Source organism: Tasmannia lanceolata, unplaced genomic scaffold (assembly GCF_043159265.1).
Source record: "Tasmannia lanceolata isolate RefF3 unplaced genomic scaffold, GAP_Taslan_0.1 ptg000025l, whole genome shotgun sequence".
Taxonomy (NCBI): domain Eukaryota; kingdom Viridiplantae; phylum Streptophyta; class Magnoliopsida; order Canellales; family Winteraceae; genus Tasmannia; species Tasmannia lanceolata.
The window spans coordinates 3528938-3601026 of NW_027518702.1; the positions used below are offsets into that span (position 1 = coordinate 3528938).

At 40.1% G+C, this 72089-nt stretch overlaps 2 protein-coding genes, 1 long non-coding RNA gene and 2 pseudogenes across 3 annotated transcripts; all 5 read right to left on the reverse strand.

Moving 5' to 3' along the window:
* Positions 1–4189: 4189 nt before the first annotated feature.
* LOC143858272 (14-3-3-like protein B pseudogene) lies at positions 4190–4906 on the reverse strand (annotated as a pseudogene).
* Positions 4907–10798: 5892 nt separating this feature from the next.
* On the reverse strand, positions 10799–11551 carry LOC143858273 (14-3-3-like protein B pseudogene; annotated as a pseudogene).
* Positions 11552–13633: 2082 nt separating this feature from the next.
* Positions 13634–17634, reverse strand: LOC143858152 (uncharacterized). Its single transcript, XM_077368789.1, has 3 exons — positions 17199–17634; positions 14942–15019; positions 13634–14650 (listed from the first exon to the last, which is right to left on the reverse strand). The coding sequence occupies exons 1-3, from the start codon at positions 17384–17386 to the stop codon at positions 14023–14025; spliced, it is 894 nt and encodes a 297-aa protein (XP_077224904.1). The 5' UTR covers positions 17387–17634; the 3' UTR covers positions 13634–14022.
* A 1801-nt stretch (positions 17635–19435) lies between these two features.
* On the reverse strand, positions 19436–20647 carry LOC143858153 (uncharacterized). The gene is made up of 4 exons (XR_013238877.1): positions 20514–20647; positions 19834–19909; positions 19668–19732; positions 19436–19573 (listed from the first exon to the last, which is right to left on the reverse strand). It is a non-coding gene; the product is annotated as an uncharacterized LOC143858153 (long non-coding RNA).
* Positions 20648–25487: 4840 nt separating this feature from the next.
* On the reverse strand, positions 25488–52862 carry LOC143857705 (coatomer subunit gamma-2). The gene is made up of 18 exons (XM_077368153.1): positions 52728–52862; positions 52190–52287; positions 51626–51676; positions 51385–51498; positions 50873–51073; positions 50690–50791; positions 48097–48204; positions 47762–47995; positions 40297–40547; positions 40025–40196; positions 35244–35399; positions 35103–35153; positions 32819–32959; positions 32545–32748; positions 29915–30046; positions 29510–29683; positions 27519–27758; positions 25488–25965 (listed from the first exon to the last, which is right to left on the reverse strand). The coding sequence occupies exons 1-18, from the start codon at positions 52771–52773 to the stop codon at positions 25771–25773; spliced, it is 2670 nt and encodes an 889-aa protein (XP_077224268.1). The 5' UTR covers positions 52774–52862; the 3' UTR covers positions 25488–25770.
* Between the last annotated feature and the right edge of the window lie 19227 nt (positions 52863–72089).

A 72089-nucleotide genomic window follows, 5' to 3' on the forward strand; every position in this document is an offset into this window, starting at 1 on the left:
TTAGCCCTTCAGCTGTGGCTTGCCAGATCAGCCCTTCCGGCCCTACCATAACCTGTTACCAATTTTAGACCTAACAATCTTTATCTTGTACACGTTTGTATCCCATGATATTAGGGACAAATACCTGTATTTATATTCTCATTGTGAATGGAAAAATAAACTCTCGCACCAATTTTACGGATAATTACAATCAATCCCAAATTATGCTTGTATAGAGCACTTATGGGATAAACATAAAATGAAATCTTGACAATTATATATTAAAAAAAAAACAATCCTAACCAAATTCACTTTCCTAGTCTATAGAATGAAATCAAATCAAATCTACTTTCCTAATCTCTAAGGTTACCTCTTCTAATCTACTTGCCTAATCCACCACCACATTGATCTGACAGTTATATCTCAACCTAATCCAACGGTAAGATCTCACATATTCTAACATGCCCCCTCAAACGTATGTGGATTGAAAAATCGACATACGTTAGGTTACAATAAAATTCCCCAATAAGAAATTAAAATTTTCCACTTGAAGTTCCCGTAAGAAAATAGAATCCTTTGATTTAAAGCACACTGCCAAAATTTGATGATGAATATCCCCTGATGTTGTCGAATGTGAAGATGCCAAGGAAGGTGCCGCTTGTAAGATGTGCCGCAAAGAGCTTGAATAAATTGGATTGGACTTAAACCTGGATGGGCAAGTCGTCTTTAGGCTGATTTTGAATATTGAACCTTAAAGAAATGAGCCACTATGGACCAACGTCGGAATGGGCAAGAAATAGGACACAATGGAACAATGCCGGAATGGACAAGAAAGAGCCTCGATGGGCAAGCCATCATGGGTCGGCTTTCGTTACCGATCCCCATGGAATTGAAACAATTCTCCCAGGCATGCACCTTATGGAACGAGGCATCTCAACTAGGTTGGGGAATCATTTCAGGCACTTACCTTAACAAAGGCATGAATTATGAGACAAAAAAGGTGGAAATTGAAAGATAGAGAAAAGTTAAAAAAATATGAAATAGAAGCGATAAATTGCAGCCTAAGACGATGCTCCCAATCATTGGTGCAACAAAGAAGTTATTTAGAGAGTGCAAAAGGATGATGGTGCAGATATCAAATTTAAGGGCGCAAGATAAGATGGGCTTCCAAGAGAAGATGGGCTTCCAAGAGACCAATGGGGTTAAAAATCACAAGGGAAGATACTTTATAAAAATTAGAATGACCAATATCAAAGTTTGGAATGAGATATTACATTGAGGACAAATGTAGCGTGATTGAACGTATCTATGGGCTTTTAATCCAATGGGAAAAATCTCACAAATTTTGTAATGAATGGTGTTGTGATTATCAAAGTTCGGGGAATATGATAAAAAAGACAAAGGAAAGGGGTGTAAAGAAGAAAAGGAGGGGATCCTAGGAAAAGTGGACGATGAAATCCATTTGGTGAAGTGCCATTGCTGTCACTTTCCACTTTTAGAGCGACAGTGCAGCATGGTTTTAAATTTCGGATTTCGGTGGGGACCGAAACTGAAATTTACCAAATTTCTTTTTTTGTCATTTACCAAATTTCGGTCCGAAATTTCGAACCAAATTACGAAATTTTGGTTTTTTGTGGGGTCCGAAACGGTTGCCGAAACCGGAATTTTAAACCATGCAGTGCAGTGGAAAAATAACTTTACCCTTTCTTTTCTTCTCTCTTGAAACCGACAAACACATAACCTTTTATTGTGTGTATTTTCTTGGGGTGTTGCGATGGATACCAATGCCTATTGAGCCATTTGGTTAGATGGGGTTGACAATGGTCATATGGCCTGAGATGCGAAGCGGTGTAGATGGCTGAGAAACAACTATGGTAGTTGGAGTTCCCGGTCATGATATCAAGACAGATCATATGATTGGGACAAACAGAGTGTGGAGGTGCTTGGTCTCCGAGACAAGAGCTAGAATTCACTGTTTAGACACTGGAGAAGACAAATCAAAGTGAGGTAAAGAGATGGTGGTTGTCAGAAGGAGGAGGTGCGGAGGACGGGCAGACGGCTAGATCAGCCGTATGCCGGAGAACGGAAGTGTTTGGTGGGTTGTGTTCAGGCCAAAAAGATCAGGGGCTCTAATACCATGTTAAAATTTTGAATTTTACTAATTCTTGTATAATTTACAATGATCTAATGAGTGTTTAAGTAGAACACTCATAGGATAAATATCGAAAGATATAATCTCAATTAAATATGCTTTCCTAGCAAGCCTACCTACCTCAATTTACCACCAATTCAAAATCAAATATAATATCCCAATTTATTTAGCTTGCCCCTTCTAACCTACTTACTAATTTAATCTAATTGCCTCATATAGCCACATTACCTCATTTAACCAACATGCTTAATCTACCACCAAGATCATCCAACGGCGAATCTCAACCAAATTCAACTGTTGGATCTCACATATTCTAACCAAACTTGGTCTTAAATTTTTTTTAACCACTAGTTTGAGTGGAGAGGGCGAGCCTTGGCGCAACGGTAAGGTTGCTCCATTGTGACTTGGTGGTCACGGGTTCAACTCATGGAAACAGACTCTTTGCAAAGCAGGGGTAAGGCTGTGTACATCTAGCCCTCCAGAGACCCCGAAATGGAGGGAGCCTCGTGCACTGGGCCGCTATTTTTTACTAGTTTGAGGGCTATGAGCCATTGTTGCAATAGTAAACTATGGGCTTACAATTTTTCAAAACAATTCTTAATGTGAATGAGTTTTTAAATTGAAAGCAAAATTGAAATCTTGTGTCAACTTTGGATTTTTTTAACTCTATAACAATCAGCTTCCGCCCCCTTGGAGCAAATTTCTGGCTCCGGCCATTTTAAGCCCTTGAAAGTGAAGCGGTTCTTCATTGGATTGAAGCAAGCAAGCAACAACACGACAAGGTATAAACCTCTCTCTCTCTCATGAAAGTGGAATTTTCTTGAATTAGAATGCCAAAGATCCAAGGGACTACCAGAAATCCAATGCGTAATCTCAGCATTCAAAGTGTATTCCTGAATAATCTCATTTTTTTAATTATTCATCCATTTCATTTTACCAAGTTAGAATTTTTGTTAACCAATAATTTGGTATATAGTATTTAGAGACATTTGGGAAATAATTTTCAAAAAACTAAAACCTTTTAGTTTTAGCTATTTCATGAATTTGGACGACTACTTTAGGAAAATGATAACAGCACAACCATGATTTGACAACTGCACTGACACATCTTGCGGTCAATTGTTATTACAATTCCGAAAAAGCTCTTACAAAGTACAAACCAAATAAAGAGGAAAAGACAAGCTGCGTTTGGGGAATTATTGAAGCATTGTTGTGCTGATATCATTTCCCCATATACTATACACATTACAAATTAGGTATCTTTAGATGGAAAAGAAAGGCCTTTCTTAGTTCTTAGTTCTTACTCGTATAATCACGCCCCGAAGTAGTGGTCTTAAAAGAGTACATATGTGGTTTCTAACCTTACATCTGATGGATTATAAGCGATTGCGCAATCAATCACAGATCTGACGATCCAAACCATACATTTGGTTACATTATGAACCCATCTCAAAGTCATAAATGGAATGCGGTCAGGATTATCGGATCAATGCAAATTTTAGGTTGTAAGTAATCTATAGTGGGACGAGCTAATTGTATGGTCCTGATCATCTCAGTCACTAATATAGCAGCAGAAAATTAAGTGAATTCTTTTTGCAGGCGCGACATTTAACTGAAAGAGACCTTCAAGCAAGACATATGGGGTCAATTTATCACTGCCCTAATACAAATATACCCATACTTCAAAACTACTAGGGATGTTAGCCTATCTGATCAATGTTTTGCTAGTGGACGGCCAAGATCAAAGTTGAACAAAAAAAATCGTGCCGAAAATTAAAGTTAAGATCAATCCCGAAATTCCTGGTTTACGACAATTCTACCTGCTCGGACAACCGATCAACACACGTAAAGATCGCCCATGTACGTAGGATCATGAGATAATAAAGAGATTAGCTAAAAATGGTAATTTTTATTAAGCTAGAAATATATGAGATTCTTCCAACCAAGAAAGTATATAATCTCTCTACTGACCTTAATTTGCAACAAGAAAATAAATGTTCCACATGCCATTAACGACATAGTAATGAACTAAAAGCTTTGAAGTGAGTCACCTTTGCATTAGACACTGCCTTCATCCCCTTCTAGAGTGTCACCATCCTCCCACACACTGAGATTGTCCTTCAAAAGTTGAATGATCATAGCGGCATCCTTGTAACATTCTTCATTCATTTTACCATTTTCAAGCTTGGGAATAGCTTCATCTAAAGCTTGCTTAGTCAAATTGCAAGCTTTTTCATGCATGTTCATAATTTCATAGTAAAAAACTGAGAAATTCAATACTAAGCCCAAGCGAAACAGGTTTTCCGACGGTAGAACCTCCCTCGCCTCTTCGTAACCGGTTTCATAAGCTTTTAAGGACTTAGCCTCAGCCGATTTCCTCTCATAGCCAGTGTTAATCTCGGCAAGATAACGAAAAAAGTCCCCTTTCATCTTATAATAACATACCAATGGCTCTCCACCGCCCGATGAAGGGATGAGATGCTTTTCGACGAGGATCACAACATCAGAACAAATATTAGTGACCTCGGTTTCGATCTTCTCAAGAAAGTTTTTTATCAATGCCACCTTTTGATCATTCCCCGCATCCTCCTCCTTGTGCTTGATGGACATGAGGATCCGCCAAGAAGCCCTCCGCTCTCCGATCAAGCTCTTGTATCCGATGGTGAGTAAATTCCTCTCTCTGATGGTCAATCCTCCGATGGCATCTTTCGCGACTTTTGTCATGAAATCTACTATGTCTTCATACCTCTCCACATCCTCAGCTATCTTAGCCATGTATACCAAGTCCTTACGCTCTTGAAGAAGGGATTCCATGGAGGAAATGAACAATGGACAGATTTCAGAGTGAGAGTATAAATAAGCTATACAGAGCTAATTCATTAAAGCCATAGAGAGCTAATGCATTTTCTAGACAGCTATGAAGACCTACCCATTTTTAGAGGATTCTCTCATTTTTTTTTCAAATGGTGCCACCTATACAAGACCACATAAAGTACCATTTTTAATGACAAAAATACCCTTGTTTTATTTACAAGGCTCTATTTATTACTACGTAAAATGGGCACGAAACAAATTTTACACTGAAAATGGGTGTAGAATTTGTTTCATGACCATTTTACGTCAAGAGAAATGGAGCCAAAATAAAAACACCGCCCCCCCTCCCCCCCCTCCTCGCGTGGGACATATCGCAATGTTAGTTTGTTGAAACATTCTAAATAAAGACGCGTCTTCATATTACCTTCCTAATTTTTTTAGGGAAATGATTTTAGCACTCCACTCTTTTGATATGTAGCGAAAGCTTCTCGTCTTTTAGTGTTTAAAGGGTTGTCAAAAGGTTATTTACATTTCCCAAAACACTCTGACAGTGCCGATTAAAAACTAAATGACAAGAAGCTGTCACTGCGTGTCAAAAGAGTGGAGTACTAGAGAATCATTTCCTTTTTTTGTTATTAGGAAAGCTTTTTAGAAAGAAAACAATATGAAAAGGGAAGTGATATTTACGCCCCTTTTCATCACCAGGGACACCCAGCGTCAGTGTATCAATGGCAAAAACGGGGCTCATGTACTTTATGTCAGAAAAATCCAGAAGCTTTGATTGCAAAGTACAGTGGCAAATGGGTGTCCCTGATGATAAAAGGGGCGTAAATATCATTTCCCTATGAAAAAGCATAATTGTTATAAAATTGTGCTAAACAACCACATTAATGTTGCTACTTTGTAACGAGCCTATCGTTCAATCACAGCTAGAGTCGTCAGTCTTTCTCACAAGTCGGATTTCGTGATTCCGATGTGATTGATTAAGTTAAAATTTTGCAGCAAAAAAATGTAAGGAAAAACAGAAGATTGAGATCCGTCACACTTGGTAACGCACTCTTCTTATAAAGAGAAACACGCTTTTACATCTTCTTAACCCGAAATATGGAATTAGAGGCCTCACCCGTGAAATAAATCATCATACCTACGAGCCAATCAATTGGGAAAGAATCAATAGTTTCTTTTTCGAGAGCGATTCATCCTCCTCGAACACATGCTCTCCATTTTACACTTGTTCTATAGTAGGGGTATATTTATCATTTTATTAGAAAACCAGAGATTCGTAATGGTTACTTTGTTTTTAGTGTATGCATGAATGTTTTTCAATCACTTGTGCTAAAAAAGGAACATAAATCTCTTCTCTCTCCAATATTGATTCGAATCTGAGGAAAGCTATTAATGGTGGCGAGCGTTCAATTTGGGAAGGTAAAGAAGGGGTACCCTATTGGACAAATTTTAGAAGATAAAAATGTTAGAAAATTGAAGGAATGCCAGAGTCTAGTGTTTCCCATTTTTTATTGATCCGAGCTATTCATCTGAGAGCCTTACTTTTACTTTGGATCTCTGGCTAAAAAAAAGTCAAGGCAATCATTCAACGAAAAAACACACATAAGAGACGTCTCGTTTTGGTCATCCAACACACATTATTAAGATGTTAGAATTTAATGATTATTAGAGATTTTAGGCCTATCAAGTGGACGGTTTAGATCAATCATTGGTGGGACCCACTATGCAATAAGTAGGGACGTAGGGTGTGTTCACTTCTCATTTTTTTGTGGAGCAACTCCACTCTGAAAATTCGTCCCAAATCACCACGAATTTCAAAACTATGTGGGTAGCCTCATGATGTCAAACAAAATCAACGGTCTTGATTGCATAAAGATGCCCCCGGCTGAGACCTTACAATTGATTGTCACCATTGATCTTGACAGTGTCCTTTCTTGTAGGCCCAAAAAGTGAAATATTTGCACCTTAAGACTTTTAGGGATTTATTTCCATGTTATTTAGTTTCTATTTTTTTTCATGGTATTTAGTTTTAGGGCATTTATTTTCCTATAGAGTTAGGGCATTTATTTATTTTCCGTGGAAATTTATTTCAGTTGCCTATATAGGCCACATATATTGGAGATTTTAGTTTTGATGAATTAATGAACTGAGAATACAGATTTCTCCCCTATCTCTCTTCTCCCTTCTCCCTTCTCCCTTATCCCTTCTCCCTTCTCCGTTCTCTTTCTTCTTTTCTCTCCACCTATTTCTCACCCTTTCCGGTTGGGTTTATAAACCGTTTCTCCTTTTTGCCCTCTTTCTCCTCTATTCTTCTCTTCTTCTTACTCTTCTTATTCTTTTGCCCTCTTTCTCCTCTATTCTTCCTCTTCTCTTCTTCTTACTCTTCTTATTCTCTTACTCTACTCTTCTTGTCTTCCCCTTCTTCTCTTTTCCCCTTTATCTTCGATTTCTTCTACTAGGATCACATCATGCCTGAATTGTTTAAGATATACGGTTGCATCAGCTCGACATTCATTTCTTCCCAAACAACAAAAACATAAGAAAGAAAAACGTATTGGAGAGATACACCAGCACTTCATTCAAGAAAAACATTTCTGATAGAAATTTTTTTTCTTTCCACGTTTTAGACAGACAATACATAATAGTTGTTAATTTAGAGGGATATCAGATGTTTTCCATTAAATGATACAGAGATTTAAAAAAAAAAGAGAGAAGTCATATTAACCCCCCCCCCCTCCCCCATCAAAATGGAAACCAATGTTAGGATATGTGGGATCCAACGGTTGGATTGGTTTAAGATCTCACCGTTGGATCATCTTGGAGGTAGATTGGGTAAGTTGGCTAAATGAAGCAACTAGATAAATTAACCAAGTGGATTAGAAGAGGCAAGCAAGAGAGATTAGGAAAGTAGATTTGATTAGGTTAGATTAGAATATTCTAGTGTTATCTCTTTCCATGGTTGTCTTGATTTATTTCTATGTTTATCATGTAAGTGCTCTTTATAAGCACCATCAATTGTCTTTGTAATTTATCCAAGAAATTCAAGAATAATAGAAATTCTCTAAAACTCTTTATGGTATCAAAGCCTCCGATCTTGGAGTGACCACAACACAAGTAGCTTCTCTCTCCGGCGGACGGCCGATCTAGCCGTCCGCCTGGCCACCCTTGATTTATTTCTATGCTTGCTGCTTTTCTCTCTCTTTTTTCTCAAATTAACTTCAGTTTTTACATTTGCCATTGTTTCCGTCCTCGTCCTTGCGTTGATATCTTGCTCGGCCTTTCTCTATTCTGCCTCTATCTCTGCCTGGATCGTGTGTCCCATTTCTCTCTTCTTACCACATCTCCCGGCCATAGTTTTGTTGCTGTTTTGTGTTTCTAAATAAACTAACCCCAGGTACCGTTCTTGGCAATGTAAGGTGCACTCCCGAATGCGACAATCTATGCGCTTCTCACTGGCAAGAAGTCGCTGATTTCATCCTTGTTGCTACCACCTCCAAATCATTTCAGAGGCCTGCATTCATGGTATGATCGGATCCCAAGCCCCGGATCTACTTCTCTGACATGTCCCCGCCACTGTTGCTTCTACAAAACATCACAAGGGTAATATCTCGTAATAAAAAATAAATAAAAAACAGAGGGGGTTCTGTTCTTGAGGAGATATCAGTGATGGTTCTTACCCCACCCTTTTCAAAACAATATATTTTTGTTGCTTAGTGCTACACAGAAACCCAAGAGTGAGCATTGCTTAGGTCGTGTCATCTCCTCAATTTACTCAATCCACCCACTTCCTTTGTCTCCTCTCAAATGCATATCCTCTTCTATCTTTAGTAAAATGAAATCCCCAAATTTGATATGTGCACACTCATTTTCTCGACTTTTTCAAAGTTTTGTGTTGTTGCCGTTCGCTTGTTGTCGCTTCTTCTTTTTTTCTTTTCCATCCCTTTTCCTTGTCCTATTTCAGTTGAGGTACCTCTTTGAGGTGCATGCCTGAAATTGATTTATGTACTCAGTTGAGGGGCCTCGATTATTTGAGGTTCGTGCCTGAGAGTCAAATTCCAAGATGATCGGTACTTGCTGACCCATTATTTCTTGCCCATCGTGGCCCTTTCTCGCCCATTCCAGCATGGGTCCATTGCGACCCATTTCTTGCCAATTATGGCATTGGTCCATAGTGACCCAATTCTTGCCCATTCCGGCATTTGGTTCATAGTGACCCATATTTACTCACCCATCAAGGCTTGAGTATTATCTAGCCCTATCGAGGCTATGATTTATTGGCTTTAAAGCCCTCTTCATGACAACAAGTGAAGTGACATCTTCTTCGGCAACTATCGTCTATGATCCTTGGCATCAACATCAGTCTTCATCAAAGTATTTCTTCATCGATTTCTGGAAGTGTGCATCAAATCGGTTGATTTTGATTATATTTGTAATTTGGGGAATTCTATTGTATTGGGCATTTTTTCATTATTTTCAAACGTATATCGATTTTCAATCCATATACGTTTGAGGGGGCATGTTAGGATATGTGGGATCCAACGGTTGGATTGGTTTAAGATCTCACCGTTGGATCATCTTGGAGGTAGATTGGGTAAGTTGGCTAAATGAAGCAACTAGATAAATTAACCAAGTGGATTAGAAGAGGCAAGCAAGAGAGATTAGGAAAGTAGATTTGATTAGGTTAGATTAGAATATTCTAGTGTTATCTCTTTCCATGGTTGTCTTGATTTATTTCTATGTTTATCATGTAAGTGCTCTTTATAAGCACCATCAATTGTCTTTGTAATTTATCCAAGAAATTCAAGAATAATAGAAATTCTCTAAAACTCTTTAACCAAACGCACTCAAACTGACAATAGAGACACGGATTTGGATTTCCGGTATAAGAGAGCCCAAAATACACATCACGTAAGAACATTTTAGCATGAGATCTTACACGACATGACACGTGTGTCCACACTCCTTTGAGCACTTTCAAATGTACTGTTAGGAGTGTTAGAGTTAATACGCGCGTGTGGATATGTTTTTTAGCCTATCTGATCAATGTCCCGCAGATGGACGGCCAAGATCAAAGTTGAACCAAAAAACAAAAGGGAAATGATAAATACACCCCTTTTTCTTTACATGGGACAACCAGCTCCAGTGTACATGGCAATCAGGTCCGTTGAATCCTTCTCACGTGAAGTACATCAGCCCCTCTGCGGTCGTAGATACACTCTTTTCGGATTTCATCATCAATATTCTTCAAAAATATCCCTTCAATTATTCCTGGGCTGTGGGTAGCCAATCAAACATTTCGGAATAATTGATTGATCATGGGGGAGTTTTTTTGTCTCAAAATCCGAATAATATTCATTACTTAAAGTGGTTGCATTCATCAAAAGGAACAAATGAAGTCCTCTGTTAGAGGTATTCCAAAAATGTCTGCGATCGAGTAAATAGCTCTACGAACTAATGGATTGAATTAGAAAATGGTTGCTGGCTGTCCAGAGTATAAAAAAGGGGGGGGGGGGTTGTTGGGGGGGCAGATATATCACTTCCCAAAACAAAATCTTGCCAAAAATTATAGTTAAGATCGACCCTGAAATTCTTGGGTTACGACAATTCTACCTGGTCAGACAACCAATCAACACAGGTAAAGATCGCCTGTGTACGTAGGATCATGAGATGATAAAGAGATTAGCTAAAAGGGTAATTTTTATTAAGCTAGAAATATATGAGATTCTTCCAACCAAGGTAATATATAATCTCTCTACTAACCTTAATTTGCAACAAGAAAATAAATGTTCCGCACGCCATTAACAACATAGTAAAGAACTAAAAGCTTTGAACTGAGTCACCTTTGCATTAGACACTGCCTTCATCCCCTTCCAGAGTGTCACCATCCTCCCACACACTGAGATTGTTCTTCAAAAGTAGAATGATCAGAGTGGCATCCTTGTAACATTCTTCACTCATTTTACCACTTTCAAGCTTGGGAATAGCTTCATCTAAAGCTTGCTTAGTCAAATTAAAAGCTTTTTCATGCATGTTCATAATTTCATAGTAAAAAACTGAGAAATTCAATGCTAAGCCCAAGCGAACTAGATTTGCAGGCGGTAGAACCTCCCTCGCCTCTTCGTAACCGGTCTCATAAGCTTTTAAGGACTTGGCCGCAGCCGATTTCCTCTCATAGCCAGTGTTAATCTCCGCAAGATAACGAGAAAAATCCCCTTTCATCATATAATAATATGCCAATGGTTCTCCACCGCCCGATGAAGGGATGAGATGCTTTTCGACAAGGATCACAACATCATAACAAATATTAGTGACCTCGGTTTCAATCTTCTCGAGAAAGTTTTTGATCAATGCCACCTTTTGATCGTTCCTTGCCTCCTCCTCCTTGCGCTTGACAGACATGAGGATCTGCCAAGAAGCCCTCCGCTCTCCAATCAAGCTCTTATAACCGATGATGAGTAGATTCCTCTCTCTGATGGTCAATCCTCCGATGGCATCTTTCGCGACTTTTGTCATGAAATCTACTATGTCTTTATACCTCTTCACATCCTCAGCTATCTTAGCCATGTAGACCAAGTCCTTATGCTCTTGAAGGGAGGCCATGGAGGAAATGAACAATGAACAGATTTCAGAGTAAGAGTGGGTGTATAAATATGCTATAAGTAGAGAGCAAATACATTTTCTAGACAGCTAGGAAGACCTACCCATTTTTAGACGATTCTTTAATTTTTTTTCAAATGGTGCCACCGATACAAAGTCCACATAAATTACCATTTTTAATGACAAAAATATCCATATTTTTAGAAAGAAAACAATATGAAAAAACACTTATAGAATTGTACAAAACAACCACCTCAATGTTGCTACATTGTAATGAACCGATTGTTCGCGTGACGGGTAGAGTAGTCACATGTGTATTTCTCGCAAGTTGGAGTTCGCAAATTCAGATGCACGATCCTGATGTGATTGATTAAGTCAAAATTTTGTAGCAAAAGAAGTTAAGCCAGAACAAGAGACTGAGATTCGTCCCACCCGTAACGCACTTTTCTTATAAAGAGAAACACGCTTTCACATCTTCTTTAACCCGAAATATGAAATTAGAGGCCTCACCCGTGAAGTAAATCATCATACTTAAAAGCCAATCAATTGGGAGAGAATCAATAGATTCTTTTTTCAAGAGGGATTCATCCTCCTCGAATGCAGTATACAACTCTCCATAAACACTAGTAGGGTATATTTGTCATTTACATCAGAAAACCAGAGATTCGTAACGGTTACTAATTTGTTTTAAGTGTATGCATGAATGTTTTTTAATCACTTGTGCTAAAAAAGGAACATAAATCTCTTTTCCAGAACATTATTAGTTGTTAGAATTTAATGATTATTAGAGATTTTAGGCCTATCAAATGGACGGTTTAGATCAATCATTGGTTGGACCCACTATGACAAGAAAAAAAATTCTTGGATTTTTTTTCTTTCTACAATTTAGACATACAAGACATAATAGTGGTTAATTTAGAGGGATATCATTAGAAATTAAAGGTCCCTCTGGATAAAGATTGAATAGGGATGTAATACCTACAATCCGAATGCAGTCTGATTCCTATGTTCTGGAATCAAGATATGGAAACAGAATCCAAACGCACTCCAACTGACAATAAACACACAGATTTCAATTTCCGGTATAGGATGTTGTAATTGATTTTAAATTTAACATATTTCCTTAATTAGTTTTTTTTCATTTTAACTCTCCAACATTTATTTTTTTTTTTTTATGGGTAAGAACATCGGAGAGCACAAAATACACATCAAGAGGTAAGAACATTGAAGCCTGAGATCTTACAGCTTTCAGATATAACTGTAATGCTATGATTTAGCCGACATATTGAATACTGTAATGCTATGATTTAGCCGACAGTTTGAATTTATTGCTTTATTGCTGACATGCGTGTCAGACACGACACGCGTATCCACACTCCTTTGGACACTTTCAAATGTACTGCTAGGAGTGTTAAGAGTTAATGTGGGCATATTTGTTGTTATATCCCCTCCCCTAAACCTAAAACCCAAAACAAACTCTTATTCCAAGACTATACTCATTGTATCATATTGGTCTCCCTTCTTGCTGTATATTAGAGACGGAAGAGAATTAGATTAAATTGATAAATGTGTTGTTATTTGATTATCTCATGTTTGTTTTAGATTATAGTTGATTAATTCTAAAATTTATTAATTTATTAAATGAATACCTGATAGTAATCAGTAATTTAATGTGTATGTATATGTCTCCATCTCTAGATTTTTAAATGTTGCCACATCAGAACTCGTATCCATGTCGAAACTCGACACATGAATCTGTATTGATAAATTATGTGATTATATATACTTTCTATTTTAGACGCGCCCCCATTTCTAAATTTTGGGAGTTTGCCGTGCACTCGTGTCTGTGTCCACAAATCATAGCTGTAATGTAATTCCAGCCAAAAGCATGTTTAAGGAATATAAAAAGGAAATAAGAAGGAACTCCTACAAATATTCATAGGCCAAAAGTAAGGTCTTCAATCAATAGTAGTTTTCCACCGACAAATCAAGCTCATATAATCTGGGGCTCGAATAGACATGCAAGGATACCATAACACCAAACATGAAAAAATTTCTGGAAGAAATGGAAATCTAATAGTCACATATAGCATACCTTTATCACAAAACTGATGATGCATTAAACGAGAACAACTTTTGTGATTAACAAAAGCATTGCCTCCTTGATCCCCCTGAAACCATAAATGGTAAAATATCTGATTCAGAGCACAATAAGAAATTCCCCTTAGACACTACTTACCAAGCAAGAATGCAAGTTCAAGATGCTGTAAACCCACACTGCTAGTGACCGTAGTCACGTGATCGTGATCTCTCCGAACGTTGATATTTCCGTTCCTTGTCGCGAGTCCTCTCCCTTTCACGTGGTTGGGAATCTGCACGATCATATTGCTCATCATAATCAACAGGCTCCAATTTAACATTACGTCCATGATTGTCATCAGACCGCTTATAGTGGGCTTGAGCATGTTCAGACTCTACATGTCCGTATTGTTCATGGTCACTTCGGGCTTGAGATGACTGTACAGGTCCTGATCTTTAGGACGCTCATAATGGTCATAATGTTCAGGCTCTTGGTCCCCATAGACATGACCAGGCTCAGTATGCTCATCCCATTCAATATCCTCTTCGGGCTCAATGTGATTGATATCCATGTCTCTTCCACCGGGTTCGTCCCGATTATACTTTGGCTCGATAATGTACCTCTCATACTTTGGCTTGATAATGTGATAATCCCTCTCATACTTTGGCTCGATAGGGTCATAGTCCCTCTCACGGGCATGCCCATGATCATGGTCAAAGTCGCCATGGTCATAGTCCCTCTCCCTCTCGCGAGGGCGATCGCAGCCACGGTCACGCTCCCTCTCCCGATCCCAGTCATAGTCATGACCATGGTCCCAATCGTGGTCGCGGTCACGGGTTTGATCATGGTCATGCCCCCTATCTCTCTCCCTGTCCTTGTCTCTGTTTCTATCACGGTCCTTGTAGTGCCTATTATCTCTCACATCACGGTCACGGTCACGTACTCTGTCATGAGACCGCTCCCAAGACTTCTCACGCTGCCGTTCCCTCTCCCTTCCTCTGTCACGGAATTTCTCCCTCTCCCTGATATATTGTTTTTCCACATCAAAAGAATATCGTTAGAGTGACAATATATAAAAAATAATGGACTTAAATATAATTGGAACTTGACCGTATATCAGTTTAGAGAATAGAAAATCCCTATTTTCATGGAACATTTGATCGTTTTCTACTGAAGTTTTTTAGTTATTGTCTTGGCTTACAAGTGGCTGCAAAAGATTTCATCTCGTTCTTAAATCAGTTCCCTGCTAACGATTATTGCAAACTAGCTCAAATTCAAACAGAAATTAAATAACATAGGAGAGTGAATCTCACCGGTTTACATGGCGATCATCCCGTGTTTTTGGTTCCTCTGATCGAGGTGCTCCTCCTGATACTATCTGTTGTGCTTCTCTGAGCAGTTGAAGAAGAGAATTACTATAAAATATACATATAGAATAGAACAAGGAGAAGAATGCAAACAGAAATGGCATGCCAGATGGATAAAAAATCATGAACAGAAAAAGAGAATGCAAATGTGTTACGCCCGAAACCGAATTTCCGGTCTAGGAACATAACAGTGCCACATATTCATCAAACCACGAATATGTAAGGCATTCTCACTGGAACCATGCAATAAACAGAGCTACTAAAGCAAAACTAATTTATTAATTCATCATCAGAGTTATCAATGCGGAAACTAAACCTTGTCCAACGGACTACATCAATAAACCAATTTAAATAATCAATTTAAAAGTCTCAATATTCATTGCAACTAAAACTACTATCCAAATAACTGAAAAATCATAATTCTCCTAATCTGTCGCCCTTGCTCACTCCCAAGCCAGCGAACTCATGTATCCTACTGTCCATCACCTGTAACATAGAATGCGTGGGATGAGCTAATGCTCAGTGAAATAAACATGTCTACACTTAATAACATAATACCAATTAAATATAACAGAATAATTGGCAATATATGTAAAACTGTAATCGGCATAGCAATCTAGCTATCAAACTACATAATTGGCATAACCATGCAAAACACTTTGTCTCAACGGACATTAACTATTGTATCCTTACTTGGACAACACCATGTCCTGATGCAAGAACTGTAACTATAAAAGTCTAACTGGCACATACGTGCGAATGGTAGATCCGCACCAGGAGTCGATACCATACCACCATATGGTAGATCTGCACCAGGAGTCAATACCATACCATGACTATTAAGTCTATCTAACACACAAGTGCATATGGTAGATCCGCACCAGGAGTCAATACCATACCATGACTAGTGACCCTCGTGTACACCAACACAGTCAATAACAATCACGAACATGCATAACCTTGCATAAGAATCATATTCAATATAATGAATAACTGTGGTAGAACAAGTCTACTCACCTATGGTACTTGTCTGAATTGTCTCCCACGAAGTAACTCCTTCGATTACTCTTGGAAGATGAATTCCCCGAACTTTTCTTCGTTCTTCTCTCCCAAAAGCACCCACACAATTTCTCTTAGGGTTTAGAGTTTCAAAATCTGGAGCCTAAGTGTTTATTTATAGGCTCTTGCTCTTAAGAGTCCTAACTTAGCAAGGCTTTTGGAAACCCTAACCCACTCTAATTGGAAACTAACGTATTCCTCTTTTAATTACTAATTAAATAAAACCAATATTTTATAATTTATATTTTCGGGACTAAAATACCCTCTCCTCCCAAACATTCCCACTTTTTGGACGGTTTGGGGTATTTCAAAATGGGTAAACATGAAAGAATGAATCAACTAAGGTTAATGATGAAATGCATGGAATGACTTTTCTATACTCTCAATGTTAAACACATTAGATAAACAGGTGCCTATAATATTGGTCCTAATTTCATGAAATAAACAGTTCAGGCTGTCTCAGAGTATAATGGTTGTTCAAACGTCAGCTGAAACCATAAATGGTATCGTCGCTCTGGATAATGCTACAATAAGCTAAAAAACTTCTAACACGAATATCCGGGTGTTGTCCTGTGGTCAAAACTCAAAACATTAGCATAAACAATAACTGTGTCCGGGGTTTCAACACTCGGATTCGGACAAGAACTTAGCCGAAGATAGAAGGCAGTCAGCAACTCAATTATTGACAGTAAATTTTCATTAACTCGGACCAATCAAAGAAGTTTTCCTTGACTTGGTAAGGCAAAACTCAGAATCAGTCGAGAAATTGGCCGAGGTAAAAAGGGAGCCAACTCAGTTAAGTTGACTCAGAAGGAGTTTTTAAACAGTGTCCAAATCTGTCAGCCCAGATATTGCTATACTAACCTAACATAATATTCGAGGCAAGCTACTCAAAAGATACAGTTGAATCTCCAATCCCGTGTCTGTGTCCATGTCCATATCCGTATCCATATCCATAGTCACACATTCAAAAATAAATATACACATGTACTGACCATGGACATACTTGAAGGTTTATGTATAGAAGGGCTGCGGACTGCATGCATATATTTTTGTGAATGATTTTAGTCATTCTGGCAAAATCCAAAACCATTCAAAATCTGCATATACAATGGGCTGAAATAAAGAGGTGAAGGCCATTTACCTGCCAGAATACTTCTGATTTGCTTCTTCACCTCCAATCCTAGTTGATCCTAGTCCACCACCCAGTCGGCGGGGCCGCCAATTTGGAACAGTTCTACCGCTCTCAACGTCAACAAGAACCCTTCTGTTATCGAGCTTCCGTGCATCAGCTTGCTTGTATGCAGCTACAAGGTGTAAGGTATCAGCCATTCAGAACTTGGGTCAGAAGGAGAGTTCACTTAACGATGACAGGGCCATGCTGAAAAATAAACACGCATGCATGTACATATATTTCTCACTGTGTTGCATGGATTAGGATTCGCGTGTCGGGATCCGACATGGATTCGAGGTGTCGTATTCGACAAACCCCCAAAAGTAGGATTTGAGGATTCAATTTTTATTAAAAATAAAAAATAATTTTTTTTTATATATTCATGAAAATTTTTGAGGGTGGAGTATTGTGGCGTTAGGGTTTTTATTCAGAGAATAGGGGGAGGAAGTGGGTCGATGTTCGAGGGTAAACAGTCAAGGCGCTAGAGATTTTATTAAGAGACGACGTTTTGTGCTTTTATTAAAAAAAAAGTTAAGGAGAAAACACTTCTAAAGAGAAAATATACAGGATTCACATTTTAAAAGAGACAATGATGTGTCGGATTCGTGCAAGACACGGCTACAACAAGAATCCGAGTGTGTCCCACGGAAATCCATGTCGGATTCGAGTGTCGAAACGTGTCGATGCGGATTCAGCATAAGGGGAAAAGAATCCATACAACAGAGACTTCTCTTAAGTATCAAAAAGTGGCATACTCTTCATGTCCCGTGTATGCATGTATTCAACAAATGCATATCCTCTAGGCTTATTTGTCTCTTTATTAGTAATCAAACGAACCTGCAATATTCATAGCGAAGGATTAACTATAGTCACACACAGAAAGCATGGACTATAGTTAAAGCATGGACTATAGTACATAATGGAATAAAAACAACCAAGTAGTTTTAACAGAAAGAGTTTTCTAAAATGCTAAATCCTATAAATTATATAGAAACTACCAGGTTATCTTCTGAAGTGTAGATGAGTTTCAATTGGCCTTTGAAGTCAAAATAAAATTTTCAGTAGCAACATAAATGCAGAATAACCAGATATCAAATACTGGCAAAACAAAACCTGAGTAACCGTAATTTGTCTATACCCAGCACCAGATAATTAAAGTGACGGTCGACTTTCATAGCTTAAAATAAAGGACAGCAACTGAGATGCAGCACCATCACCACCACTGAGATGCCAGGGAAAAAAAAGAAACCAAGATGCGCGGCCAACATACCAGTTGTGAAGTAGACTAACCACCGGGCCCCTTACCAGGGATACTTGCTTCAAATAGGAAACTAAATGCGACTAACTAGGAAGTTGAGTGTCTCACTGAATCCTTAAAGATATTCTATTGGCCATAAAATCAAAGATAAACTTCTTAGAGGAAAAATAAATGCAACAAACCATCATTGCCATCAGTGGCAAAGATACCTGTATTTCTCCCTACCGGCGTTTAGCAAGCAGTTAAATTTAAAAACAGGTAGATGTTCAACATTCTCCTTTTCAAACTTAAGAGTGCACGGTTTGGGGAGTTGACTAACCACCAGCCCCCTCATCAACGGATACTTGGTTCAAATAGGAAACTAAACGCTACTAACTAGGAAGTGTCTCACTGAATCCTAAAAGATATTCTATTGGCCATAAAATCAAAGAAACTTATTAGAGTAAAAATAAATGGAACAAACCAGCATTGCCATCGGTGACAAAGATACTTGTATTTTCTCCCTACCAGTGGATTTTTTTTTTCAAGGCTTATCCCTACTGGTGTTCACCCAATTCTCCTTTTCAAACTAAAGAGAGCACGGCTTGCAAAGTCGGGCACTTTGAATCACTAGTCATGCCCACCTTTAAGGTGTACATCTTCACCGCACAAGATGTGATCATCACTGTTGCAATCATGATGGCAATAGAAAGGACATCTGTGGCTGACTTACCAATTGGGAAACAATTTAACCGTCCTTGAAGTTAAAATCTCAGATTGGCCTTTTCACTTGAGCATTTAACTTTTAGAAGGAAACATAGATCAACATACCTAGTATTACAATTACTTTTGATTTTTAGGCGAAGAAAAAAATTCAGAACACGAAGATGGTGGCTGCTCATTTTCATGAACTTGAAAATTGAGGTAAAAGTTTAGAGAACTCCATAAGGAAAAAATGGGAGAACAAGAATATGTCCACTGAAACTCTTACCCAAGCCATGAGCAATAACCTGAGCCCCCCTTGGGAATGCCCTAAAATACTTACCCGCTTGATTGGCCCATAAGCTTCAAACTCCCTTTTGATTCTGTGCTCAGTGGTCTCATAATTCTGCACAGGAGACACACAACATATTCCATATTCACTCATATAATTCAAAGGTAAACCTGAATAACAGGGGGAAAAGTGGTATCAAACAACTCACAAGCCTTGCCACAAACAATGTCTTGTATGGGTCCCCTGATAGATTTGGATCTTTAGTCGGATCATCTGCATAGGAGGTAGAAAAGATCAACAATAAAGCCAACAAAAAACATATTCCAAAACAGAAGAGACAGACCCATTAAATAAAATTTGAAGCATATAGTTACATTTTCCTATCTCTTCAGACGCTTTTAATGCACCCTTCTCCAGTCGAAGTCTGTGAATTCTAGCCCGTCTTTTCACCTGTTCAACCAAAATTGCTCAGCCAAAATATCCACATAAGTAGAGACATGGATAATTCCACAAAGAGTAACATGAGGAATGGGAGACAAGCCCCTGTAGTCCCATACATTTAGCAACTCAAGCCAATGAGGTATAAGCTCTGACATTGGTAAACTGGATGGAAATCAACCCAGTTTTGTAATACAACATTGACAGTGAAAATCGTCCAATATTGCATGAGATCTTACTATTTAAAAATTTACTTCACCAAAAACATGTTAACTGGCATATTCGTTGAAAAGATTATCAAAATTAACTGCATAAATGTAATCGTGATTTAACTGCATAGATACACTGACAGTTGCATACATCTTGAGATTCTGATTAATAACACCCACACATTCACAGCCCAAAGGGCAAAAAAAACTAGATCCAAATGGCATCCAAATGGCATCTAGGATAAAATATTACCAGAACAAAATTGATTAACACATGAGCAGATTACAAGATAACTTCAAGATACCAGATACTTTTTCAACACCATCTCATTATCATCAGAAGCCAAAAATGTTTTAAAGAGAAGAGTATATTTGCAAGCTGCGTACAAACTGAACATAGAAGTTACCCGGCCACATTTATTTATTTGAATAATACACCCTTCTATGCTTGGTTGTCAGTTCCGTCTTGCAAAGCCAGAATGGTCTGCGGTGAATTGGGAACTGGAATACAAGTTATGCATCAAGAGACGAGAGCTCATGAAGTTTGGCTGTGTTTTAAGGGAGTTGTTTTGATCCTCTATCTCATATCCTCTTGGTGATAGACTTAATCATATGAGTGGTACGTCACAATTATTCTCTTTTATTGAATGTTTAAAATTTGTTAATAGTGTAAGGTTGGCCGATGAAACATTTACTACATTCAGGTAAGGGAACCATATCAGTTATGCATGTCCCCTATTAATCCACAAATCTTCTCTTTATTAATTCCTTGAGTAAAAATCTGAACTGCAGTATTCTCCCTCTGGTTGTGTTTTAGGACTAGCAGACGAAGAAGAAAATTGGTGAAGGTCATTACTCAGGTGAATCATATCACCTCAATCTTCATATTCCCCATACGTCAATGGAATTACAAAGTAGGATTGTTTCTACTTGGGATGTGTTTCTAGTTTAGGACTAGTTTCTATTTTTGGATTCGTTGCTATATTTAGCATATTACTATCCTAGATGCGGGGACTGTCCAAATCACCTAGGGCCCACACCTCTTCCCTTTTAACATTGCCTATACCATGGCCCACACATGCCCCCTTAAACATTTGACCCAGCTTTCTCTTTTAAGTCTCCTGTACCAGCCACTGGTGTCGCGTATGATGGTGGGGAAAAGTGGTGGAAATGGAGTGAGGGAAGCACCTGCAGCAACAGTAGCCATAAGAGGTGGAAGTGGAGAGAAAAGGGGCAGATTTTGCTGCTATTGCTGAAAGACAACAGCAAAGGAAGTGAACGACAACAATGGAGAAGAGAAGAGAGGAATGAGAGAAGGAAAAGGAGAAAGAAGAGGATGAAGGGAAGAGAGTTGCCTTGCGGCTGATTGGGGAGGGGGGGGAGGGGGGGTTGAGAAAAGCTGTTCCACGAAAATTCCAAGTACTCTCCTATGGCTCTCTTTGGGGTTTTTTTACAAGGGGTTGGGATTTTAAGTAGTGGGCCCTATTAGGCCAACAATGGGATAGAAGATAGCCACTTAAAAGACTTAACTGACTTAAGTGGGGCATATGTGGGCCATGGGACTAGTAATAAGCATGCTAAAAATAGCAACAAATCCAAATTTTGAAACTGGTCCAAGATATAAACAAGTCCAAAAAAGGAAAAAAAATCATAAACTTATCAAGGTACATCAGCCCCATTTTAGTCATTGATACACTAGCTCTGGGTGTCCTTGGTGATCCAAAGGGGCGAATATATCACTTCCCTTTTAATAATCTCGGGATTATTTTGGGATTTTATCGTTTTATCAAAATGTCGTGATTAAAATAAATTATTTTGAAAATATCCGAGATATTTTTTATATAGGTTTGGCGAGACTTGAAGGGGGGGAGTATACTAAGGGTATAGAGCATTGCATATTGGACTTCCACGGGAGGGTGTGAATGTAAAAGCAGTACTAGTAATGGGCACAATGGTTTGCTGAGGTGTAGGTGTTGTTACATGGGTGGGATGACTCGTCTTCGTCCCCATCCTCGTAACCCATTTATTCTGTAATTATCAATAAAATTTGTTTTCTTTCAAAAAAAAAAAAAAAACTAGGCTACAATGGCTACACCGCCAACTGTAAAAAAAACTATGCATGGATTATTTGCCTCCCTATGCTGAATCTGTGTCGACACATCTCCACATGCGAATCGGGCAAGGATTCACGTGGGACAGACCCAGATTCTTGTTGTAGCCGTGTCCCACACGAATCCTATTTTTTTCGGGCGAATCCGATTCATCATTGTCTCTTTTCCTCACGAATCCTGTTTTTTTCGGGCAAATCCAATTCATCGTTATCTCTTTTCAAATACGAATCTTGTATATCTTCCCTTTAAATGTGTTTTCTTAACTTTTTTTATATGAAAGCACAGCCGTACTCTTTTAATAAAAACCCTAGTGCTTCAACCCTCGAACATCAACCTCCTTCATTCTTCAACTCTCTTAATACAAAACTCGCAAGAACCCTCTACCCTCAAATGTTTCATGAATATATATACATACATCTCTCTCTCTCTCTCTCTCTCTCTCTCTCTATATATATATATATATATATATATATATATATATGAGGAAAAGGATTGTACACTCGACCGTACCTAAAGTTAGGTACGGTAGAGTGCCAAATCACATGGGTCCCCCATTTTTGGTGGGCATCTAAACCATTCATTTGCAAGGCCCCATCATAGATAGGGTGCATACCAAAAATCAGCACCATTGAATCATCCTAACCCCTCCAAAACTGGAGGCCAAAATGGGCAGATTTGTGGACAAACACTGTCTGTCCATTTTGGCCTCCACAAATGGATGGGTTAGGATGATCCTATGGAGCTGATTTTTGGTATGCACCCTATCTATGATGGGGCCTTGCAAATGAATGGTTTAGATGCTCACCAAAAATGTGGGACCCATGTGATTTGGCACTCTACCGTACCTAACTTTAGGTACGGTCGAGCGTACAATCTTATTCCTCTATATATATATATATATATATATATATATATATATATAATTTTAATTTTGAAAATTTTATTGTATTTAAAAATTAATGAATCCGAATCCTACTTTTCTTGGCTTGCCGAATCAAGGAATCCGAATCCTTGCAACATAGGTAAAAAAAACTACTTGGCTACCTTAACGTACTGATTTTAGCTTCCAGTCTGCAAATTACAATACTTCAGAAAAAGGAAGAGCAGAGAAAATGACTATATCATCTATTTTATCATGGTAAAACAAACTCAGAGAACAGCGAAACAAGAAACTATACCCAGTAGTCAGATTTTCCGCCGGGAAGAAAACCAACGAGAAACTAAGAATAACAACAGAATATCTCAATTCAAAGTGCTGAAATTAGAAAATTAATAGGAGATCAAGAAGAACAAAACTGAGAGAGCCGTTTGCATCACATCGTTAATATTACAAACGAAACAAACTACTCGGACATGAATTAATCAAATTGCTCAGATATAGAGCTTACGAGCTTCTATTGAAGAACGTAAGCCTTAGGCCCTATTCGTTTTAGAGCTTCTATTGAAGAACGTAAGCCTTAGGCCCTATTCGTTTTAGAGCTTCTATTGAAGAACGTAAGCCTTAGGCCCTATTCGTTTTAGATTTTTACAACCGATTGCAAGTCCAAAAGCGATTATTGGACTCAAAATTAAGGTCATATATTATTTGAATTTTAAGAACCAATTTTTGAGCCCGAAACTGATTATTGGAAGCAAAAATATCATTCCAATGAAGGTAGAATCAGAATAACACCTCGTGGGAAAGGAAACAGATTCCAACATTTCCGCCATTAATTCCACTTTGTGTCATTTCCGCCCGTTCTTTTTTTTTCAACCAAACTCTAGAGTCAGACAAAATCAGAATAGGATGCCGATTAGAGCGCCTAATTCCAACATCCAAACGCACCTTTAAGTTCCTTTTTTATGCTCCAATAAATGGGAAATTAAAAGTATATGCATTCCATTTCTCCTAGCTTTATTTGGTAGTCATTTACTATTGACATGGTGGTCCTCATTGACGGGAAACCCATTCTGCACTGTTTGACATTCCCCTCAAATCAAGGGAATATGGAAATTAAGGGAATGGGAATCCATATTCCTTTTCATCTACTTACGTAGGAGCTTGTTATTGATTTACCATGATTGTTCTTTAGAACTCGAGACCTGGATCATCTGAGTGGCATCATGGTGTACAAATCGATATGCAGTTCCCTTCACATTTTGGTGTGTCATATGAAACTTAAGTTCGACATCTAGATCAAATCCTAACAATGGTTTATCATAAAATGTTATAAAAAGAAATGAAATTGTCCTTACAACCATACCAATCAAGCACACTTCCTACTTATAAAACTAAAGAACTGAAGGGTAAAATTTTATATTTCGGCCACTCTGTAGCAAACATGGTTTTAAATTTCAGTTTCTAAATGCATTTCGGCCCTCACCGCAACCAAAATTTCAGCCGGAATTTCACAATTTCGGCTGAAATGGGGTACTCCGTTAAAATAATAATTGGGTTGAATTTGTCAAAATTTTGGGGCGAAATTTCGGACGAAATCCGATAACATTTCAGGTATTGGCGATTTCGGATGGTAGCAAAACGGTGTGACATCCTAATCAATCGTACAAGATTAATCAAAAACTCGAGGGGAAGTTTGGCTACCATGATTTTTTTTTCATGGAATACTAGGTGCTTACCCGATGATGAGGAAGCGTGGGAGAGGGACCGAGTGAAGAGAGGGTTAGAAAAGATATGGTGCTCGACCGTCAAGTACCGTCAAAATGGTACCACCCTTGATATTTGATCCAACAGCAGCCCACTTTTTAAGAGGCTGTTGTTGGATCAAATATCAAGGGTGGAACTTTTGAAGTACCACCTTCACGTGACTTGACGGTCGGGCATCATATAATTTCTCAGAAAAGACAGGAAAAACAAGGAAACAAAAAACCCCACTCAAAATATAATTTATTGTTTCCTTGTTTTTTAGCCACTTCTCACCCTCTAGTCATTCGTGCCCCCTCAAATCTTTCCTACTCCCACCCTCTTTGCCCCACTCACCACTTGAGAAACTAATATATCATGAAAAAAAAATCATGGTTGCCAAACATTGTTTGGCCTAAACAAATGATCATATCCAAAAGAAACCAACAATCTTCCCAGACTACAATAAAATCAAGAAAAAACAATATGTAGAGTAATAATAAGCATGGAAATACGTACGGTAGCATGGGATCAATCCACTGAAAGAAGAATGTCCTTCTTCTAGGTACACTACTATAAGAGAATGTAGCATAATCACAATAGCATAAAACTTTTCATATCAGACAATCTTAACCATCGGATCAAACGACTTGAACAAGCGACAGCTATTAATGAATTATTAAAGCTGTAACCAGATGCACTGTCCTGGTAAATACAATTACGCATAGATGTTTGAAACGAAATGAATTATCCACACCCTCTCCCAAACCAAAATTCACAGCCTGAAAATGGGTTTGTTTCTTTGATCAATGTGCTTCAAGAAAAACATCTACCAATGCAAAAAGTAAAAACACACTAGAGACTTCCTTTGCTTAGATGTCCAACCTCAGATCAGAAACAAAAAAAGGGGGACAAAGCTTGGAAGGCCTCACATTAGCCATTGGCAACAATATCATGGATGGCATCACTGATAGCTTGATCTTCAGATCTGACAGCAAGCTTCATGGCGACTTGTTTGGGTCCATCAATCCCAAATGATAATCTGACAAGCACCTTCACATTGCCGATGAACAAGCCCGACAACAAACATGTGTGAGACCTGGAATTGGTGGGGACAGACTCAGTTCCCTGCCAACAGGAGCACAAATTGTCAGAAACCAGGATCAATAAACTTGAACAAGAATTAAGTTCTTATAAGGAATTGGCAATGCCTGCAAATTTGCAGGTGGTTTATCACATGGAGAATGAACAGTTTCTCTTTGCATACTTACAAAATCGATGATATAAAATTCACCCAAGAAGAGTTCAAGATACCTTTTTCATCGCCAGAGAATACAAATAAAGGGTATTTCTTGTTCAACCAGAGTGAAGAGGTGCAGATATAAAAACCAGACTTAAACAAATGGCTTGTTGAAGAATGCTCAAAACATCCACCCATCTTTATTTTTTAACAATAAAAATGCTATAAAACACAGTTAGGTATTTGTACTCATAATCCAGCCCTGGGTCGAACAAATGCCACATGTAATGGAAATTATGGAATAGGTCCATTTGTCCAGCGGACAACCACAAGTCCGGCTCATTACCATTGGTCTCACCTTGATCAGATTGATCCTAGTCCTTCGATCTTTAGTCCCTTTTCGTTTGAGATTATGACAGTCGATTGTAAGTCCAAAACCTACTATTGCACTTAAAATTAGATTAAAATTTGACTCCAATAATAGGTTTAGGGCTTAGACTCAGTTGTCATGATCTCAAACGAACAGGGCCTTAGTGTCTTAAAGTATTTACCAAGAGAAACTAAACCATTGACTTTTGTAGCCATTAATTTTATTTACGGATGAGATGTCCTTTTGGCATGGAACCCGGACCATGTGGTTCTCTTCATGATGGCCTCCCAGATCAACTGCACCAAATCACACAAATTCAGCATGGGACCCTGAGGTTGAGGATTGTTAGGATCAATCCTAACAGTGATCATTAGGATAATCTATCTTTTTTTAAGAGCAGTGCAGACATGATTTCTTGAACAGCTTCTGCAGTAAAAGAGTCACGGAATCTCGGAAACAATATTTTCAAAATATCACAAGTATTTGGTCAACCATTGTAGAAAACCCAAGGTACTACTAGCTCACAAAAACGTTTGTGATAAAATCTAGGTTTGTAGACAGACACAGAAGGTTGTTAGGTTCACTGGAGAGCCAGTCATAAAAAAAAGAACTAAAAGAAGAACTACTAGGAAGTACGGAAATACGACCATTCAAAAAAAAGTACGGAAAAACGAATGAGATGTCCTTTCGGCGTGGAACCGGGGACCCTGAGGTTTTCTTCATGATGGCCCTCCAGATCAATGTTTACCAAATCACACGTGTGCAACATGGGACCCCGAGGTTGAGATTGTTAGGATCGATCCTAATGCTGATGGTTAGGGTAGTTGATCTATCTTCTTTTTTTTACGAAAAAAAAAAGAAAGAAGCAGTGCAGACTTTATTTCTTGAACACTACAGTCAAATGAATGAAGGAATCTCGGCAACAATATTTTCAAAATATCACAAGTATTTGGTTGAAAAACCAAGGTACTACCAGCTCACAAAAAAGTTTGTGATAAAATCTAGGGCTTGTAGACACAGAAGGTTGTTAGGTTTGTTAGAGAGTTGGGTTTGTTAAAAAAAAACACTAACCTCACAGGGCTGCATGCCGAGAATGTTGATGACCGCACTCACAGCCTCTGGCAAGCTCTCCCTCACACCAAGGCCATACTCGTCGATTCGCTCACAATCTGGGCCCATGCTCTCCCAAGCATTTTTGAAATTAGAAACTCCAACCTTCAACATGTAATCCGCTGCAACAACCTCAAGCTCCTCCAACTGGTACTCATCTTCTACACCCTCTTCATCTGCCTCTCCAGTAGATGGATCAACCTGAACATGTTCAGAAAATTAAGAACCACTAATATAACAAAAATTGAGAATAAAAAATCATGTGGTGGTAATAAGATGGCTGTATTTGTTAATGCCGACTCATTCAGGAAAACGCAATATTTAAAATCTTGGTCTCGATCTAAAAACTTGCCACAAGACAAAACTAAGTTGATTTGGGCAAGAAAATGAGTGGCCAGTCATGTTTTTATATTGAGTTGGGAAAGTTGAACGGCGTTTTGATTGACTTTGTAGGGCCAAACCTGATTTGACTCATCAGTGCCGATGAATGATCCAGTGAGTTTATAAAAAAATCATATCTTAAAAGCATGGTGACTTGGTCTCATGACTATGACAAGTCAGGTTGCCCGCTAAGCCACAAATATTGTTCTCGGGAGTTTCTTGGCAAGGGAAAATCTCGATATATATTAATTTTTTTATTGTTTTTGGGTTTAGATCCGAAAAACGGTAAAAATAAAATTATTTAAAAAGGATACTGATGTTGGCACTACCATATTTTAATAGTTGCACTAACTCATGTTGTCGTTTCTTGTGTAAACAGCTGTCAAAGGTTAATACATTGCCCAAAAAGCTCTAAAAAGCCAATTAAAACAGAAAAGACAATTTGAGTTTGTGCAATTATTAAAACATGGTAGTGCCAATATCAGTAGCATTTAAAAATATATATAATTTAAAAATATATATAAAATAAAAATATTGTAAGAATACCACAATATTAATGTGTTATTGTCAAGATACTTTCAAGGCTTTTGATAAAAATAAAAATAAAATCACTTTTTTTAAATCTCGGGATATTATAGGATTTTTGACATTTTATCAAAATGTCACGATAGAATCGCAATATTTTGATAAAATGACAGATATTTGTGACATATTGCCTGGGGAGGTTATTTATCAGACAACCAAAACTCATGGAGAAAAAGAAACAAATAAGGCCGAGTCTGAGCCTTAAAACCAAATTGCCTTGTTTTGACTCAGCGGGCCAGCCATACAAGTCATTGCCGTGTTGATGGGGCAGCCGTGATAAAGGGGTGCTATCATCAAAATGCAAAAGCACATGACCAGATACAATTATGAGAATGTTCTTACCATTTCCCCTAAGTATGGAAGTTTCAAAGATAAAGGAGAGGCATCACGAAAAAATTTGATGACATAACTCTAGACACTATACACTTGCCCCTAGCATTCCCTTAGAATTAAATATATAACGATCCAGATTCAGTGACCAACAAAGACACTTAAGGCAACGCTAAAATAGTTTACTTTTGGGCCATAGGCAACCTAAGCTGGAATCTACCATGTGAATGGTTCATCTCCATCAAGGTATGCTCCATGTGCACGATAGGACTAGATTCCATTCTAATACAATGCACCTACGGTGTGTGCGATCATTCCTCATATATATCATGGAAAGAAATACCAGTACTGTATTGACCACATCATCTGATACGTATCCATATCAGCCTAGGCTGATACTATAATAATTAGGGGCTGATATTCGTCAACAAAGAGCCGATATACAATTATACATATCGTTTCGGCCTTCAGCCAATATGGTGACATATATATAGATACATAGATATATATGTGTGTTTGTGTAGCATGGGAATATTTCAAAATCCATAGAGAAAGGGAACTGAGAATGCACGCAAACTTGAACAAGCCAAATTATTTAGAATGGAAAATGTTGGAAGTGCTAGGCAAGCCTAAATAGCTAGTTGGTGATGCATTACCTCCTTAACAATGAACTTCAGCATATTAGAGAATTTTCCGGCAGCAGTAACACCTTCTGGCTTTTCAAAAGCCACAAAAGTCTGGCCGGGCGAATCATAAGGTAGGGTTTTTAAAGGCTTGGATGCAACTTCTGAAAAATCCTCAGCTTCAGAAGCGTCAACAAAAACAGTAACCTGGAAGCAAGTAAATGCAAAAACAAAATGTAAAGAGAATTGCAAGAACAACAACAAAAAGGCCCTGCTCGTTTGAGATTATGGCAACCGATTTCCATCCCCAATTCGATTATTGGACCCAAAATTAATGTAATTTTGGGTCCAATAATCAGATTGGAGGATGACAACCGGTTGTCGTAATCCAAAACGAACAGGGCAAAAGTAACTGTTCTTTATGAAATAATCATTTACATTTTCCAGTAGCTGTTCAGGAATGGTATTTGTACAGTTGAACTGGAACACAACATGACCATCATAAATGTGCTTGACAGCATTAACAGCATACTCTGTTTCGGCTTCCGTCAGCTCTACCGGTGCTGAAGACTGAAAGAGAAACACAAATAAAATAAACGGTACAAATGAGAAAACTATATTACATGCATCAATACCATTTATATATATATATATATATATATATATATATATATATATATGAGAAAAGTGCTCCTGCGCAGCTGCGCAGGGAGCTCCCTGCCCATAAGTGGCTTATAAAGCCTCCCATTGGTCACTTTTTGTGGACCCGCAAAGATGTACCCGCTAAATGAACCAATGGGAGGCTTTTTAAGCCACTTAAGCGCAGGACCCGCTAAACGAACCAATGGGAGGCTTTTTAAGCCACTTAAGCGCAGGGGAGCTCCCTGCGCAGGAACACTTTCCTATATATATATATATATGAGGAAACTGTTGGTGAGCTTAAGCTCACCAAACTTATGGTGAGCTAGCTTGCCCAATCACATGGGGGCCCACTTTGTTAGGATGATCCAAACCATTCATTTGAAAGTCCCTTACATAGATGGGGGTGTACCAAAAATCAGCTCCATAGGATCATCCTAACCCCTCCATTTGTGGAGGACAAAAATGGACAGACACAAATCTGCCCCATTTTTGTCCTCCACAAATGGAGGGGTTAGGATGATCCTATGGAGCTGATTTTTGGTACACCCCCTATCTATGATAAGGCCTTGCAAATGAATGGTTTGGATCACTCCCCAAAATGTGGGACCCATGTGATTGGGCAAGCTAGCTCACCATAAGTTTGGTGAGCTCACCAACAGTTTCCTCTATATATATATACTAGTAAAAAACCTCGTGCGATGCACGGGCCGACAAAGAACTGTACGGACCACATCATAGGTTGATCCAAACCGTCCATGTGATGGAACACAACAGAAATAGGTTGTGCCCATAAAATCATTTCCATAGGCTGATCCTAGCCCTCCAATCTATAGAGGTTTCCATAATATGTTGTTCCTCTTAAGGTTTCCATCATTTCGTCAATATTTTGAAAGGCGTCCTGAATCCGTAGTATTATGTAATATGTTCACAAAAATCCGTAGTATTATGTAACATATGTACCAAATCCGTAATTTCGCAAAGAAAAAACGTCACTATGTTGACTTTGTTCACTTTTTTTATTACAAAAGCATAAAGGAGGGGGGTAGGATTGAAATTATGTGGCTTTAATGGGTGCCTTTGTTAAAAAGCATAAAGGAGGGCGTAGGATTGGAAATATGTGGGTTGAATGGGTGCCTTTGTTAAAAAAACATAAAAAAAAGTGATGTAATTCTATTAGAATTTTGGGAGAAATTCAAATAATTCTCTCCTTTTCTCTTATGCTATATATATATATATATATATATATATATATATATGAGGAATGATAGAATGAGGGTTCATTTGCAAAAATCAGCTTCAAGGGCGCCCCTATTGGTTGATTTCTGAAAAGTTAAACCAGTTTCCATTTTTTTTGCGTCTCCCACTTTTTTCCCGCGCCACCATAAATGCACTTTGCTGAAATCAATCAATAAGGGCACCCTTGAAGCTCATTTTTGTAAGGGCGCCCTTCTCTCTCTCTCTCTCTCTCTCTCTCTCTCTCTCTCTCTATATATATATATATATATATATATATATAGGGGAAAGTGATTGTGAGCGGCCCCTCATATAAGCTTATATGAGGTGACCGCTACAAACATGGTGGGCCCACATTTTTTGGATGATCCGAACTGGTCATTTGATAGGCCCTGACATAGATAGGGGGTGCCCAAAATCTCAGCTCCATAGGATCATCCTAACCCTTCGTACTGTGGAGGTGAAAGAGGGGAAATTGGACAGGTAAGTGGGCAAATTTATACCCACCCATTTTCCCCTCTTTCACCTCCATAGTTCTAAGGGTTGGGATGATCCTATGGAGCTGATTTTTCTTATCTATATCAGGGCCTATCAAATGACCTGTTCAGATCACCCCAAAAATGTGGGCCCGCCATGTTTTTAGCGGTCACCTCATATAAGCTTATATGAGGGGCCGCTCACAATCACTTTCCCCATATATATATATATATATATAGAGAGAGAGAGAGAGAGAACATTTCCTACACACTTGTGTAGGTAAGTTACCTACACACTAGCTTAAAATACAGTGGGGGCCCACATTGTTTGGGTGATCCAAACAATTCATTTGAATGATCCTCACATAGATAGGGTGTCCACAAAAAATCAGATCCATAGGATCATCCTAACCATTCAAACTATATAGGCAAAAAATGGACTAATTTGTGAAGGTTTATACACGTCCATTTTACCTCCACAAATCGTAGGGTTGGGATGATCCTATGGATCTGATTTTTTGTGGACACCCTATCTATGTGAGGACCATTCAAATGAATTGTTTGGATCGCCCAAACAATGCGGGCCCCCACTGTATTTTAAGCTAGTGTGTAGGTAACTTACCTACACAAGTGTGTAGGAAATGTTCTCTCATATGTATATATATATATATATTACATGCATCAATGCAGTAAGAAACAAAGCTTAAAGAAGAGAACCTTGAAAAGTTTCCCAAAGCTTGAAAACTCAGGAATGGAGGAAAGCAGCTTTTCATATGCATCAACAGCTGATGTGGGCCCCGTGGGAGGAGCACCTAAACCTGCTGGCTTTTTACCCGGTGCTTTTTTCTCAGCAAGAGGCTGTGACTTTACCTCCTTAGGTACGGAAGCAATATCAAAAGGTTCTTCAGAAGCTTCCTGAGCCTGTATTAAAGAGATGTGAGATGATGAAACTAAACAATTCTGATTGCCAAGAGCCAGGAAGAACACCTACATAGTTACGGAGATTTGTTTCCAGGTTCACCAGCGGCACATCCAGTGAGCCAAAAAGGAATTCTTTTACATCATTGTCAGTTTCAGAAACTGAACCATCACATCCAATCATATTCAGATAAAGCGTTGCCCGATCACGAACCTGTAAAGAACCATTAAGCAGGTGTGGATGCTTGGGAAACAAAATAACAGATAAGAGCTAGCAGCGAAATAAGATCAAATAAATAATAACTAAAGGTAAGCATCTGAGTGTGAGACATAGTTGAAGCTAAAATGTAATCAATTCCCTGAGATACAAAAGTCAAACCAGCAAACAAGAAAGGGGCAATCACATTTCCTACAGAAACCCATCAAATTTACATATTATGCTTTGGTACTTGGTTGATATGAAGACTACCGCAACATGAAATACAGTTGGGATAAAAAAAAATCAATAAGGGTAACTCTGAAATGATCTGTGAATATTAATTAGTATAGCCATTCAGAGAGATTTTCTGGATAATGAATCTCAGGAGCATACAGGATATTTTTTTCAAAAAATGTCTAGGAAGAGCATGCCAGGTATAGTCAAACAGTATTACACTATTACTTGGTCCAAATTCATCAAATACTTGTATCTACCCTGATAATAGGCCTCATAAAGAAAAACTCCCAGACACGAAGACATGAAACGACCATGTACCGAGTAATAGGGATTAAAGCCTGTAAAGACCGACCTACAAAATTGGCCGACATACCCTCAGATTTGAGATCAATTCATTAAAGTACAAAGAAGTCCAGCAAAATAAATTATACGAACAACAAAACTTCAGTTTTGGGTTACAGTTACATCTTAATTTAAGGAATGGCATCAGGGGAAGATTCGAGTTTAAAACTTAATGTTGCACATATACGTTCTGCATCAGCAACCAAGAAGTGAGAATTCAGATCAACATAAGTACATTATTCAAAGGAGCCATTGCATTCCCTTGAGACACTGAAAGCATACAACAAAATCCTGATGATGTCATAGAAGTGTATGGGCGATGAATTACATTCTAGTCCATGATGTGCAGACATTATTCGTGCGATATAATTGAAAGCAATGTTTTAAAGTTCGTCCGAAATCTGAAATTTCGGATTTCAGTCAAGACCGAAACCGAAACGTTTCGAAACTGAAATCAGCGAAACGTCCCAAATTTCGCCCAAATTCGTCAATTTCGGCGAAAATTTAAAATATATATATATATATATATATATATATATATATATATATATATATATATAGAGAGAGAGAGAGAGAGAGAGAGAGAGAGGAAACTGTTGGCGCGCTTAAGCTCACCAAACTTATGGTGAGCTTAAGCGCCCAATCACATGGGGGCTGACTTTGTTAGGATGATCCAAAGCATTCATTTGAAAGTCACTTACATAGATGGGTCTGTCCATTTTTGTCCTCCACAAATGGAGGGGTTAGGATGATCCTATGGAGCTGATTTTTGGTACACCCCCTATCTATGATAAGACCTTGCAAATGAATGGTTTGGATCACCACAGAACATGTGGGACCCATGTGATTGGGGAGCTTAAGCGCACCATAAGTTTGGTGCGCTTAAGCTCACCAACAGTTTCCTCATATATATATATATATATATATATATATATATATATATTCCAAATTTCAGCCGAAATTACCAAAATTTCGGCCCAAAAAATGGGATTTAGTCTGTCTTTACCAAATTTCGCCCGAAATTTCAGGATTTCGGCTAGGTCCGAAATTACCCCCGATACCGAAATTTAAAACCTTGATTGAAAGTACCAACTTATAAAACAACATAAATTATAGGATGGCAAAAAACCCAGATTATCCCAAGGTATTCTGAATCCTACTCATTTTCAGCATTAAATTAACCACTGAATGCAAAGAGTTCAGAGTAAAAAAGTGACTAGCAAAAGGCCCAAGCTTACTTGGATACCCTGGATCATGTCAACCCAATACACTCACATGGCCAAGATATTCTGAATCCTACTCATTTTCAGCATTAAAAGAACCTTAGAGTGCAAAGAGTTCAAAGTAAAAATGCGATTATCACCAAAAGTAAAAGATTAGATGAAATACATCTTGTTGGAGACATTATTCAAGTCCAAACGATTATGGTGAAACGAGTTTGAAAACAAAATTCTTATCATGTCAAATCATTTTATTTCCAAAATGAGGATGGAAGAACCAACAAATAAGCTTTTCATGCATCTAAGATATCAAGTAACTTCAAGTGGGTGCATGAAGCCCTTCAAATGCTTGAACTCACCTCATCATCATTGTCAAAGAGACATCGTCTCAAGAGAACAAATATACGAGGCTGCAAAAAGTACACCAAAATCCCTAAACTTCAGAAGTAACAAATCATTAACTGAATTAACAAAACTAAAAGAAATGGAAGTTGGAGTACCTTCAATGAATCAACCAAGGCACCAAATTTTGCCAAGGTACTTACGGCGCTAGCACGAACGGTAGCATTTTCGAGAATTACCCGATTATAGATATAGCGAATATATTTACTGGGGTCTGATGTCTTTGGCCCTTCATTCCCCAGGAAATGAAGTATCTGAGAAACATAGGAAGAAAACACATAAAAATCCTAACCAAGTAGCGAAAAGCATCTAATTAAACTAATCCCACCATAGACTGATCACTTATTTTTTATTCTTCAGAAAAAAGAAGCAATAAACCCAAATCAAATGAAACTCAAGAAGAAAAGGGTGGATATTAAAGAAAATCAAACTACTAAAACCTATGTTTATTTTTGCAAAAGAGAATTCACAAAAATCTACTTAAGAGGAGCGACTCACTTGTAGGATTTTTTTTATTTTTTATTTTAAAATTTACCCCATTTAGACAGCCTAAGCAGCTGGCATATTCAACAAGGAAAGAAAGGAAAAAGTAACGAATAAAGAAACTCATTTTTCTGCTGTGTGTAGGGGTGCAAATGAACCGAGCCGGATCACGAACATGTTTGGGTTCGACTGATTAAAAGCTCAGCTCGGGCTCGTTCATTTAGTAAACGAGCCAAACCTGAGCCCAAAAATTAGGCTCGTCAAATAAACGAGCTGAACTCGAGCTTTGTATAGCTCGGCTTGGACAAGCTCGTGAACTTTTTAGGCTCGGTTCATAAAGCCAAGTCGAGCTTTAAAGCTCGGATTATGTTCGTTATATTACTCTATTATTAAACGAGCTGAACCCGAACCCAACCAAGCTCGAGCCTGGCTCAGCTCGGCTCATTAAAAACTCGGCTCGGGCTTGTTCGTTTACTAAACGAGCCGAACCGAGCTCGAGCTTTGTTGAATTTTGGCGAGCCGAACACGAGCCGATGCTCAAACTAAGCGAGCCGAGCACGAACACCCCAAAGTTCGGCTCAGCTCGGGCTCGTTCGTTTACTAAACGAGCCGAGCCGAGCCGAGCTGAGCTCGAGCTTTGTTGAATTTTGGCAAGCCAAACACGAGCCCATAGTATAAAGCTCGTCATGAACACGAGCCGAGCACGAACACCACAAAGTTTGGCTCAGATCGGCTCGTTTGCAGCCCTAGCTGTGTGCGCATGTATGTGTGCGTATATATAGGGAAATGATATTCCCCCTATTTTCAACAACCCCATGGCATCTATTGTTGTTTTGTGTGGTACCAAGGGCCGGGGCGATATTGTTGCTCCGGCCGATTACCTTGTAAATGTCATCCGGTTACCTTCTTCTGATCACAGGCAGAAGAACCATTGCTTTCGCCAATCAACACTAGGAGACCGAGATCTCGTAATCCAATCCATCACCCTCGCATAGGAAGTGACCTCTTCGCATTCGGCAGAGTTGTACAACCGATACTGTATCAGCCTCCACAAGCCAAGCTTCTTCAAGCCCATATTGGTTGAGTAAAAATTTTGGTATTTTCTCTTCTTCACTAAATAAATTCACGCCTCCTAAAGCTCGTATCGATCGAGTAAAAATTTTGGGTATTTTTTCTTCTTCACTAAACGAATTCACCTCTTTTGTCAGCTCTATTGCATGAGCTCCGTGACCCGAGAAATTAGAGTTATGAGAAACTGATATAATCTAGATTTTTGGTTATAGGATCCACCCTTGTAACCACACCTTCGATGTAGAAGTGATGCCCAAGAAGAGATGCAAATTTTGGGTATTTTGGCAATTAAATCCACCATTTTTACCAAACCCTAATGGCACCAAGTAGCTAGAATATATTTGGTCGATCATTCTCAGACACAATGAGTTCCTTATTGAATTGCTTTTCAGGTTCGTTGAATCATATTTGCGCAATAGAAGGCCTCACAAATTTGACCAAATCCAAACACAACTTCAGACGATTTTTCCCATTACACCATATCAGAACTATTTAGGCTTCAAAACTCAGTTCAATTCTTCAATATCGCTTAAATTCGCACCCAACCTTAAGCCATTATATCTGATTTTTGATGGATGACAAACCCATTTCCAAAATTTCCACCGAGGCCTTTCTCTATACAAAATTACCAAACCCCCACAAAAGAAACTTTCCAAAAAAGAAAGGAAAAATTAGTAGCTTTCATCACCAAAAATAAAAGATAACAATCTAACAAAGATGAAAGAGGATCTCCATGATTTGCTATAAACCGAGTACCTCAATTAACATCCAATCCCACACAAAAGAGATTAGAACAACAGCCCAGCAAGAAAAATAAACAACACCAACAAATTCCACCCAACTTTACTGTTCATAAAAAACTCAACCCAATTTTACAACTGCAGCTTCAAAACCCTCAAATAAATGGGAATTTATAAGCAGGCGGAAAGACATACAAACCCAACCGCACTTTCACAACAGCCTCGTTAACTCATGCATCCGGATAATTCCTTCCCAACAACATCCTCACATCCGGAAAGTTCCTTCCCATCGTCATCTCGTCATCTTTGCAAACACCGAGGTCGTATTACAGGATTACCATTACGACCAGAACAACCAGCAAAATTGTCTGGTCCTGCCCTGTAATACACTGGATACACCAATATCAACTCAACTCACCTCAACAAAGCCTTTGTCCCAAACTAGTTGGGTCAGCCAAATGAATCCTTTAGAAAAATTTCATGAAGGATGTGAAAGGAATATATCCGGCTCTAATCCTGGCTCTAGTTGGGTTCTTCTACGTGGATCATTTTCTTACATTCTATCCTATCGAAGGTCATGTTCTCTTTTATGTGGATGGATACACCAATATTACACCCACAAAATTTCCCCACGAAATTTTGATCATCGAAAGCAACAATTCATCTTCCACTGATGAACACACACACACACAGTAGGGGGTAGGGGGAAAGGGGCACAGAAGGAGGGATATTTGAAAAAGGAGACATTTATAAGGAAGTGTGATGGGACAACTAATACTTCCCCTATAGTACTGCACAAAATGCCAATAGATATGGTACAGCACAAAATTACCTCCACTTATTACTAGAAAAGGACGATTGATTTTTTTGCCATTATAGTTTTGCTCGGTTTTAATTTCAAAACTGCCATTAAAAATCTTTCCTGAAATACCCCTTGTTTAATAGTGGGATGGCGAGGAATCCGATTATTTCCAAATCTCAAGGAAAAAAGAGTAGTTCCTGTCAAATATTAGTAAACTACCTCTATAATAGAAAAAAATTATCGAGAATCCTCAATTGTCCAACCAACACTCAAGGATATCGGGATATGAAAATACAGTGCCTGTAAAACAAATATCTGATATAAACCCTATCTAAAAAAAACACAAACTCCATTCTCCTCGTACCAGCTTCGCTACTAAAATACAAAAGAGTAAATGATGAAAACAAGAGCTCCAAGATAGCCCCAGATCCATTTTAAACCATAAATTTTCTCGAGAAATCCCTCAATCACGCAACTCAGAAGCACAGTTTTAAATTTCCATCTAAACCGCCATGAAACGACTGAAAATTTTCTGTTTTCATCGCTAACAAAATATATACTGAAACCAAAACCGTAAGGCTGTGTTTAGATTGCCAGAATTTGTTGTCATTATAAAAAGAAAGAAAAGAATAGAAAAGAAAGAACAGAATAGAAAAGAAAGAAAGATACTTTTTCACCGGAGACGGGTCAGTCAAGTTGAAGAAAGGAAGATGCTCTATGGAGCAGAAACATTGTCCAAAAAACGTTTGGCAACTCTCTTAAGTAGATTTGTCGAGTAATTATAAGGAGAAATAGGCTTTAGTAATAAAGTTATTCTAATGTAGATTGGCAGAAATGGACATGATCGAATCTGTTGATGGTGATTGTTAAGCTGTTAGCACTCATCTCGACAGTGACTGCCAGCCTAGTTGTTCCCTTCATATATAAAATGTAAATTTTAAACTACATGCCCTATAAAGAGGGTTTACGTGGCTAAAAAGAGTAGAAAGAGGGGGTACACTCCCTAAAACAATTCTCCTCGTACTAAATGTGTATTATCAACAGCATATACTTATCAGACCAGCCTGATGATCTTGGACCATCCATAAGATGTGTTCTATGAGAAATTATATGGTGCCCAACCGGGCATGCTCGTGTAAGCGGTACGACGAACATGCCATCCTTGACATCCTCATGCGATCTGTTGTATAGGATCTTTCGATGGTGCAATTCGCGCGGGAGTCCATTCATAGTAGAGTGTGTGCTACCCACAGTTATAAGAAAAGTGCATCGATTTCCATGCACTGAGTGTGCCTCTGTCTATGTGATGTACCGGGAAGAGAAAACTCATGATCATCACAGGGAGCTAGAATCAGACACGGACTGGGGCAATAACTACATGAAAACAGAAGATAGTTACTAAAATATCCCTCCATTTGGTATTTGTCATTAAGGTACACCTGGAAAAAGATAGATTAACTCTCCAATTGTGGTCGATATCAAAACCGTGCTTGATAACTGGAATACGGTTTTGTGGATCAACAAAAAGGAAAGACCAATAAAGGAATATAAGTGAAAATGCTCAGCCTTCCACGTTTCATGTACACAGGAAACACTTAACGGGACAGGTAGCCTTCCAGCAATCAGTTTTAAACCATTCATGCATCCAAAATATTTTCATAGGAACAAAACAAAAGGACTAGAAAAGAAATGAGCAGCAAAAAAAACCAAGGAAAATGTAAATACCACAGCCAACTCACCCAATTCAGATGGAATAAAGATAATGGATTTAATAGTTGCTCACCTGTGTGGAAAGATATGTGAATTCACAATCCTCAATAAATTCACAAAGATGAAACAAGCCACTTTCTTTGGCCTCTGGTATATCTCTGATGAGGATAACAATTGAATCAACAATTGCCTTTTTATACTCAAAACCCCCTTCTTCTCTGAGAATGCTGCTTAAAAAGTTCATCCTGGAAAACCATTAAACACATGAGAAAGGATTAGTTTCATAAAAAAGCAAGGTATAGAGTTAAAGTTAGAAATATATACTACAAATATGAGCACACTCACAATGACCGATATTTGAGTGGAAACTTCAAGCACAAAGATCGAATAGCTTCCACAACAACAATCTTAAACTCATCTGCTATATCAGACATGAAATTGGTTATCTGTTTCATCAAACGATCCACACTCGATTCATTGCCTGTCTTCAAGAGTGTAGTAATAGCAAGAGTAGCAATGCTCCTGTTTTGATCTGAGATTAGGCTCTCCATATCAATATTGCAATTTGTAACTGCCAAAGGATGTGTCATTGCAACCTGACAAAAGTTTTAAATAATCGATTGAAAATTAAGGGAAAAAATCACAGATCCCTAATGCAAACTTCTAAAATAATGTGATTGTAGTCAAGGACCTTCTCAAATCCTACTGAAAATGTACAAGTTCAAAACAGTGACCTTCGAGTTGTCTAAGCAGATAATTTAAATTAAACTAGGGTAATTTGGGATGATACAGAATGGTAAAATCAAAAGAAAAAGTAGAAAGCCACCCAATAATATTAACAAAAAAGAATTACAATAAGATGAACCGAAAACTAATTGCGAAACACCTTCAAGTATGTGATGTTCAGAGAATGAAGACCGTAAAACTAGACTCTATATGTGTTCATGCCTCATGGACTCGTGATTGTGGACAAAGACTAACACATTTGGGTTCCAGAAGAAAATAAAATATGCACCTACTATGTCTTAAACTAAATAGAAGATTGGTTTACATAAGTTTCCCCAAGGTTTCAAGTTTCGGTTTCGGTCGCATTTCGGTCATGGTGGAAATGAAAACACATTGGTTTCGAGTGGAAATTTCGGTGAAAATCCTATAAAATCATGGAAATGTATGGACACATAGACAAATGAGAGAGATTTATGATGAAACTTCAGGAATTACTAAAATAAGCACAGATACACACAAAAAAACACCCATAATGATTTAACAAGATTGAACACCTTGAGACAAGTGTTGTCATGCTTGTCTGATAATTTAGTACATACCAGATTTATCATGTAATTCATATTAGTATTTACACACGCGCGCGCTCACCACATTTCACTTGCAATTCATAGTACATATAATTATGTGATGCATATTGGTATAGTATACTACTAATATACTTACGGTTTTGGTTTCAATATGCGTTTTGGTTTTAGTATGTGTTTCAGTGGGGGGGATAGAAAAAGAAAACATTTCAGTCGTTTCGTGTCGGTTTCGATGGAAATTTAAACCCATGAGTTCCACGTAAATAATGAAGTGCGTACCAAGCTAAGATGATGCTGCACCAGGTTATCTAATCAGATTCTTTAAGAAAAGATAAATCACCTAACAAAACAATTAAGTACAACTTATTGTCCAGTAAATGAGATCATGAGTATAGTATAACTATGAAAAGCAGTTGTATACATTGTCTTTCCGCAGTTGTATACATTGGCATTGGATAAGGAGGTAATGGTTAAAGAGTGTTTCACTCGGTCTGAGAACAGGGTATTGTGTCCCCTTCCTTTAGGAGAAACTTTTTCGATAGGGAGATTGAAATGGTGGGAAGGCTTTTGCAGACATTGGAGAGTTGTTACATTAAGACAAATGGGAAAGATAAAAGAATTTGGGTCTGGAACTCACTGGGAGATTTCTCGGTCAAATCATTCTACCACAACCTTCTACCTTGCCATGTTGCTTCCAAAGTAGCCAAAGTATGGAACTTCAAAGCACCGCCAAGGGTATGTATTTTTGGATGGGCTGCAAGTCTTAAAAGGATGCAAACCATTGACTTTCTCAGAGAAAGGAATATGTGGTTTATGGATTATTGTGCTATGTGTGTGGAGTCTAGTGAGTCGGTGGATCACCTCTTAGTCCATTGCAAGATGGCATCGAAAGAATGTAATGCTAGAATTTTTAAGGGATACTCTAAAGGGGCCCAGTACCTTTTCAATAAGGAGTGCGCTTTCAATATCATGGGTAAAAATTCTAGAAAGTTTTAGGTTTGTATCAGCATATGATTTATGGCATGGTTGGAGGTAGATTTGCAACTCACCGAGAAATGAGTCTACAATTTCTCAAAAATGGATTCCGCCGGCCCGTGGTATTCCAAAACTAAACTTCGACGGATCTAGTATGGGAAACCACGGTTCCGCTGGCATTGGAGGACTATTGAGGAATGAGGGAGAGTAATTTGGGCATTTAGGGGCCCGATTGGGGTGGAAGATGCTAATGAAGCAGAGGTTCGTGCCATTCATGAAGGAATTAAAAGGCTACAGGATGTGGCTTTGAACAAGCTAGTGAGAGATGGAGACTCTCTTAACGTCATCAGATGGTTAAGAGGCGCACGTACACCCCCTTGGAGATTTTCAGCCTTATTTGATGAAATCCAGGATAGATTGGCGCTCGGCATCAATGCCTTTCTCCAATGTTAGAAGGTCAACTACCGGGGAGGCAGACAAATTAGCTAGAGAGGGAGTATCTAGTGAGAGCATAGAACTATTTGATTTTCTCCCTCCTTAGATTATAATATTTATATTGTTCTGTCTATTATGTTCTTTATATTTTCATTGTATCTTGGAGTCCTTCTCAGTCTCTTCTTTATTGATGTAATCTCGCTACCATTAAAAAAAAACAAAGTATAACTATGAAAAGCATTCAAGTGGTTACGAGACCCGACTAACACATCCTAATTCCTTTAGCGCAAAAAGGCCTTTTTCTATCATACAAAGATCTTAATACACTTCATAGTTTAGCAACAAAACACAGGCCCTTTCTAGGGTTAAATAATACACATGCTCCAGCCTAACACCGACCAAATCCCAATGATATCAAATAACAAGTAACAAAATTGTATAACCACTAGGCTTACCAAAAAATTGAGTTCCAGAAGAAAATGCAGTAGACATCTGCTATATTTTACACCATAATAGAATATGGTATACATATGTTTCACATATATTTTTTTAAACAATAAAAACTTAACAAAACAGTGGAGTTCCAGAAGAAAATGCAGTAGAAATCTACTATATCTTACACCCTAATAGAATATTAATATACTTAATTTTCGGATATATATTAAAAACTTTTATAAACAGTAAAGCTCCGCATTAAGTTCAAATTGCTCAACTTTACGATGGCTCTCTCAGACACTGAAAGTGGTAAATGAAATATCCCCAGAACAAGCAAAGAAGAGGATTCAGCAAGTTATCAAATCGCAATCTTAAAAAAAAAACAAGATAAATTACATAAAAGAAAACAACTAAGTAAACTTTTTGTCCAGTAAATATGAACATAAAAATACAGTACAATTACGGAAAAAAAAATGTCCGAATTTATTAGTGGAGAAAAGGCATATTCTATCATTAGACAGCCATTTAAAAGGAACATATTCGTTTCACGACAAAACCTGAGCCTGTCCAGCCCTAATGAATACACCTTTACCAGCCCCATCTACCAAAGACCATTCATCTCAAATGACAACCAAATTGTAAAGAAACAACAAGGTTAACCAAAATTCCAGCAAACCTCGTACATTAAACATGAAGTTATCCAGATAAAAATCATCTAACTTTTTCAAAACCAGCCAGAAAAATAAGAAACAAAGAATCCCCGCTTCTGGATTAATTCAAAACTATGCCCCAAAACTTCAAACCACTAGGCCTAATACAATTCTCAGCGCAACAAATATTAATGGGGGGACTACAACAAAACCCCTTTAATATAGTTTAGCAACAAAATCCCCCAAACTTTAATTACTAAACTTCATTTAACCAAGTAACTTCTACAAATTTTTCTACCTACTTACCCTTAGCTTAGGGTGGACTTTTGTTTGGGCTGAGCAACATAAGAGATTTTTTCAAGAGAAAACAAATTTAATAAAAAAAAATATCAGAATTGCATAGAGGCAGTGATTGCCCCTCATAAAACACCTATTTATGCACTACCGATTTAGTCGAGCTATCTGTTAAATTGTCCATGTTCCTAGTAATACAAGGAGATAAAACTATCTCTACATGTCTCCATACTTGGGTAGTTTTAGACAAGCTATCCACTAAATCATTTCTGCTCCTAGTTTTCCCAATTTTAGACATAAATATTTCTGTAATTTTCATTTCCAACTTTTCAAATGGCTAGATAGGGACAGCTGAAATTACTCCCAAATGCATGGGGGACAAGAATCCTGCCACCCCTAATCTCCTCACTACAAAGAACTCCGAAGGGAAAAGGACAAGCCCAACAACAAGCAACCATTCAATGACGATGTACACCATTGTTGAACCAGATGCTTGTGGCAGTTATCATTTTGTTTTCTTCATTTAACTACAAAGCACAATTCAATCTGCTCTTTCCAAACACCAAGCCTTCAACGAACTAAAGAGGTGGAGGTGGAGGTGGAGGTGGGCAGTGTACTTACTACTTGTCTTTTCTCTTTTTTGAAATGGACTTACTACATTTCTTTCAAAGTTTTTGAGGGACTTTTTCAGATTCTGACGTATAATAGTGGAGCTTGAATTTGATCCTCATCAAAACCAAGCAGTATGTGACGCAAGAAAAGTTCATGAAAGACCCATAATGCAGCCAAGATGATTCAGTAAAAAAGAGGGTCAATTGATATTCTAAATAAGACCCTAAGGAGGCTAAATGAGCAGGCTAATATCAAAAGGTGGGACCTAGAGGGCTCCATTTGTCATGAAAATTGATAAAATTGGGTCATTGTGGCGTTGGCTGTAGTGACTTCTATTTAATTTTTCAGTAAAGTTTATGCAGGTTTTGGTAATATGTAGGTTTCGGTGGGCCCTACAAAAGAAAAATGTGAGCAGCATTGCTGGATGAAGTTCTCAAGTAGTGTTTTTGAGTTGGGATCTGGGATTAATAACTTCCAAAAGGGGGAGTCCTTAATCGAAATTAGGAAGCAATAAGTCCTTGATAGGGTTGATTTTAGTGATTTTCATTTAACTTTTGGTTAAATTTTAATAGGATTTGGTGGGAACCATAAAAAGGAATCTCTCTATTTTACAAACTTTCAAAGTTGAGAAAGTGGCAGTTGGATTAGTAACCTGCAACATGGGAAGGGAAAGTAATTATAGAAGTTCTATAGGTTTAAAATGTGTGTTTTCTCATTTTCCGAAGGAGCAACATGTAACACAGTGTCTATTTTAACTTGCAGTGCTCTAAAATAGAAGGGAAAAATACAGATACACCCCCTCAACTTTCTGACATTTTCAACTATAACCCTGACTTTTAAAAGTCATCAACTACACCCCCTGAGGTTTCAATTTGTATAAGGTATACCCCCTCAGTTGACGGTTCATCCACAGATCAAAGGGTCCTATGGAGCTGATTTTTTGGGCACACCTTATCTATGTCAGGATCCATCAAATGAACGCCATGGATCATCCAAACAATTTGGGCCCACTGTGTTTTTGGTACTGTTTGGATTCGGATATGGGGTTTGGAGGGGTTTTATGGGGTCTTCATTAGCATTGATAGTGTTTCGAAGGAGGGGTTCTACCTTATACAAATTGAAACCTCACGGGTGTAGTTTGTGACTTTTAAAAGTCAGGATTGGAGTTGAAAATGTCAGAAAGCTGAGGGGGTGAAACTGTATTTTTCCCAAAATAGAAATTAGGCTTTATTTGGGTTGATATAAGGGTTGAAATTGATTCATAACCATAGTTAACATCAAAATAGGGTTTTAACATGTTAGTTTACATTAAAATAGGGTCTTAACGTGTCAGGCATACCGATATGTGTGTGTGTGTGTGTGTGTGTGTGTAGAGAGAGAGGAAAGTGTAGCTACTCGATCGAGTAGCTAACTTAGCTACTCCGTCGGCTTAAAATACAGTGGGCCCACATTGTTTGGGTGATCGAAACCATTCATTTGATAGGCCCTCACATAGATAGGGTGTGCCCAAAAAATCAGCTCCAATGGATCATCCCAACCCTTCAAACTGTGGAAGCAAAAATGGACAAACTTGTGAAGGTTTATACACGTCCATTTTTGCCACCACAAATCGTAGGGTTGGGATGATTCTATGGAGCTGATTTTTTGGGCACACCCTATCTATGTGAGGGCTCCTCAAATGAATGGTTTGCATCACCCAAACAATGTGGGCCCCCACTGTATTTTAAGGAGACGGAGGAGCTAACTTAGCTACTCGATCGTGTAGCTACAACTTTCTCATACGAGAGAGAGAGAGAGAGAGAGAACGGTTTCTACACACGAGTGTAGATAAGTTATCTACATGCTAGCTTAAAATACAGTGGAGGCCCACATTATATGGGTGATCCAAACCATTCATTTGATTGGCCCTCACATGGATAGGGTGTCCACAAAAAATCAGCTCCATAGGATCATCCTAACCCTTCGAACCGTGGGGGCAAAAAATGGACAGATTTGTGAAGGTTTATACACGTCCATTTTACCTCCACAAATCGTAGGGTTGGGATGATCCTATGGAGCTGATTTTTTATTGACACCCTATCTTTGTGAGGGCCAATCAAATGAATGGTTTGGATCACCCAAACAATATGCCCTCCATTGTATTTTAAGCTAGTGTGTAGATAACTTATCTACACATGTGTGTAAAAACCGTTTTCTCATATATATATATATATATATATATATATATATATATATATATATATATATATATATATATATATATAGAGAGAGAGAGAGAGAGAGGAAAATGAGTGTGCAGTCGAGCACACCTACGCTTAGGTGCGGTCGAGGGCCCAAACACATGGGTCCCAGATTTTTTGTGCTGATCAAAACCATTCATTTGCGAGGCCCCATCATAGATAGGGTGTGTACAAAAAATCAGGTCCATTGGATCATCCTAACCCCTCCAAAAGTGGAGGGCAAAAATGGGCAGATTTGTGGCAAACGTTGTCTATCCATTTTGACATCCACAAATGGATGGGTTAGGAAAATCCTATGGAGCTGATTTTTTGTACATACCCCATCTATGTAAGGGCCTTTCAAATGAATGCTTTGGATCATCCTAACAAAGTGGGCCCACATGAGTTTGGGGCCCTCGACCGCACCTAAGCTTGGTGCAGTCGACCGCACAATCTTATTCCTCATATATATATATATATATATATATATATATATATATATATATATATATGTGTGTGTGTGTGTGTGTGTGTGTGTGTGTGTGTGTGTGTGTGTGTGTGTGTGTATATATACACCTACTGCACATTAGGTTTACCCAACTTTCATCAAATTTATAGTTTTTTCGTATTTATCACCAAAAGGAAACCCCTCTATGTTGAAATTCTAAATGTTCATGCATAGTAGAAATTCTTGTGCAAAATTGTTCACCAAAAGGTGAAAAATGCAACTGAAAAAAGGTAAATCACAGAAACAGGGATCCTTGAAGAAGATATGGCTCTCTCTCTCTCTCTCTCTCTCTCTCTCTCTCTCTCTCACACACACACACACATATTAACAAGAGAACACCCTACAGCAAGAAATCATTGGAAGAGAACGAACCTTGTTTAAAGTTCGGACAGCAGCAAAACGGAGCACCGGCTTAGAAGAACTTAAAAATAGTTGTAGAACAGTAATAGCAGGAGTTAATTCTCGACTGGTCACACCACTAAGCTCTGTTATTGCTCTAGCAGCTTCAAATATCACCATTTCTGCTTTGTGTCGCAGGCATCCCTCAAGATAATCGTAAAAAGGACGGTCTCCAGTTTGTGTGTTAAGGCTCGATTCACGTATTACCTAATGAAATGTGCATTCAATTTCTACGTGCTTGATAACAGTAATGTACAAAAAACAACTCCCGGTAGTTAATCGAATCAAATGAAATGAAAGAGAAGTACCTGGCTAGTATATCGAACTAGAAGGCATTGGGCCAAAGGTGAGCGAACTGTTCCTCTTGTCATGCTGGTAACAAGCTTGCTTACAGCCAAGCGGTCATTTTGCCGGATCTGCAAGTTGTCAATAATTTAGTAAGTCTTGCATTCCCATGTAACAGTCAACCAGAAAGTTTTAGTAGTTTATTGTTTCTGTTTTTTTTCTTTGATAGGAAAGATGGGATCGAGTTTATTGTTTCTATCAAGCATTCTATCTCACATAGAGAATCATTTACAAGGGCATAAAGACGACCTGTCACAGCTTACAAATAATAGGAGACTCGTGAGTCGTGGCACTCAAGTCCATGGAATTGTTTCTTGCACTCAATTTTTAGACTAAGTGTGGAGGGGACATGCTTAAGGAGAATAGTTGGAAATCGCGTCTTTACCATAATCAAATCACCATGAGATGTCCCATCAAGACCAGCTACCAATGTGCCATTACAAGCGTAAGGTGCAATCAGGTCACATGTCTATTTCCTATTTATTTATGTCTTCAAACAAGTGATATATATATATATATATTAAGGTTCATGCAGGTAGTATTTATTTATGTCTTCAAACAAGTGATATATAATAATTACTGGTTAAAGTTCATGCATGTTTTGTGATGATAAGTAATTTTAAGGTTGGAATCTTTGTAATTTGGAAAGTTTCCAAGTTGAGAAAATGGTCTTTAGGGCTGTGATTAGTTAAATTGTTGATGAGAATCAGCCTTCACAAAAAACAGAAAAAGTGCTAAATCTGATAATGGGGCCCATTAGAGGTGCCTTAAGTTTTTATTTTATTCGTAGATTCATAATTGTCATTTACTTTTGTACGGTTATATTTGCAAGAAGAATCCTAAAGCTAAGTTGTTTCTTCTGATAGTTGATATCAGATCAGGTTTCATAGCTATTGTTGCCGAGATGGGTGCCTCTGATAGTTGGTCTTAGTGCTGGTTGGCATCAGTGCCGCCGAGTGTTTAAAAACGGAGATGTGACGCATAACTCGGCCGAAGAAAAATCCTTGTTGACTCGGCGTGGACGCAACCAAGAAACGCAGTTGACGCGGCTGAGTACTCGGTTGATGCAGTCATGATTCAAGAGAGTCAAAAGGAGTTTTTATTGACTCTGTAGGGCAAAACAAGGAACGCAGATGCGGTGCAACGCAAAACACGGCCAAGGTAAAAGGGAGTCGAAACGGACGCAGGGGGAGTTTTAAAACTATAGTGCTGCCTGTTAGTTGGGATCACTTCTAATCTGTTGGCTCCGATTATGGGAATCCAAGGTCGAGTTGGCACTTTGGTGCAGATGATGATATTGAATGTGTCGATGCATGGAATAGTTGCAGCAGTGGCAATGTTTGTGGCTATGGTTCGTGCATCTCCAGTGTAATGGTAGTGGCACAAGAGAATAGGAAACCTTCAAATTTGTGGAAAAGTCGATTTGGGCTTGAATATTGGCCAAGTGGTGGCAGCTTTGTAAGCTAGACTGCGGAAGTTTTCGAGCTTGACGCCTCGGAGGTCCAGACAACCGAATAGAGCTAAATGTGCGGGGATTCCATTTCCTTTCAAAGAGGAGCTTTCTCAGTGATGTGTGTGAGACATCATTGAACTGTGTAGGCATGAGCTGCTTTGTGAGCAAGGCGGTAAAGAATAGCAGCTTGAATGCTTGAAGAAGTAGAAAAGCGGGCGACCATCGATGAATGGGATGGCATGTTCCACCAACCACCTCCAATTCAGGGTCAATTCTCATCTCTTACCAGATGGATTTGGTCTATGAAGGAGTCCATCAGTTGATGGGTCCTCCCTAGACCTAATTTTGCCAGTTATTTCTTCCAAGACTTCATTCGCAGGTGGGATATTATCATCTTGGGTAGGGCCTCAAAAAAGAAGATTAGGCTACGAGGAGAAATCCGGCACGCAATGTGATAAAGCTCAACTTTGACGGCTGTTCCTTAGGTCATCCGGGCCTAGCCAGGGTTGAGAGTGTGGTCAGGGATAGTAACGACGGGTTCTTTTTTTTCTTTTCTTTTTTGAAAGGTAGTAACGAAGGGTTATTCTCCTCTTTTTCCGGTCCTATCGGTAGAGCGAACTCCAATGAGGTGGAAATCAGAGCTCTCCTAACCTGGATAAAGTTATTTAAGGATTAGCTTGACGCCCTACTAATTTTAGAAGGTGACTAGTCCAATGCTATGTCATCGGTGGAAAGTAGAAGCTCGGGCCATGTCGATTAGTGTTTTATATAGACGAGATTGTGGAATGTAGTAAGGATTTGTGGTGCATTTATCTTGTATTTCTAGATCGGCCAATTAATTAGCCGGTTGGTATTCGTAGGATCGTGATGTACAAGGAGCAACCTCTGCCCCTGTTTATTAATATATATGCTGTTATCTTTTCAAAAAAAAAAAAGGTAAAAAACAAAGACATCACTAATTGATATCATACTAATTAGGCCAAACAACATCGTTATCATGTTCGATCAATTCAACTATGGCTACAATTAAACGTGCAAAGCAAATATCTGCTAAGAATTATGTATCGGATACGGCACGTAGAAGAAAAAATATTCTGCCGTACCTGGTGAAGAAGAGCTAGAGCATGAAACTGTACAAGAGCGGCCCTTGATTGAACAGCTTCTTGTACCTCGTTACTCCACCTTTTCACAATTTCTGGATTCGTCTGTTGAAATAGAAACAAAAAACCGAGAAGACAAATTTCATATTAAATACATCAGCGAAACCTGAGAACAATTGATAGTACCTGGAGTATGTGAACACCGCTGACAAGAGCAGCACTAGCAACAACGGGGTTCTTGTCAACAATTGCTTGCTTCAAGTATCTCTCAATTTGAGTAAGGAGGGTTCCATCAGTAATTCTACAAAGAACACGTATAGCATTTGCTCTATACATGTCAGTCTTGCTGTTCATATCTTTCATCAAAGAGCTCGTGACGATGATAACCTATCATGAACATTGTTACAAGTCAATATCTTAATCTAGAAAAACTGTGACTTCAAACAGTAATAAACAAATGGAAAACACTTTGAAAACGGGACTCCATTTGGAAAATAAAAACGGGGCTGAAATGATGGTTGATTTGACCCATTTCAATGTGTATTTAATGCTTTTATGGGTATTTGAGCTCCCTCCATTTGTCTTTTAGTGGACGTCGATCTAATGATTGAAGCCCGTTTTTTCCCCAAAATGGAATCTCATTTTCCTAGCAGTACTCTAAACAAATCGAGCAGCAAATAACTTTTGTTTCATATAACCTCATCTGCGGAGGGTGAAAGCTCCTTGATCATCAAATAAACCATTCTCCTCAACCCAGTATCCTTGGACTGAAAAAGCTTTGTAACTGCAAAAAACACTTCTGTGGCCTCGACCTACAAAGTTGTATCGAGATTTTATAGATCACATTCAATCCAGAGAAAACATTCCAGTGCAACCAAGCCAAAACAACTAGCAGACAAAGAATGAAATGGAACAGGATTTGTGACACTGAAATCTGACCTTCGTAAATGTTTCTCCTTGATTGAGTAAATACAGGAGTTTTGTGATAACCTGCAAATCAAAAATCAAGCAACACCCGAAAATTCAACCATGGGACTTGGGTCAATAAACCAATCAAGATATAATATAATATTTACATATATATGAGGAGTGCTAGATTCACAGGCGCCCTAGCAAAAAAGGGGGTAAAGGGCGCCCGCATTGGTCAACTTCTATTTAAAGGGCGCCCTAATTGGTTGCAAGTCACAAAAGTGCATTTTGCAACCATTATAAATGCACTTTGGTGACGTGCAACCAATGTGAGTGGCCTTTCAGTTGATTTTTGCAAGGGCGCCCCTGATTTTAGCATTCCTCTCTCTCTCTCTCTCTCTCTCTCTCTCTCTCTCTCTCTCTCTCTCTCTCTCTCTCTCTCTCTCTTAATTCTGCAATCATTTTATACATGTTTTCAGACTTTTACATATGTTTTGATAATTAAAAAAAAGTCTCAAAACATGTGTAAAATTATGTTTTCAATGCACCATAGGGCACTCATTAGCAAAACCCATATATGTACTAAGACAAAACCTGAGAGCATCTCCTAGGATCGAGCTGAGGATCATTGAAAACCCTAGCTTCTTGAAGGACTGCGCCCTTCTCGATCCCCGCAAAAGGAGAGTATTCCGCTGCAGAATAACAAACATAAAAACAAAAACAAAATCATAAAAGCTTCACCATAAATTAACGCAAAACATAGAAGAGCTCTGAGATCTAAACGCCTAGAATACCTACAACGCTTGAAAAATGATAAAAATAATGTTATTCCAAACCTATCCTAAAAAAATGCGCATCAGATCCAAGAGAATAAATGAAATTCCCTTCGAAAACAGATTTGTTTTTCCGATTCTAGATCCGATCGATGCATCAAATCAAAGTGTAGATCTGAAGCCAAAAATACTCATATAGATCTATAAACAATAGAATCAAAATTAAAACAATAATTCAATCGATTGAGAAATTAGGGCGAAGAAGAAGAATTAGGGCGGGGAACATGTATTGAGAAATTAAGGGGAGAATTATTGGAATTTGTGAAGGGAATGAAGATTTTTAGGGTTTCGAGACTGACCTTCGTCATCACGATCGTCGTCTTTCTTTACGAGAGGTTGAGACATGGCGAAATCGGAGAGATTTTCAGAGATCTCTAGAGAGAGAGAGAGAGAGAGATGTGTAATGAAGTTGAACGTGTAATGAAGTTTATGTATACTGCCTAACCTCATGTCCCGCCTGTTGGTAGCTATTCTTTCGTAAATATCCTTCGTTTCTATGTTTTTTTCGTCATTTCCGTGACCCTCTTACCCCTACAATACGACAAAAAACGCACCTGTGACCTGTCTCCTTTTAATTTTGCCTTTTTTTCCGTAATTGTCATAAATATTGAATTTTCTTTGTATTTTTTTTCCGTAGTTGTCATATGGAAATTTGACATAAGAGGGACAAATAAAAGGCATAATATCAGAGGGGTCAAGTGTTTGTTGAAAATGACCGAAGGGGGTCAAAATTTGGTTTTGAAAATTTCGGATGACGAGAATGCCCCTCTGGCAGAAACCGAGTGAAATGACGTAGAGAAATAAAAAAAGCTTTTAAGTTTTCCCTCTTCTCTCCTCTCGTCGGCGATCTCGACCATCTGTTTTTCGTCCTCTCCTCCGGCGATCTCTACGGCAATCACTCCGGCGATCTCGACGGCGATCTCGACCAAGGGGAAGCACGTATCAAACCTCGCATTTGAAGGAAACCCTACCTGGTACGTCGTTTTCTTCCCTTACTTCATTAAATCTCATTTTTATTTACTTTTTAAAAGGAAAATGAGGTTGAGAGAGATGCAAAAGGGGGGGATCATGCAATATGTTTTTAAATTTTTTCAGTTCATATACATGTCAGTTACTGCATTTTCTCCTACAGAGTAAAATAGTTGTAAATGCTTGTAAATGTTGTTTATTGCTACTAGGGTTTTATGTTTGACATTAATTTGTGAAATGGAGAAACGTTCTGCTGTTTATTTATTCTAGGATTTTATTATGTACATTAATTTGTGAAATGGAGAGATGGGATTTCATTTCATATATGCGTATCCACCTACAGAGTAAAATAGAGTTGCTTGCTACGGTATTTGTTGATGCTACGGTTTAATTTTTGACGTTAATTTGTGGAATGGAGAAATGCGATTTCGTTTCATGTACATATGTTAATGCTAGGCTTTTAATTTTATAATTTGTGGAGTGGAGAAATGGGATTTCAAAAACACCTTCTTGAAAACCATGTAGAGCTCTCCTATATTGGCCTTGGAAACCCTCTTTTGGTACTAGTAACCCCACCTAGGTAGCTGGAAACCCTTTTCTGTGACTTGGGGACCATGTTGGGCAGTTGATGGCCCCTCTATGGCGACTTCTTCTAGGATTTGATGGACCCTCCAAGGGTACTTCTCCTACCCCATTTGAAGGCCCATAATCCCTTCTCTAATACCATGCATAGCTCCCCTCTATTGCCCTTGAGAAGCCCCCCTTAGGTACTAATAACCCCTTTTTTGTAGCTGAAAACCCATGACTTTGAACTTGACGACCATCTTCTGGATTTGATGGACCCTCCAAGGGTACTTCTTCTACCCCATTTGAGGGCCCATAATCCCTTCTCTAATACCATGCATAGCTCCCCTCTATTGCCCTTGAGAAGCCCCCCTTATGTACTAATAACCCCTTTTTGTAGCTGAAAACCCATGACTTTCAACTTCATGACTTTCTTCTGGATTTGATGGACCCTCCAAGGGTACTTCTTCTACCCCATTTGAGTGCCCATAATCCCTTCTCTAATACAATGCATAGCTCCCCTCGGTTGCCCTTGAGAAGCCCCCCTTAGGTACTAATAACCCCTTCTTTGTAGCTGAAAACCCATGCCTTTCAACTTGAGCACCATCTTTGGATTTGTTGCACCCTCCAAGGGTACTTCTCCTACCCCATTTGAGGGCCCATAATCCCTTCTCTAATACCATCCATAGGTCCCCTCTATTGGCCTTGAGAAGCCCCCCTCAGGTACTAGTAACCCCTTTTTTGTAGCTGAAAACACATGACTTTGAACTTCAGGACCATCTTCTGGATTTGATGGACCCTCCAAGGGTACTTCTTCTACCCCATTTGAGGGCCCATAATCCCTTCTCTAATACCATGCATAGCTCCCCTCTATTTCCCTTGAGAAGCCCCCCTTAGGTACTAATAACCCCTTTTTTATAGCTGAAAACCCATGACTTTCAACTTCAGGACTTTCTTCTGGATTTGATGGACCCTCCAAGGGTACTTCTTCTACCCCATTTGAGTTCCCATAATCCCTTCTCTAATACCATGCATAGCTCCCCTCGGTTGCCATTGAGAAGCCCCACTTAGGTACTAGTAACCCCTTTTTGTAGCTGAAAACCCATGACTTTGAACTTCAGGACCATCTTCTGGATTTGATGGACCCTCCAAGGGTACTTCTTCTACCCCATTTGAGGGCCCATAATCCCTTCTCTAATACCATCCATAGGTCCCCTCTGTTGCCCTTGAGAAGGCCCCCTTACGTACTAATAACCCCTTTTTGTAGCTGAAAACCCATGCCTTTGAACTTGAGGACCTTCTTCTGGATTTGATGGACCCTCCAAGGGTACTTCTCCTACCCCATTTGAGGGCCCATAATCCCTTCTCTAATACCATCCATAGCTCCCCTCTATTGCCCTAGAGAAGCCCCCCTTACGTACTAATAACCCATTTTTTCTAGCTGAAAACCCATGCCTTTGAACTTCAGGATCTTCTTCTGCATTTGATGGACCCTCCAAGGGTACTTCTCCTACCCCATTTGAGGGCCCATAATCCCTTTTCTAATACTATGCATAGCTCCCCTCTATTGCCCTTGAGAAGCCTCCCTTAGGTACTAATAACCCCTTGTTTGTAGCTGAAAACCCATGCCTTTGAACTTCAGGACCTTCTTCTGGATTTGATGGACCCTCCAAGGGTACTTCTCCTACCCCATTTGAGGGCCCATAATCCCTTCTCTAATACCATGCATAGGTCCCATCTGTTGCCCTTGAGAAGCCTCCCTTAGGTACTAATAACCCCTTTTTGTAGCTGAAAACCCATGCCTTTGAACTTCAGGATCTTCTTCTGCATTTGATGGACCCTCCAAAGGTACTTCTCCTACCCCATTTGAGGGCCCATAATCCATTCTCTAATACCAACCATAGCTCCCCTCTATTGCCCTTGAGAAGCCCCCCTTACGTACTAATAATCCCTTTTTTGTAGCTGAAAACCCATGCCTTTGAACTTGAGGACCTTCTTCTGGATTTGATGGACCCTCCGAGGGTACTTCTTCTACCCCATTTGAGGGCCCATAATCCCTTCTCTAATACCATCCATAGCTCTCCTCTATTGCCCTTGAGAAGCCCCTCTTACGTACTAATAACCCCTTTTTTGTAGCTGAAAACCCATGCCTTTGAACTTGAGGACCTTCTTCTGGATTTGATGGACCCTCCGAGGGTACTTCTTCTACCCCATTTGAGGGCCCATAATCCCTTCTCTAATACCATGCATAGCTCCCCTCTATTGCCCTTGAGAAGCCTCCCTTAGGTACTAATAACCCCTTTTTGTAGCTAAAAACCCATGCCTTTGAACTTCAGGACCTTCTTCTGCATTTATACTAGGTTTTATTTTTTACGTTAATTTTTGGAATGGAGAAATGCGATTTCATTTCATGTACATATCAGTTACCGCATTTCCACCTACGGAGTAAAATAAATGCAAATGGTCGTCTGCTATTTGTTTATGCTAGGCTTTTATTTTTACAATTTGTGGAGTGGAGAAATGGGTTTTCAAAAACACCTTCTTCAATACCATGTAGAGGGCACAGTTTATAGTTGATGGGCCTTCTTTAATACCATGTGGAGACCCATGTTCATTGTTGAAGCAATCATGGTTCACTTGTTTTATCTTCGATTTCATTTATTAAATTATTGGTCCAATGGTGGTCATTGAATTCCAATAGCTAGTGCTTATCTGCTTTGTTTCTCAAAAGGTCTGATGCTATGAGTTTTTTTTTAAATGCATGTGAGCTAATACTCGCCTGATGCCCATGTGGATGAGAATTTTAACAGACCTCCTAATCTGTTTTAGGGGTTTGTCCTTGTTGTTGTGCTTTCAGAAAATTCATATAGAACACTGATCGTTGCACTTATTGGTTAGCTCTTTTGTTTCTTGTTTGCTTTGCTTCATATCTAAGAAGCCAGACCTTAGAGGTTACAGACATGATACATATTTTCAGGTAAGTATGAGAATTGTAATAATTGTTGGTTTGCTTGCTAGCTTTTCTTCATAATAGTACTGATTGGGAATATGAGTTTATGCTATGGGTTGGATTTTATTGATTTTCTTGGTAATTTATTTTATAGATGATGAGGACGAGAATTTTAATGATTGTCAATATAACTGAGTTTTTGGGTTATGAATTGATCTCGGTGATTTTGATTTGGTTGTTCATTGTTATACAGTTTTTATCCGGTCACGAGCCATTCAAAGCCTTGAAAGATGGTGATGTGAAAAAGTGATAGAGTGAAAGTAACAAAGCCTCCAACAAGGACAGAAAGGAGTTTAGAAGGGGAGGAGACGAAAACTGCAGCTGTGAAGAAGAGAGGAACAGATGTAAGTGTGTATGTTGTTAATTGTATCAATCATAGTAAGTTAATTCATTTACCACATATATTTTGGCGATGTAATTTGTTTTGCAGGCTCCATACGTCCCAGCACGATGTTCTCCAGCTTCTTTCAAATCGGCAATGGACAGGATATTATCATGCATGGAGGACATTATCATGCACAAGCCTCTTATAAGAGCTATCCACGATAAGTGGACTCCCGGCACTAACACGTTCACGTTAGGGAGTATAAATGTCCCCTTCCTTCCAAGAGATGTGGCATTGGCATTAGGACTGCCACTTAGTGGAGAGCGAATGGACGTGGTGAGGGTTCTGTCATTCGACAGGACAAAACTGCAACCTAAAGTGCCTGGCTGGCCATTTCTAGAGGCCAACGTCAAGGCATCGGTTATTGAGAATGAAATTACAGCATTAGTTAGAGAATGCAATAAAGTTTTGATAGAGAAGACAGTGAAATATGTTCTCCTGCATCTTTTTGCCTCTGTCCTTTTCACAAAAAGCGCACATCGAGCTGACGAGCTCTTCTGGCCCTACATCGACGACATAGGAAACGTTGGCAACTATAACTGGGCGATGGCAGTGTATGACTGGCTCGTAGATTACCTAGACAGAGTCAGCAAGGGTGGCAGGTACCTTGGTGGCTGCTCGTTGGTAATTCAAGTAATTTGGACTCATGACATTTAATATTCTAACCGTGCTGTTTATAGTTTGATTAACATGGTGTTTCGTATGTATGCAGGTATGGTTATACGAGCATACCACATTTTGGATTCCCACCAATCAAACTGCTCGCCCACGTGTCCTTAAATGGGACTGTAAAGCAAACGAATAAAAGACATATCGATTAGTGGAGCAGAAGCAGATAAAGAAATCGGAGGTGAGATATGAAAAATTTGTTAACGTATATATCAATACTAGTATCTTGATAACTGACTATGTTTTCCAAAAATTCAGGTGGTGGTGACATTGAAAGTATCTCTGTTAGAGAAGTCACAGTACTTACAGGATGATGTAATGCAGTCGAGCAGGACTATGTTGCCTACGTTATTTTATTTTACTTTTTGATTTTTTAAATTTGATCATTGACTGTCATATTTAAACATTAGGATGTTGAGGAGACAATGGAAGCCGATAAGGAACAGTTGGAATCCGAGGGGATAGTTTTGGGAGTAGAAAGTGAAATGAAGAAAGGAAGTAGTGAAGATGAGTCGAAGCATATAAAAATTTTGGCGAGAGAGAGAGATGTAGTTGATAGACAGTGGCAGATGATTAGAGCAGCATGGGAAGAAATAAGAAAAAGAGAGGAAGATGTTGGAAAAAGAGAGGAAGATGCCAGAAAGAAAGAGGAGGATTTGAAAAAAGGATGGGAGCGTATGCGGAGAACAAATGAAGGGACTGGGGGAAGAATAGAGGGGGTTGAGGTGGAGGGGGTGGAGGGGGTTGAGGAGGAGAGGAAGGGCAAAAATGCATCTCAAGGTGCACGATTATCTTCGCAGATGTGCGAGGATTGGATGGATTTAGCTGACCTTGGATGTGACATGGATGCAGCCGCCACCCTAATAGATATATTGGCTCAGAACCCCAAGTCACATGAAGAAATATTCGGCACCACAGACGGGGTGATCCTTAACCCTTTACAACGATTGTTCGAAATGGAGGTGACCAAGGAAGAGGCACCATCTACTGAAGTTGAGATGAAAGTGAGTGGTCTAAGGGATGAGATGGTGGATTCCGAATTAGGGAGCATTGTGAGGGGTGTGAAGATGGATGGAAGGAGTAGGAAACCTGGGAGAGCCAGAAAAAGCCCCTACTATTCAGGGAAGACCCGAAAGAGGAGGCAGAAGGAAGGGAAGAAACAGGGGGAGGACCCCAACATACCTAAACCACCGCCCAAGAAGAAAGGGGATGACGGGAAGATGAGTAAGGGAAGGAGAACTGTAGACACCCCATTTTGACAGGGCCCTAAACCCGTGTATTCGAATGAAATCCCGGGGTCAGGCGGAAAATAAATGGAATTAATCCGAGCCTAACCCGATTGGCAGTTGAAAATCTCAACCCGAATTTCATTAATCAACCCGAGTCGCATCCCAACCCGTGTCTCGAGCTCGGGCCGGGCGTAGTTTAAAGAAATATAAAAAAAAAAAAAATTTATTATTATTTTATTCCGCCCCCCTTTTCTACCCGAGCCCCCCCCCCCCGTAAAGATAAGAAGTAGTTAAAATACACTAGATGGGGCTGTCTAGAGCAAAAAGGGGGGGAGCCAAGCATGTCATTCTCCAAAATAGGGGTTTGGGCAAAGAGGAAATCAACCCATCTTTAAGGGTATTCTTGGATGTTCACATTGCTTGCTTGAGAAGCAATAATTCTAAGCCATAGGATCAACAAGGAAAATGTGTGGGTAGGATGAGATGAGAAAGATATTTTCTAGGGTTTGTAAAGGCAAAGGAGAGGATCAAGGGTTGAGAATAACCAAGAAAAAGGATGCCACATAGATGGCTAGGATTAGACTTAGGGTTGTAACCCTAAGTATAAAACAAAGGGGAGTTCTTGCATGAAGGGGGAGGAACTCATTCATTTTCAAAAGAAAAGCAAAGAAAAAAAAAACAGAGGGAGGAGCTCAGCCACCACCACCTCCCTCTTCCTCCGGCCGAAATCCGGCAAAACCCAAGCCAACCACCCCTACCAAAAACCACCCTGCCCAAACCCACCACTGCCGCCACCTTCTTCTCCGACGAGCTTGCCGGAATCCGGCGAGCCTACAACCCCTCCATCTTCCTCCTCCATTCCCTCGGCCACCACCTACCAAACCCACCTCCACAGCCACAACCTCCACCAAGCCCACCACCACCATCAGCCAGCAGAAACCCATTTCAAAGCAAAAAAAGAAAAGAATAAAACACCCTCATCACCTTCTTCTCCGGCAAGCCTATCAATCCCCCCCACCTTCTTCTTCTTCTTCCCTTCTTCCATTGCCAGCCACCACCATCAGCCACCCACAACCTCCACCGCCAGCAAGCTCCCCCATCCTCCACCCACCTCCACCATCCTCCACCTCCAGTACCAGCCACCACCACCACTTCGAAAATCCTCCTCCATCTCCACCCTCACCTCCCTCCAAACCCAAAACCCAAACCACCCTCCTCCACAGCCACCACATCAAAACCCATTTCAAAAAACCGCCACCAACCACAGCCACCACCACCCACCACTTCGAAAATCCTCCTCCATCTCCACCCTCACCTCCCTCCAAACCCAAAACCCAAACCACCCTCCTCCACAACCACCACATCAAAACCCATTTCAAAAAAAAACCCACCACCAACCACAGCCACCACCACCACTTCGAAAAACCATCCTCCATCTCCACCCTCACCACCATCTTCCTCAACCCCAAAAAAACCGAAACCCATTTCTCCATCTCCACCCCAACAGCATCCACCATCCTCCACCCACCTCCGGCCGAATCCCCTCTGCAACTCCTCCACCCCCCCCAAAACCAAAAAAAAAAGAGAAGAAAAAGAAAAAGAGGTCAAGCAGCAGAGAGAGAGAGAGAGAGAGAGAGAGAGAGAGAGAGGGAGTGCTCCGGCAACCTACCTTGCCGGAATCCGGCAACATCACTCCGGCCACTCCACCGAGCCATCATCCCAACCCCCTTTCTCCCAACCTCTCCCAGCCACCCTCAACCTCTACCACACCTTGTCTCTTACCCAAAACCCGTTTCCCCCTTAAACAGAGAAAGAGAGAGAAGAAGAGAACAGAGAGATTCGCCCATCTCCATCGATTCCGGCGACTTTGCCGGAATCCGACCCACCGGCCCTCCTCTCCTCCCTCATCCCCATCGGCCACCGTCACCACCGGTCACCCTCTGCCCTTTCCCCAACCCATTTCGAAAACCCATCCCACCTCCTTTTTCTCTATTTTTCATTCCCTTCTTTTCTTTCTTTTTTCTTTTATTATTTAACAAAGAGAGAGAGAGAGAGAGGGGGGGAGCTCGATCCCCAACTTCGTCTCCTCCAGCCGGCCCCTGCTCGTCCGCCAATCGCACCCCTCTCACCTCTTCATCTTCTTCAAACCCATTTCGTTTCCCCTCTTCCCATCCCCACCTTCTTCGTATCTCCATTGCCACGGCAGCTACCACCTGGAACCCCTTTAAAACCCACTTCAAATCTCATTTTAAACCTCCCTGTTAAAACCCTATCTTCTCCAATCTCTCAATTCAGCCAACTGGGGTTTCAGCAAAGGAAAGAGAAATGAATTCATTTTCCAGCAAGCTCGAGCTTAGATCGATTTGATTTCCAGCTTCTTTGGCCTCTGTGACTACATTAAATCTGAAGAGAGTAGCATCAGTCTTCGTTTGAACATTTTTTCCAGCAGAGTATTGGATTTATACCAATTGGTCTTTGGCTCAGGTATGTTTCATTACTGTTTAGGTATGTTTCATTACTGTTTTGGTGAGAATGCAAGTGCTTTTGGATTTGTAGTTTTAATTTTGGGGTAATGTGGAACCCGATCCGGGACGGGCGTGAGGGGACGGGCCCCCGCGCGAGTCTCTTGATCGTCCACGTGAAGGAGAGCCCCACCAAGGAACTCTCGAAAGAGTGCCCCTCACAGCATGAGCGGCGATGTAAAGTGAGATACCTCTCGATTCGGGGACTAGCCCGGATTCGAGACGCACCTTAAGCAAAGAAAGAGTCGCCATCCAAGGAAGTGGGCCCTGGATCCCATGCTGTGCTCTGTTGCAACAGATAACCAGAGATATAAAATAGGGTTCGTGCCTGATGACGAATGGGGAAGGGATTAGGCGCCCCCAATTCGCCCAAGTGCTAGCACCTGGTCTCTTATGCCATTTATTATTAATTTTGAAGAGTTTTGGGAGAAAATCATGCGAAATGGGAACGAATATCCCCGAGATAACGTCTAGCTAATCATGCACGTCTCGGAGATGAATAAGAAACACACATAAAAGAAGTGAAAGAAGTGTCACCTAAAATATCTAGGTTATGAGTGACATGCCTGATTGGTGTCTAAGTTCTGGTGGGCAAACACATGCATGCTACAGCTAAAGGTATAGGATCTGTACATAAAAATAAGAAAACACAGCAAAACACACAACACAACACGACTCGACACATGACCCGACACGACAAGCCCTAGACTCTAATGCAATACTTGACTCGGACCAGGATGGCCATCCATCCTAGCTGCACTACGTATCCCGGCCTCGGGAAGAATCAGAGCCAACGTAGTTCGGTGCCCTATTCTAAACTACGATGCCTAAAACTCTAGGACCGCTATCCTAGACTCGATCCACTAGACTCGACTGATGTTTAAAGCTTTTTGTGCGATTGCTTAAATTCAAGTGGATTGTAATTTTTAGGACTCTATATGCCCTAACTAATGCAAGTTGATTAGCCTTAAGCTAATGCAGGTGAGCCCTATATCCTATGTGTATCTAGGCTGTGCATTCTAAGGAAAACCATGGGTTGACTATATGCTTCCTAGTCTAGCCATCGGTTCGACTAAATGTCTAACCGATCGACTTGAGGCCTCCTAACTCTAGGGACACTCACACGACAGGACACACCATATCAATACAAATCAGGACCGACTCCTAACTCTAAAACACCCTAAATATCTAGGACAGACTCCTAACTCTAGGGGAAGATCTTTTTTGAAAAGGTTTTGAAGTTTTTTTTGTATTTTTTTGGAATATTTGAAATGTTTATTTTTAAAGGTTTGGCTGGACCTGGGATGTGGATCCCAAGCTGCACTACGTACCCTGTTGAAAGGGATCAAGCCAACGTAGTTCGGACCTGATTTTCCTAATAACTTGAGATTTTTGGGATTTTTGATTTTTAGATGTTTTTTTGAACCTTTAAGTATTTTGAAATGTTTTTTTGTTGGAATTTTTGACACGAGAGGACACAACCCTATCATCATAAGGGTACGACAGACCCCTGATATCCCGCAAAGGTTGGACAGCATCCTATGCTTTGCGGGGGTACGAACATGAAAACAACTCGGCAAGGGTTGGACAGCATCCTATACCTTGCAAGCGGGGGTAAAGATCACGACTTAATGAGAGGATGGGCAGAATCCTAACCCCTACGATGACAGGACTGACTCCTGAAAGACTGAAGGACTAACTCGTATGCTGAAGACGGACTCTGGAAGATGAAAAGGCGGAATCCCAAACTTTATGAAGGGATAGGACAGAATCCTAAACTCTACAAGGGTAGGGCCGACTCCCAAACCCTAGGACGGTGGGACAGACCCCTAAACTCTCTACGACTGACTCTATAGAGGAAGAAATCGCTCAACCTGCGAAAACTCTAAGGCGGGAAGGGAAGGGGTTGGCTCAAGAAGTATTCCGTCATAGCCTGATCCCTATGGAAATATGATAATAAAGGGGAACCAGAAAACAAAAGGGACACCGAACTCTATAAGGATCCTAGAAGTGGGAAGAGACAAGAAATGGGGTCCAATTATGAATGAAACTGCGGGACTCATACGATACATATTCTCAAAAGAGACAGAATAGGACAAAATGCCGACCCCATAGACGTCCCCACGATGATATCAACTGTTGGGTAGGGATGAACTATTAGAGGTTTGATCCTATACACAAAGGGCGCTCGAATTGCCACTCCTAACGAGCTAGATTGAACATCTCCAACATCTGCTTATTTATTCGACCTATTAGGAGTTTTTCATTTAATGGACATTACTTCCCCCTTGATTGGCTGAAAAGAGGATTGAATAGCACCTAGCACATGCAAATACAAGAATAGAAGCATCTTTTACTAGACCTACCCCTCTTGACTAAAGTCAATATGCTGGGAGTTCAACTAACAAGCAAATGAAATTGGGTTAGCTGGCATGCAAACAAGATTGAGCACATATTTAAGATAACTTGCTCTAACATTAATCCACGGAGCTCTCGTAGCCCTCACGAGACATTCAAATCTCATTCAAACACGGGAGATACATTTCTTAGGATAAATCACCTCAACATGTATTTGAGTAAACCTCTACTTTTCATGCATTGGCCAACTTAGCACGGTTCTCATTTCCAAACTGAAGAACACAAGGAATCTCAAACCCCATCTATAATGATTTCTGTCACAGATACCAAAACTTTTAACAGACCAAAGGAATTAATCAGAAGACAAAAATCATGAACCTTTTACATTCTTAGGGTGATAACCAGTAGGAAAACCCAAGATGAGATCGAACGATGCATCCTTAGGGTAATAACCTAATAGGAAAACCCAAGATGAGATCGAACGATAGGGGTACAGATATACCATGCTTTTTAAGACCAGAAATACTCCAGGAGTTAAAACAAGGTTAGCAATGTTCAGGTAAATTGAATTTCCACGATAATCAAACCACCCACATTATAAACAACTAGTAAAAGAAAGAGAGTAGCAATTACCTCAGATTGAAGATGGTCGGCACGGCTCGAATGATTTGCTGGAGTCGGTTGCGCTTGGGATTCGACAGATCGAAGCTTGGGGAAGGCGAAAACGAAAAAGGGATCAGCTTGGGTTCTCAAGTGAGGATGAGGTGGTTTTGGGCATGGCAATGGTGGTGCTAATCGGCAGCGATGGGGAGGCCGCGGATGGGGAGGCCGCGGGTCGAGGGTGGGGCTCGAGTCCACCTCCGCAATTTCTTTCCCTCACTCTGATTTTTCTAACAAAAAAAATAAAATAAAACAAAATCGAGAAAACCCTCCTCTTCTCTCCTTCAACTCTCTCTCTCTCACTCTCTCTCTCTCTCTCTTTTCCTTTTTATTTTTTTTTAAAAAAAAAATAAAAAATAAAAAAATGCCGAAAACAGAGAGGGAGGTAGCGGTGGTGGAGGGGAGGATCGGCCGATGGGGGTGGCACGGCGGTGGAGCTCGAGCTCTCTCCCTCCCTCTCTCTCTCTCTCTCTCTCTCTCTTTCTCTCCCTTTCTTTCTCTCTCTCTCTCCTGTTAAATAAAACGAAAAGAAAAGGAGGTGGGATGGGTTTTCGAAATGGGTAGAGATGGGGGGGAGGATTTGGGTTTAACGAGGGTTGGGAGAAACCACGAGGTGGGGGAGAGGATTTCGGCGGGTTTCGGTGGCTGGAGGAGGTGAAAGGGGGTCGGCGATGGAGTTGCAGGTGGTGGGGAACGGTGGCCGAGGGTGGAGGTAAGGAGATGATGGGCGGCTGTGTTGGGGGAGGAGGGTGGTTTGGGTGGCAGAGGAGGTGGAAGAAGGTGGATGGATGGGCGGCGGTGTTGGGTTTGAAGAGGGTAATGGTCCGGTGGTGGCTTTTTTGGGTTTTTTTTTTTGAAATGGGTTTCAGTTTTGTTGGGGTGTAGAGAAAGGGGATTTCGGTTTTGGGTTTGGAGGGAGGTGAGGATGGAGATGGAGGGGATTTTCGAAGGGTTTGGAGGTGGTGGTGCTGGAGGTGGAGGATGGTGGAGGTGGGTGGAGGGCAAATGGGTGGGTTGCGGTGGAGGTGGAGTTGCAGAGGTGGCGGTTTGGGGTGGTTTATGGTGGTGGTAATGTTGCAGAGGTGGCGGTTTCGGGTGGTTTATGGTGGTGGTGGTTGTGGGGGAGGCTCGGCCGGAGATGGCTATGGTGGAGGAGGAGATGGTGGAGGTTGCGGGCTAGCCGGATTCCGGCAAGCTTGCCGGAGAAGAAGGTGGCGGCTGTGGGGGGTTTGGGCAGGATGGGTTTTTGGTAGTGGTGGTTGGCTAGGGTTTTGCCGGATTTTGACCGGAGGAAGAGGAAGGTGATGGTGGCAGAGCTCCTCCCTCTGTTCTTGATTTTTTTTTTTTGGGTTTTGGGTGGGTTTTGATGGTGGCTCAGATTTGCAGAGATGGAGGTTGTGGCTGCGGAAGTGGAGGTAGAAAGGAATGGAAGAGGAAGAGGAAGATGGGGAGGTTGCAGGCTTGCCGGATTCCGGCAAGCTCGCCGGAGAAGAAGGTGGTGGCTGTGGTTTGCTTTTTTTCTTTGTTTTTTTTTTGAAAATGGATGAGCTCCTCCCCCCCTCATGCAAGAACTCCCCTTTGTTTTATACTTAGGGTTGAATCCCTAACTCTAATCCTAACCCTCTATGTGGCATCTTCCTCTTCTTGGGTGATCTCCACCCTTGATCTCCTCCATTGCCTTTACAAACCCTAGAAAATCTCTTCCTCACCTCATCCTACCCACACATTTTCTTTGATTGATCCTATGGCTTGGAATTATTGCTTCTCAAGCAAGCAATGTGAACATCCAAGAATACCCTTAAGGATGGGTTGATTTCCTCTTTGCCCAAGCCCCTATTTTGAAGAGTGATATACTTGCCCCCCCCCTTTTTGCTCTAGACAACCCCATCTAGTGTATTTTAACTACTCTTATCCTTACAGGGGGGGTGGCTCGGGTAGAAACAGGGGGCGGAATAAAAATCTTTTTTTTTTCTTTTTTTTTTATTTGCCTATGGTAAGCCAGTATTGGCACACCCATGCCCTGCTAATTCATACTCCCTTTTATATTTCTTTAAACTACGCCCGGCTCGAGCTCGAGACACGGGTTGGGGTGCGACCTGGGTTGATTCGTGAAATTCGGGTTGAGATTTCCAACTGCCAATCGGGTTAGGCTCAGATTAATTCCATTCATTTTCCGCCTGACCTCGGGATTTCATTCGGATACACGGGTTTAGGGCGCTGTCAAAATGGGGTGTCTACAGATGCCCCTCTTTGGCAGAGGGCGCTTGTCGCGCGAATGCCAAAGCCGAACAGACAACACATTTTGACTGGCCCAAGATTTCAAACGGAAGGAACGAGATGGATCGACGAGACAGATTCTCATCGAGAAGGAATGATAAGATGAATTGGCGAGACAGACTGTCACAAATTGCAGAATGGAATAATTAGACAGCCTCTAATTAAGCCGCTCAGAGATTTGGAGATTATAAAGCGGAATGATTAGACATCATCTTGATCAAACCTAAATTGGGATCTGAGAAGACAGCATCTTGACAGATCAAAACAGCGGAATGATTAGACAGCATCATGATCAAACCTAAATTGGGATCTGAGAAGACAGCATCTTGACAGATGAACGAAGCGGAATGATTAGACAGTTATCATGATCAAACCTAAATTGGGATCTGAGAAGACAGCATCTTGACAGATGAACAGGGCGGAATGATTAGACAGTTATCATGATCAAACCTGAATTGGGATCTGAGAAGACAGCATTTTGACAGATGAACGAAGCGGAATGATTAGACAGTTATCATGATCAAACCTGGATTGGGATCTGAGAAGATAGCATCTTGACAGATGAACGAAGTGGAATGATTAGACAGTTATCATGATCAAACCTAAATTGGGACCTGGGAAGACAGCATCTTGACATATCAATACAGCGGAATGATTAGACAGCATCACGATCAAACCTGGATTGGGATCTGAGAAGACAGCATCTTGACAGATGAACAAAGCGGAATGATTAAACAGTTATCATGATCAAACCTAAATTGGGATCTGGGAAGACAGCATCTTGACAGATGAACGAAGTGGAATGATTAGACAGTTATCATGATCAAACCTAAATTGGGACCTGGGAAGACAGCATCTTGACAGATCAATACAGCGGAATGATTAGACAGCATCACGATCAAACCTGGATTGGGATCTGAGAAGACAGCATCTTGACAGATGAACAAAGCGGAATGATTAGACAGTTATCATGATCAAACCTAAATTGGGATCTGGGAAGACAGCATCTTGACAGATCAACACAGCGGAATGATTAGACAGCATCATGATCAAACCTGAATTGGGATCTGAGAAGACAGCATCTTGACAGATGAACGAAGCGGAATGATTAGACAGTTATCATGATCAAACCTGAATTGGGATCTGAGAAGACAGCATCTTGACAGATGAACAAAGCGGAATGATTAGACAGCATCATGATCAAACCTGAATTAAAAATTTGATTTGAAAAATGCGCTCAAGTTTTCTCAAATCCTGATTTGTTAAAACTGCTATCTCAACCGTCAATGCATGCTAGGTATCTTTTATGGTCTGACTTTCGTCAGGACATAAAAGATGCCCCTAGTAAAATTTCGCTTCCAGTTCAGGAGTCTTAACAGAACTCAAACAGATTCAAGCTTTCTTTTATGAAACTCGGGTTACAAAGATTTTGAAGGTACAAGAGACTGACTCTTGCTGAAAGGCCTACCACTTTTATGCCAATTGCAAGGGCTCCGGGCCTCAAAGGCTTTCAAAATGCACAAGAGACTGATTCTGCCTGAAATACTTTCAATTTTCTGCCAGCTATCAGAACTTCAGGTTGCAATGACTTTCAACTTCCAAGCAGACTGATTCCGCTTGACACATCTTCAACCTCCTGCCTGCTGCAGGAATTTCAAATGGGCCTGAGAGCTTGCCGCGCTTCTAGACCATGTATAGGTCATTTCGCCTTCTGGAGATGCAACTTCAGTTTCTGGTACCTGCTACCCCAGCTTTTTGAAAGGATACTGGACCAAACAGGTCATTTTGGGACACACCTGACTCGACTGAGTACATGACTTTGACTTGACAAAAAATGACCTTGACGACTGCTTGACAAAGGACTTTTGGTGAATACACGACCGAGTTACAAGACTGACTTTCAGGAAAGACTGAATCTGCTTCTTAATTTGATAATTGTTTTAAGATGGTACAGCTTACCACTCTTGGAACTCTTTGAATACCGTGCTTTAAGGTGATTACGCCTCTTTCTGGTATTTAGTCATGGTTATTATACCCTTTGGATTGCTCGGTTTTAACCCCTAGCTTAGAGGAATATCAAAGGAAGCCTTGCCGGCACTTTTCAGACCTTGAAGTGATGCCGATACAGGTATGACGTCTTGCTAGCTTCTGAAATTTAGTCCTTTACGAGAAGTCACTGCCATGACCAGACTGCCTTTTGGGTTTTCAATCTGGCGGACCGCTTGCCTTAATTTTTGCTTGGACTGCCTGCCCTTGCAGGTTTTCCATCCAGCAGGCTCTGCACCCTGATTTTTTGCCTAAGCCGCCCCTTCGGGTTTTCAACTTAGCGGGCGAATGACCCTAACTTTTGCCTAGACCGCCCTCTCGGGTTTTCAGTCTAGCGGGTCTAAGACTCCATTATTCTTTTCTTTTCTTTTTCTGTTTTGCCACAAACCTTTGCCTTATCACACCAGGAGGACTTCTAGGTGGGTTAGGGTTTGAAAGAATTGGATTAGGATGTTTGCATTGACTGGACCGAATCTGGACCCTTCCAGATAGCCTACGTACCTCCAAAGAGTGAGGATCAGGTCCGCGTAGTTCGCCCCTTGGGGACTTTGGGTAGAGATTGCTTTGATTTAAGTCTCTTTCTTTTCTTTTCTTTTTTCGAAAGCTTTGAAAGATTTGACCGAACCCGAGTTTGTCAGGTTGCCTACGTACCCTGTGGAAAGGGATCAGGTCATGGCGTAGTTCAGGCCTGCATCTTTTATGACGCAAGTCATAAAAGATGCCCCTGGTTTGAGGGTGACAAAGAAATTTTGATTTTACTTATTGGCTCAAAGGGTTTGCAAACGGTATTTGACTTTTCCCTTCTTTTTTTTTTTTTGAATGGGATTTTTTGAGTTGAAGCTCAGATCGACCAAGGACGGCCTCCTGGTGTCTTAGGCATAATACTTTTTAAGTTGATCAAGGTTTGTGGGTTCTGTTAGTTTTTCACCATTTTGATCAAGGAGTCTGACGGCTTTTCCAGGCAGGACTTCATCGACAATGTAAGGACCTGACCAGTTTGGCCTGAACTTTCCTCGGGGATCATAGACCGGTGCCCTGTAGGATTTCAAAACGAGGTCACCCTTCTGGAGATCTCTGATCTTCACCTTCTTGTTAAAAGCTTTCTCAATTCGACGCTGATATCCCTGGACATGATAGAGAGCTCTGAGCCTCTTCTCATCAATCATCTGCAACTCCTGATACCGGGCCCTTGCCCACTCTGATTCTGGCAAATCAGCTTCCATCATTACCCTCAACGAAGGAATTCTCAGCTCAACTGGTAGGACTGCTTCCATCCCATACACTAATGAATATGGCGTAGCTCCCGTAGAGGCCCTGATCGACGTTCTATAAGCCCACAAAGCATATGGTAGCTTATTTGACCAGTCCTTGTACGTTTCTGTCATCTTGCTGATGATGGCTTTGATGTTCTTGTTTGCGGCTTCGACGGCACCATTTGTCTGAGGCCTGTATGGTGAGGACTTGTGATGCTTGATCTTGAACTCCTCACAGAGGTGTACCACTTCTTTCTTGAAGTGCGATCCATTGTCTGAGATCAGCTCATGCGGCACCCCGTATCTGCAGATGATGTTCGCTCGAATGAATTTGGCGACTGAGGCTGAAGTCAGCGAAGCGAAGGATGCGGCTTCGATCCACTTAGTGAAGTAATCGATGGCTACCAGGATGTACTCATGCCCGCTTGAAGATTTCGGAAACACCTTTCCAATAATATCGATTCCCCAGACTGAAAACGGCCACGGCGAAGTCAGAGAATGTAACTCAGAAGGCGGCACGTGAATGAGGTTCGCATAAACCTGACATTTATGACACTTCTTCACGAAGGCAAAGCAGTCAGCTTCCATGGTTGGCCAGTAGTACCCAAGTCTCAGGATCTTTCTTGACAGCATCTTCCCGTTCATGTGAGGCCCACAGACTCCTTCATGCGTCTGCTCTATGAGATTAGCTGCTCGATCTTCATCTACACAAAGAAGCTGGATTCCATCAAACGACCTCCTGAAGAGCTCATTGCCGCAGATAATGAAGTTAGCCGCCAACTTCTGGAGAGACCTCCGTTCTTTTCCTGATGCTTCAGGGGGGTGCCCTTGGCCTAAAATGAGATTCTTTATATCAATGTACCAGGGCTTTCCATCTGGACATCGGGCTGCTATCTCTATAGCGTTCACATGCGCTGGAGCCCATTGTAACCGCACTGCCAGAGGCTGAACTTCCATTGATGCGGAGATATCCAACATTGAGGCTAGTGTAGCCAAAGCGTCCGCGAAATGATTTCTCGTCCTCGACAGATGAGTAAATGTAACATTCTTGAACCTCCTGACCAGGGAATCCAGGTGCGTGTGATACGGGATCAATCTATCCTCCTTTGTTTTCCATTGACCATTGATCTGACAAATGATCAAGATCGAGTCCCCGAAAACATCTATCTCTTGAATATGCAGAGCCAAGGCTGCTTCGAGACCAGCAATGCAAGCCTCATACTCGGCCTCATTGTTGGTACACTTGAACTGCAATTTGATGGACACGGGGATGTACTCTTTCTTCGGAGATATCAACACTGCCCCAACTCCTTGACCTCGGTTGTTCACAGCACCATCAAAATACATCAACCATCTGGTGCTTTGGACCTCCTCTTCTACAGCCATGATCTCTTCATCAGGAAAATCTGCCGTCAGAACTGCATTCTCATCTACAGGCGCATCAGCCAACTGCTCAGCTATCACACGCCCTTTAACTGATTTCTGGGTTACATAGGCAATATCAAATTCGGACAATAGCAGCAACCATCTGGATGTTCTCCCGGTGAGGGCGGGCTTCTCGAACAAGTACTTCAACGGATCCATCCGTGAGAGTAAGAGAACCTTGTTTGATAGCAGGTAATGCCTAAGCCTCTGAGTTGCCCAAACCAGTGCCAGACAAGTTTTTTCCAAGATAGAATATTTGATTTCGTACTCCAGCATCTTCTTGCTGATGTAGTA

Bases quoted from the DNA above. Each gene is read 5' to 3' on its own strand.
- LOC143858152 (XM_077368789.1), bottom strand. From the start codon at position 17,386: ATGGCTGATACCTTACACCTTGTAGCTGCATACAAGCAAGCTGATGCA. The intron at 15,020-17,198 runs GTAAATGGCCTT...TCAACTGCTCAG, and splicing joins AATCAGAAGTATTCTGGCAG to AGAAGCACAACAGATAGTAT. The intron at 14,651-14,941 runs GTGAGATTCACT...ACAATATATCAG, and splicing joins GATGATCGCCATGTAAACCG to GGAGAGGGAGAAATTCCGTG.
- LOC143857705 (XM_077368153.1), bottom strand. From the start codon at position 52,773: ATGTCTCAACCTCTCGTAAAGAAAGACGACGATCGTGATGACGAAG. The intron at 47,996-48,096 runs GTACTTCTCTTT...ACATTTCATTAG, and splicing joins TAGTTCGATATACTAGCCAG to GTAATACGTGAATCGAGCCT. The intron at 32,749-32,818 runs GTAGGTGTTCTT...TCTTTAATACAG, and splicing joins AAACAAATCTCCGTAACTAT to GCTCAGGAAGCTTCTGAAGA.